The following is a 72,089-nucleotide window of genomic DNA, read 5'->3' as shown; positions in this document are numbered from 1 at the left end:
CCAACAGCAAGCTCAGGCCAGGGCCCACAGAAACATTTCATTTCTCCCAATAAGCAAGATTCATCACTTCTGCATTCTGTTCGTCTTTATACCAACGTAGTCATAAAGTATAATTGTAGTATGTTTTCATGGAGGAAGGGCCCACAGAGGCCAAGGTGCCTGGGACCCAGGGAAGTCCTAATGCAGCCCTTGCGGAAGTGACAGAACCGAACCTGTGAGAGCAGGGGAGGGGCCCCGGTACGGCAGAAGGGGGGATGAGTGCACCCCTACCAGATGCCTCCCTAGGGTGGCAGAAGGCAGAGGGTGAGATGGAATGAGACCCCCCCACCCCGGGGCTGGAGGGCTGGCTCCCGGGGAGGGTGGGGGGCAGTCAGAGTAGCCCTCAACAAGAGCACCCTGGGAGGGCTTGGAGGTGAGAGCATCCTCCCACCATCTCGCCCTGGGTCTCCAGGGACCCCTGACACAGCAAGAGCACGGACCCCACCATCACCACCCACAGCCCCCAACCTCATGCCACCAGACCCCCACGTCGGTTCAGCAGCCCCCCAGGAGCCACAGCAAAGCGCCCCCAGCTCGGCTACTCGAGGCCACAGGCTGGAAGTAAAGGGAGGGAACTGTCTACACGAATACTCTTGTATTACCCCACGTCAACCTAAAGCCCAGCCCAGCCCATGCGGGGGCAGGGTTAGAGCCAGCCCAACCAGGACCAAGCTCTGGAAGGCAGGGCCCGCCCCCCATTGCCGCAGGGCCCCCCAGCTCGCCCGGCTGAGGCCATCGAATGGACTAAAGGACAGAGCCGCTGGAGCAACGCAGCCGTGGTGGACATCCGGGCCCCCGGCGCTGACCACCCCTTTCCCTCAAACGCCTCCACGGGCTTCCCCGGCCTGTGCAGCAAGCCCTCTCGGCGTCCTCACTTTCACACGCTCAGCCCAGCGACGCTCCCAGCCTAAGAAAGCCCATCTCCTTCTCGTCCTTCAACCATGAAACTCCTGACAGCGCCCAGGCTCCGGGGGTGCCCTTGAGTCCATAACTTTGTGTGCATCTTGGGTGATGCAGTGGCAACAGAGTGGCCTCAAAAGAGGTGGTCACGTCCTAACCCCCAGCATCTGTGGATTCAACCTTACATGGAAATAGAATCTTTGCAGATGTAATTGAATCAAGGAACTCGAGAAGAGACCATCCTGGATTATCCTGGTGGGCCCTAAATCCAATGGCAAGTGTCCTTTTAAGAGACCAAAGAAGAAAGACAGAGATGGGAGCAACATGGCCACAACCAGGGAGCACCTGGAACCACCAGACTCGGAAGCGGCAAGAAAAGCTGCCGACCCCCCAGAGCCTCTGGAGGGAGCACGGCCCTGCCGACACCTTGATTTCAGACTTCTGGCCTCCAGACTGTGAGAGAATGAACTCCTGGTGCTTTAAGCCTCCCAGTCTGTGGTCATTTGTTACAGCAGCCCAGGAAACTCACACAGCTGACAAACATCCAGTGTGGCCAGCAGGGAAACAAATAGCAGTTGTTACGTACCTGCTCTGACAGCACACTTGGGAAAAAGACTACAGAAAAGCAGACAGAATAAAAACCTGTTTCTACGGAGCCACCGGGGACAATATTACTGGTCCTGGAGGAACACTCGAGCAGGTGGGGGAAAGGAAGGAGTCCTGGCCAAAGCAGAGGGATCTGAAACTCAGACTGTAACCCAGCAGGACCCTGTGGGGTCTTCACGGGACACACACCCCATCCATGTCCTCCACCCGCCTCTTGTCTTTAGAAAAACTTTAGCCTCCTAGGCCTTCCCTGAGTTCCAAAGAATAAATGTAATCAGAGAAGTGAGAAAATGCAGAAAGAAAGGAAAACAGTCAAGCAAGACAAAATACTAGTGTAGCCATTAAACACTGTCAGCGCCTTTAGTTCCTCCTCAAGGGCTGTAGGTACTGTTCTGAGCCACGTCCTTGAGCTGTTCTGCAGATACTGAAGCCCCCTCCAGGCGGAAGAAGTTAACTGGATGCTGCCCACATGCACGCAGACCCCAGACCAGCTGGAACCAGAAGGTGGATGATGGTGACTCCCGATGACCTCACCACCAGCCAAGCAGAAGAATGTGCCCGAGCTGATCACACACCCCGCAACGCCCCCTTGTCTTGAAAAACCTTTTCCTGAAAGCCTTCGGGGAGTTCAGGCCTTCTGAGCACTAGCTGCCTGGACTCCTTGCTTGGCTCCTGCGATAAACACTGCACTTTCCTTCCCCACCACCCGGGGTCAGTAGATTGGCTTTACTGCGGATGGGCAAGAGGACCTGAGTGTGGTTTGGTAACAAGACCTCTGTGGGTAAAATGGAAGAGTGCCTTCTCAAAGCCGACAATGAACATTCAGAATCGCTTATTCTAGGGAAGGATGTCCATATCCACGGGACAGGCCTATCACAGCCACTGAACTGCAGACCAGCGAGCATTTAAAATAACCTGAAATCACAAGAGGTGCACAGAGCCTGGTTCTCTGGAATCTGGAACCGGCAAGGGGAGGAGGGGCAGGGGTTACTCTGTGTGTTGGCCCTGCCCCCTGCTGTGTCTCCCGTCACCAGCTCAACATCGGCGACAGTCAGGCACGCACCTCCCTCTGCAGCTCTCTCCATGGAGCACACGCAGTCTTCTGTGACTCCACTGGTTTCAGGCTCTGGTACCTTTTCACAGCAACAAATTTCTATTTTTTTTGTAAATTGTGAATGATTTCAAGCAACAGCAATGATGAAATATACATGAACGTTATCGTGCACGGCTTTTTAGCTAGAAAAATTTCCTCGTAGTTAGAATAACTGCTTCAAAGGGTTGTAGAGCTGGGAGCCATTTGATTAGGTTATAACACAAGAGAAACAACATTTGCAGAAAGCACAAATCTGATCACCATGTCTGGACCAGGAAAAGCATTGTATTAATCAACAAAGAAATGAGACATCTGGGCCCCGGACACCTACCTGAAGCCACAAAAGTGTCCACACAATGAAGAGGCAGCGTCCCTGCACCAAAGTCACTGCCAGAACGAGGCCCTGAGCCCCAAGCTTGGCTGAACACAGTTGCCCTGCCCAGGGGTACAGATGTCCCCTGCCTCCCGGGGGACAATTCTGAGAGCCATCAGGCTCCAGAGCTCCCTGTGGGCTTGTCTGTGGCCTCTGTTGTGGCTGCATCAGTGCCCAACTCCTCCCTCTGCCCCGTCTTCCCTCGCGCCCTTACAGGCATCGCTCTGAGAGCCCCCAAGATAAATGTCCTACACAAAAGTCTTCATCTCAGAGTCTGATTCCCGGGAACTGGACCAGACCTGGCTCAATACCCTCCTGTTCCCATTTTAAGGACTGTGTTCCCTCCTCAGTCTCCCCGAGAATTCTGAACCTTCCTACCTTAAAGTTCTTCTCAGACGGTTATTATTTCTATTTCCCCAGGTGTGCGTTCTCCCATGTGTTATCTCCTGATTGTTCCTTGAGTCTCTCCCTGTGATTTATCATTCTGTTTGCAACTTGTACCATGGATATTTTCCCTCTTACCTGATTTTGCAGTTGCCTCAGCCTGGCCTGCAGGTTGTGTGGTTAAAAGCAGATCTTACATAAGCATTCGGGGCCTGAAAAGCCTTGGGCCCACTGCTCCATCTGGTCCCCACCTCCCTTGAACGTGCTGCTCCAGCCTCTGCTCACCCTGGGCCTTCTCTCCACTCCTGGGCCTGGGTGCTTTCCTCTTCCTTTGGAACATGTCTTCTTTTGTTTATTTTTCTTACCAGTTTACTTATCAAGCACTTGAGTCAGGAACAGAGAAGAGAGGATTATGCCTGGATCCACCTGCCCCACCGGGGCTTGGAAGTCCAGCCCAGGTCTTCTGTAGACAAATCTGCACGTTCAAAGGTCCTTCTGCATTTTGAGTCTAAATCAGCCTCCTCTAAGTTGTATTAGTTAGTCTTATCTCCACCCTCTGGAGCCACTTAGAAAACGTTCATTCTTCTTCTGTGTGATGTGCTTCCAATAGGTGGTCCCTGACAATGGTCCCTGATGGTCCCTGATGATGGTCCCTGAAGGTGGCCCCTGACGGTTCCAGATGGTGGCCCCTGATGTGGTCCCTGATGGTCCCTGATAATGGCCTCTGATGGTGGCCCCCTGACAATGGTTCCAGATGGTGGCCCCTGATGTGGTCCCTGAACGTGGCCCCTGACGGTTCCTGAAGGTGGCCCCTGACAATGGTCCCTCATGGTCCCTGATGATGGTCTCTGATGGTGGCCCCTGATGGTTCCAAATGGTGGCCCCTGATGTGGTCTCTGATGGTCTCTGACGGTGGTCCAGATGGTGGCCCCTGATGGTGGTCCCCATGCTTTTCAGGCTGAAAATTCCTGCTGCCTAAAACACAGTTTTAAAATCCCTTGCCAGCCTGGAGACCTTTCCCTGGATGCACTCCCATTGGTCAATTAATATTTAGTTCTCAGTATAATTTTCTTAATATAATTCCCACCATTTCATTTTGCCATTAACAAGTCTACTTAGACTCCTAATTTCACTGCCAAAATTCTTCCAAGAGCAAAGAAGTATGCACCCACAGCCCAGCAATCCCCTCTAGGACGTCACTAACAGATGGCCAGCCTGCCCCATTGGAATATCTCAGAGATAGAGCACCAAATCACCAGGGCAGACTCATGGACCACTGAGCAGACACTGAATGTGTTGGTGTTTCTTTCACTGAATCCAAATCTTCCTCCAAATGAAAGATGAATGTACAGGGACATCTGATGCAACATTCTTCCTAAATGAAATATATGGGGGTGGGGAGGACGCAGGCCAGACACCTAGATGTCCATCAAGTAAGGGAGTGACTTAAAAATTGAGGTAGCTTAAGAGACCCACTTCAGACCTAGAGACACATACAGACTGAAAGTAAGGGGATGGAAAAAGATATTCCATGCAAATGGAAACCAAAAGAAAGCTGGAGTAGCAATTCTCATATCAGACAAAATAGACTTTAAAATAAGGACTATTAAAAGAGACAAAGAAGGACACTACATAATGATCAAGGGATTGATCCAAGAAGAAAATATAACAATTGTAAATATTTATGCACCCAACATAGGAGCACCTCAATACATAAGGCAAATACTAACAGCCATAAAAGGGGAGATCGACAGTAACACATTCATAGTAGGGGACTTTAACACCCCACTTTCACCCATGGACAGATCATCCAAAATGAAAATCAGTAAGGAAACACAAGCTTTAAATGATACATTAAACAAGATGGACTTAATTGATATTTATAGGACACTCCATCCAAAAACAACAGAATACACATTTTTCTCAAGTGCTCATGGAACATTCTCCAGGATAGATCATATCTTGGGTCACAAATCAAGCCTTGGTAAATTTAAGAAAACTGAAATTGTATCAAGTATCTTTTCTGACCACAACGCCATGAGACTAGATATCAATTACAGGAAAAGATCTGTAAAAAATACAAACACATGGAGGCTCAACAATACACTACTTAATAACGAAGTGATCACTGAAGAAATCAAAGAGGAAATCAAAAAATACCTAGAAACAAATGACAATGGAGACACGACGACCCAAAACCTATGGGATGCAGCAAAAGCAGTTCTAAGGGGGAAGTTTATAGCAATACAAGCCCACCTTAAGAAGCAGGAAACATCTCGAATAAACAACCTAACCTTGCACCTCAAGCAATTAGAGAAAGAAGAACAAAAAAACCCCAAAGCTAGCAGAAGGAAAGAAATCATACAAATCAGATCAGAAAGAAATGAAAAAGAAATGAAGGAAACGATAGCAAAGATCAATAAAACTAAAAGCTGGTTCTTTGAGAAGATAAACAAAATAGATAAACCACTAGCCAGACTCATCAAGAAAAAAAGGGAGAAGACTCAAATCAATAGAATTAGAAATGAAAAAGGAGAAGTAACAACTGACACTGCAGAAATAAAAAATATCATGAGAGATTACTACAAGCAACTCTATGCCAATAAAATGGACAATCTGGAAGAAATGGACAAATTCTTAGAAATGCACAACCTGCCAAGACTGAATCAGGAAGAAATAGAAAATATGAACAGACCAATCACAAGCATTGAAGTTGAAACGGTGATAAAAAATCTTCCAACAAACAAAAGCCCAGGACCAGATGGCTTCACAGGCGAATTCTATCAAACATTTAGAGAATAGCTAACACCTATCCTTCTCGAACTCTTCCAAAATATAGCAGAGGGAGGAACACTCCCAAATTCCTTCTACGAGGCCACCATCACCTTGATACCAAAACCAGACAAGGATGTCACAAAGAAAGAAAACTACAGGCCAATATCACTGATGAACATAGATGCAAAAATCCTCAACAAAATACTAGCAAACAGAATCCAACAGCACATTAAAAGGATCATACACCATGATCAAGTGGGGTTTATTCCAGGAATGCAAGGATTCTTCAATATACGCAAATCTATCAATGTGATAAACCATATTAACAAATTGAAGGAGAAAAACCATATGATCATCTCAATAGATGCAGAGAAAGCTTTCGACAAAATTCAACACCCATCTATGCTAAAAACCCTGCAGAAAGTAGGCATAGAGGGAACTTTCCTCAACATAATAAAGGCCATATATGACAAGCCCACAGCAAACATCATCCTCAATGGTGAAAAACTGAAAGCATTTCCACTAAGATCAGGAACAAGACAAGGTTGCCCACTCTCACCACTCTTATTCAACATAGTTTTGGAAGTTTTAGCCACAGCAATCAGAGAAGAAAAGGAAATAAAAGGAATCCAAATCGGAAAAGAAGAAGTAAAGCTGTCACTGTTTGCAGATGACATGATACTATACATAGAGAATCCTAAAGATGCTACCAGAAAACTACTAGAGCTAATCCATGAATTTGGTAAAGTAGCAGGATACAAAATTAATGCACAGAAATCTCTGGCATTCCTATATACTAATGATGAAAAATCTGAAAGTGAAATCAAGAAAACACTCCCATTTACCACTGCAACAAAAAGAATAAAATATCTAGGAATAAACATTCCTAAGGAGATGAAAGACCTGTATGCAGAAAATTATAAGACACTGATGAAAGAAATTAAAGATGATACAAATAGATGGAGAGATATACCATGTTCTTGGATGGGAAGAATCAACATTGTGAAAATGACTCTACTACCCAAAGCAATCTACAGATTCAATGCAATCCCTATCAAACTACCACTGGCATTTTTCACAGAACTAGAACAAAAAATTTCGCAATTTGTATGGAAACACAAAAGACCCCGAATAGCCAAAGCAATCTTGAGAACGAAAAAAGGAGCTGGAGGAATCAGGCTCCCTGACTTCAGACTATACTACAAAGCTACAGTAATCAAGACAGTATGGTACTGGCACAAAAACAGAAAGATAGATCAATGGAACAGGATAGAAAGCCCAGAGATAAACCCACGCACATATGGACACCTTATCTTTGATAAAGGTGGCAGGAATGTACAGTGGAGAAAGGACAGCCTCTTCAATAAATGGTGCTGGGAAAACTGGACAGGTACATGTAAACGTATGAGATTAGATCACTCCCTAACACCATACACAAAAATAAGCTCAAAATGGATTAAAGACCTAAATGTAAGGCCAGACACTATCAAACTCTTAGAGGAAAACATAGGCAGAACACTCTATGACATAAATCACAGCAAGATCCTTTCTGACCCACCTCCTAGAGTAATGGAAATAAAAACAAAAATAAACAAATGGGACCTAATGAAACTTCAAAGCTTTTGCACAGCAAAGGAAACCATAATCAAGACCAAAAGACAACCCTCAGAATGGGAGAAAATATTTGCAAATGAAGCAACTGACAAAGGATTAATCTCCAAAATTTACAAGCAGCTCATGCAGCTCAATAACAAAAAAACAAACAACCCAATCCAAAAATGGGCAGAAGACCTAAATAGACATTTCTCCAAAGAAGATATACAGAATGCCAACAAACACATGAAAGAATGCTCAACATCATTAATCATTAGAGAAATGCAAATCAAAACTACAATGAGATATCATCTCATACCAGTCAGAATGGCCATCATCAAAAAATCTAGAAACAATAAATGCTGGAGAGGGTGTGGAGAAAAGGGAACACTCTTGCACTGCTGGTGGGAATGTGAATTGGTTCAGCCACTATGGAGAACAGTATGGAGGTTCCTTAAAAAACTACAAATAGAATTACCATATGACCCAGCAATCCCACTACTGGGCATATACCCTGAGAAAACCAAAATTCAAAAAGAGTCATGTACCAAAATGTTCATTGCAGCTCTATTTACAATAGCCCAGAGATGGAAACAACCTAAGTGTCCATTATCGGATGAATGGATAAAGAAGATGTGGCACATATATACAATGGAATATTACCCAGCCTTAAAAAGAAATGAAATTGAGCCATTTGTAATGAGATGGATAGACCTAGAGTCTGTCATACAGAGTGAAGTAAGTCAGAAGGAAAAAGACAGATACCGTATGCTAACACATATATACACGGAATTTAAGGGAAAAAAAATGTCATGAAGAACCTAGGGGTAAGACAGGAATAAAGACGCAGACCTACTGGAGAACGGACTTGAGGATATGGGGAGGGGGAAGGGTGAGCTTTGACAGGGCGAGAGAGAGTCATGGACATATACACACTAACAAACGTAGTAAGGTAGATAGCTAGGGGGAAGCAGCCGCAAGGCACAGGGATATTAGCTCGGTGCTTTGTGACAGCCTGGAGGGGTGGGATAGGGAGAGTGGGAGGGAGGGAGACGCAAGAGGGAAGACATATGGGAACATATGTATATGTATAACTGATTCACTTTGTTATAAAGCAGAAACTAACACACCATTGTAAAGCAATTATACCCCAATAAAGATGTTTAAAAAAAAAAAATTGAGGTAGCTTATGCCATGGAAAAGACAAAATTTGTGAATGTTGACATCGTATGTCAAATGATGCAAGCATGTCCAGGATATGCTGCTATATATGCAGTGTAATGAATGTTGAGGGATTTCAATGATATAAACGCATATGATGGATCCATACTTGTAAACACCTAGAAAAAAGATCTAGGAAGCTACCTGCCAACGGCTGACAGTGGTTTCCCCCTCCGGAAGGTGCAGACAGAGCATGAAGCAGATTTGCACTTTGCGTTACAACTAACCACTTCTACATTGTTGGAACTTCTAAGTGAGTATGTATTACTTTTGTAATTTATAAAGGAAAAGAAAAACACATTCTCCAAGAGCACGTGCAGGTGAATAAGGGTTCTAGCAGCCCAAATGACTGTTTGCTGCCTACTAAGAGGCCGTGAGCCCGTACTAACTGAGCCTCAAAGCAGCCACTGTCACCACCTCCTGTAACAGATGGGAAGGCAGAAGCAAAGAGAGGTCAAGTAATTTGTGCAGGCCACACAGCAAGAACAGTGCTGGGCCAAAATGCCCATCCAGGTCCAGCCCAGAGCCTGCTCACCCAAGCCCTGCCCTGCCGAGGGCTGCTGCAGCCTGGACTTGTGCTGACGACTTTTGGGTACAAGGGGCCGTCAAGTGTCCAGAGCAGCTACCCTCCCTCATGGGCCGTCCCCAATGCCCCAGCTGGCACACGTCTACCCTGGTCCTACAGGGGCCTGAGGGCCAGGATGACCGGGCCTCATTCACCTTTGCCCCTGAAACCACCACGGTGCCTAACAGTAGAAAACATTCAACAAACTCACATTCTAGAATGTTCTAAAATGCATTCCATGTATTCACTGATACGCGTTATATGTTAAGCCCAGGATTTAGAATTTCTGTGGTTCCCGAATTTTCGGTTTATTAGGTATATGGCTTGGATCAAGATTCTAAATTCTTTAAGTGTCAGTTTCCTCATCTTTCGAATGAAAACAATACCTCACAGGGTTGTTCTGAGGATTAAATGAGAATTAAATGTACGAGAAGACTGAGCACAGTGCTGGCCACACAGAAGCATCTGAATTTATTTGTGTATTTACTATAGTTACACCTCTATTGCCTGGGTTGGGGTGGGAGGTGTCGGTACCTCAGGAAGAATCACTGCCATTTAGTGACATATCCTCCTCCCCCGCAAAGCAGCCCTGGCCGCACAAGGGCAGGGCCGATCACATCGCCCATCTGTGCTGATACACCAGAACTTCTCAGGCCCAGTGATGTTCCCTCTAGCAGCTTCCTCTTGCTGGCAAACATCTATCACATCTGCGCTGCCCACCCTGATGCAAGATGAGGGGGACCCTGCCTGGAAACCCTGGCTTCCACCCACCGGGCTCAGAACCCCTGCCAGGTGGGGGCAAGTGTGTGGGACCTTCATAAAAGCCTCTCCATGAAAATTCGACATTCCCACTCATAGCAAAGCACCTTCTCAGGTGAACGTGGCTTCTGCACAGAATATTCCAGATGCCTTTTATAAATGTTGCATCTGGCTGGCTGAGTTAATTAACAGAATGAAAATAATGGGAAAGACAAAATGAGCTAAGCCGCTCACCATGGCAGTGGCAGGAGGAAAATAAAACCCCTCAAAATTCTGAGTCAGATAAATCACAGCAAGATCCTTTTTGACGCACCTCCTAGAGAAATGGAAATTAAAAACAAAAATAAACAAATGGAACCTAATGAAACTTAAAAGCTTTTGCACAGCAAAAGAAACCATAAACAAGACGAAAATACAACCCTCAGAATGGGAGAAAATATTTGCAAACGAAGCAGCTGGCAAAGGATTAATCTCCAAAATATATAAGCAGCTCATACAGCTCAATATCAAAAAAACAAACAACCCAATCCAAAAATGGGCAGAAGACCTAAACAGGCATTTCTCCAAAGAAGATATACAGACTGCCAACAAACACATGAAAAGATACTCAACATCACTAATCATTAAAGAAATGCAAGTCAAAACTACAGTGAGGTATCACCTCACGCCGGTCAGAATGGCCATCGTCAAAAAATCTACAAATAAATGCTGAAGGGGGTGTGGAGAAAAGGGAACCCTCTTGCACTGTTGGTGGGAATGTAAATTGATACAGCCACTATGGAGAACAGTATGGAGGTTCCTAAAAAAACTAAAAATAGGGCTTCCCTGGTGGCACAGTGGTTGAGAGTCCGCCTGCCAATGCAGGGGACACAGGTTCATGCCCTGGTCCGGGAAGATCCCACATGCCGTGGAGCGGCTAAGCCCATGAGCCATGGCCGTTGAGCCTGCGCGTCCGGAGCCTGTGCTCCGCAATGGGAGAGGCCACAACAGTGAGAGGCCCACTTACCGCAAAAAAAAAAAAAAAAAAACTATAAATAGAACTACCACTACTGGGCATATACCCTGAGAAAACCATAATTCAAAAAGAGTCACGTACCACAATGTTCATTGCAGCTCTGTTTACAATAGCCAGGACACGGAAGCAACCTAAGCGTCCATCGACAGATGAATGGATAAAGATGTGGCACATATGTACAATGGAATACTACTCAGCCATAAAAAGAAACGAAATTGAGTTATTTGTAGTGAGGTGGATGGACCTAGAGTCTGTCATACAGAGTGAAGTAAGTCAGAAAGAGAAAAACAAATACCGTATGCTAACACATATATATGGATTTTTTTTAAAAATGGTTCTGAAGAACCTAGGGGCAGGACAGGAATAAAGATGCAGACATAGAGAATGGACTTGAGGACACGGGGAAGGGGAAGGGTAGGCTGGGACGAAGTGAGAGAGTGGCATGGACATATACACACTACCAAATGTAAAATAGATAGCTAGTGGGAAGCAGCCACATAGCACAGGGAGATCAGCTCGGTGCTTTGTGACCACCTAGAGGGGTGGGATAGGGAGGGTGGGAGGGAGACACAGGATATGGGGATATATGTATACATATAGCTGATTCACTTTGTTATACAGCAGAAACTAACACACCATTGTAAAGCAATCATACTCCAATAAAGATGTTTAAAAAAAAGAAAAACTTCTGAGCCAGACTTGAGAGGGCCTGTTTATCAGTCTGATTAAACACCCAGCTCCTTGGGAAAATAAATTCCCATCATTCTTCCCTCAACTAGACGAATAAAGTGTTACTTAAGTATTTTCCCCTTAAAAGTTCTCCTAATTCCTCACGCTCAGCTCTTGAAACCAAATGTCTACCTTTAGCAGCTTGACTAGACAGAGACACAGAGGTTTTAAATTCTCTGTCCTTCTCCTTTTCCACTCCCTCTCCATGGGCTCCACCCTCCGACCCTCCCTCCTCTGTCCATGGTGCTGGAGGGGAACTGACGGGAGAGTGTCTGGTGTGCAGCCAAGCTCCTCCCCTGACCGGCTGGGGGACCACAGGCAGCCCTGGACTGTGAGACCCAAACGGGGAAAGTAGACAAACAAATACTCAAGACCCCTCGTCTCCTGATTGTTCCTGGGGATCACGTGCCCCTCGGGCTCAGGGAGGCCTGTGGCCGAAGGGAAAGAGTTGGGGTTTGGGCTCAGATGCCCGCCCTCTGCCCTGTGCCTCTCCTCACCTCTCTGAGCCTGTTCCCTGTCTGCAGAAGAGAGTCATGGTTGGCACTCAGTTTTGCTGGGAGAAGAAGTGCACGTAAAATGCCTGGCTCTGAGCCCCTCCTGAAACCGAGCAGGACCCAGTGGGGCTCCTGGGCACAAAAGCCTTCCTGTGTCCCCTCTCCTAGTTCCAAAGGGCAGGTTCAAACAGTTGCTGATCAGGGAAGGGAGGGGATGTGGAGACCAGGTAGGAGCAGTCAAGAAGCAACAGTGCAGCCGTGGGGCGGGATCCTGGCTCCCCCTCAAGGGATGCACAGAATAGTATCTTTGAGCTCTTCTGCAGAACTGAAACGCCTACCAAATGCAAGACGTAAACTACTTGATGAAGCGCTCTTCATTCCAGAGAAGGTCACAGTTCCCCCATCACCACCTGAAGCCAGAAGATCTCTGGACTGAAGGAACGTGGGCCCTGCAGGTACCCTGATTCTTATCAGCAACCCCATCCCTCGACTATGACTCTTCACACACAGCTCCCGGGATGGGACACACAGTTTTGAGGGCATTAGCCCACCATGGTCCCCTTTGCCTGGCAAAGCAATGAAGTTATTCTTTTCTACTCCACCCAAAACTGTCTCTGAGATTCAATTTGGTGCTGGGATACAGAGGCCAGATTCGGCATCACAATCAAGTCTGTGCACCCCGAGAAGCGGACACTCATCTCAGCCGAGAGTGTGGAAGAGGCCACATCCCACATGCAGAGTTGAGCCATGTCTCAGATGCATCCCTAACCCTTGGCTGTTGACATAGAAAATGTATTAACCCATGATTGATGAGGACGCTTCCTTAATTGCGAACTTCGATGCATCTTTCCAATATACTAAAACCCCTAATGAAGACGTGTACGAGATTAACAGATGCAATTAGAAATAGAGTCTTTTTGTTTCATTCGATACAGAATCAGCTTTTTATTGCACAATTTATAACACCTTCACATTTTCAAAGTCAAGGAACACAGAAAGGGGAACTCAGCACGCCAGAGTGTATCACACATAATTATCTTTGGAGGAAAATAAGAACAAAAGTATGAGATAAATCTCACTGCCTGTTGAAAAGTGAAAACCCACAAGAAACAGAAAAATGTCCATAAGTTTGTGTTCATCACAAGTGACTTTCCAAATTGGCTTCTTAAACCTTTGTGACCTTCAAGACTGGTTAAATCTCCTAGCCAGCATTTTCGACATGAAAAAACAGTATTTAAGGAACCTGCACTATTAGAGTCTCAGCGGTTTTTTGTAGCATTGGCTGCCAAGGTCAGAAAGACAGGCAGCCAGGAGCCCTGCAAGCAAGGATCTTCATCTGAGGGCAGGCTGGGGCAGGACCCCGTGCATGCCCAGTTAGGGGTCTGCAGGCACACAGAACGTGGCCGGGAGCCCAGAGCTGTCAACAGGCTGTGTCCATAACAGTGAGGACACCTCCTGCCCTGGCCATCACCCACTGTGTCCAGAGGCATGGAGGACCCTGCTTCCATGAATGAGGCAACGGTCCAGAAAACCACCTGAACCCAGGGCCAGACCTAGGACGCTAAGGCTGGACAGACACCCTTTACCAGACGCCAACTCTGATATCACCTGGCAGGTCCAAACCAGTCACAGCAGCTGAGAGCTGCACCCAAACACGGGTTTGCCCCTGGGCCTCATGGTGGGCACCCACCAACCAACGCTCAGACCACAGCGGGCACTGAATGAACTCTGCTGTTCAGAGCACCAGGCAGGAGACACAGGGAGGCACGCGAAGAGCCATGTGTATTAGGCTGACATCTGCAAGCCCCCTGAGCCACCAGACAGGGAAGAGCGGTGGGGGGGGGGGGGGGAAGGGGAGGGAGTGGTGGGCGGGCAGGGCTCTCCAGGCTAACACAACCTCGGAGCTTAAAGGAGAAAAACTACATCCAACTGCTGACTGTCCCTTGTGCGATTCCTATAACGAGCATTAAAAACAATCAGTGGGAATTATTTTGACTTTCAGGAAACCCTCTAAAAAGCTGAGGACTTCCTCAGGGGAGGGTCACAGTAAGATTCTTTCATGCATTAAAATCCGATTAAGACCTAGGAACAATGGTCCTTCTCAGTCTCAGTTGCAAAGAGGTTAATAGTGGAGACTTGGAGAAACCGGAAGGAGGCTAGGCGCTTTCTCTGCAACCATCAGGGACGGGCCTAAGCCACCAGCAAAGTGGAACAATTAGTTATGAAAAATGAGGCTTCGGGGCTCTTGAAGAACCTCAGGAACTTGAAGATTTGGGGGCACAGGGGGCATAACAATATTAACATACTTAACATACTGAACTATACACTTAAAATGGTTTAAGAAGATAAAATTTACGCTGTGTGCATGTTACCATGATTTAAATGATAAATCAATTTTTTCCAAAGATTTGGGGCAGGCAGAGGTCAAGTTGACCCTTGTCACTGCCTCACTGTCCCCCTCACCTCCTGAGGTCTGCCGTCTCCCTCACTGGCAGGTGGTAATTCACCCTAGCTGACACAATACTTTCCTGGGCCACGGCCTGCGGGCTCATGTCCAAGCGCCCGGGTGGGACGCGGGTGCCTCGACCATCTTCTGCCCCACCCTGGAATGGGTGTCCCCAGCTAAGAGAGGACAAACTTGGTCCCCAGCCACGGGGCCTGCCTGCTCCCTGGAACTCCAAGTGCCCTTCAGCTGGACAGAGCCAGCTCGCCAGTGGCTATTAGGTCTCCACCAACATCCAGGAGGTGGTTTTGTAAACTCTCCAGCTCATCTAGGAGGGTCTCGAGGTCACATGCGGCGAGCAGCTCTTTGTGAGGGAGACCTGGGTCCCTCTTGCCATGACCTCGGGCTGGCAGAGGGCAGCTCCCAGAGAGGGCTGACCTGACCCCAGCCTCCCAGCAGCCAGGGGCATAAACCTTCGCACCCCAAGAGGAGCTGGGGCACATCCCTGCATCTTCTATTAGGACGGCCCTATAACGTCGCCCACACAAGGAGAGGCTTTGGAGGGTGGCCAGAGGGCCCCACCAATCATTCTGCAGGCGTGAACTGGGCCAGCCAAGCTGGGACACGCGGTCCCTAGTTACAGTCCCACCCTGGTATCTGGGGACCTAGAACAAACGCTCATCTGATGCAAACACACTCACTCACTTTCCCTAGCGCCCGTCCTCACCCTCGGCTTCTCCCCACCACAGAGGAGGTCAGAGGCTAAGGGCAGAGTGACATGCCCCAGCTCACGGCGCACCAGTGGACCCAGACGCTGGCGGTAAAAGCTCTCCGTGCCCACACACCGCAGCTTGACCTGAGATCTAATGCTGGTTTATCATGTATGCTGATGTGCTTCCAGGTTGACTGGGATCTCAAGGGTCAATGCTAAAGAGAATTTATTATTTCCTATTTTTTTAATTGTGGTAAAATACACAGAACATAAAACTTACCATTTTTAAGTGCACAGTTCAGTATGAAGTACACTTAACAGTGCTGTGTAACCACCACTGTAATAGGGAAAGACCTTTGTATCCTATTCCAAGTTCATCACTAAAGGGATATTGCCTATAAGCTTAAATTATACATAATGGCCCGTCTCTGGGGATCCTGCCTCCCAGGTCATCATCATGAAGCTAAAATACCTTTAACTCACAGGAAACATTCTGACTAGGCCCACCTGTGAAGCCTGCAGGAAGGAAGGAGTGAACCCATCCCCTCCACAGTCTGACCAGAACCAGGCCTCCTCTCCCCCCGTTTAGCATAAAAGAAGCCTGAATTCTAACTTGGGGAAGATGGTTCTTTGGGACAAGAGTCCACCATCTTCTTGGTCTTCTGGCTCCCGAATAAAGTCACTATCCCTTGCACCAACCCGCATCCCTCGATTCACCGGCCTGTCGTGCGGCGAGCAGTACAAGCTTGGACTCAGTAACATCACTACCATCCAGCTCCAGCACTTCCCCATCCTGCAAACCTGAAACTCTGCCCCCGTTAAACACTAACTCCCCGTTCCCCTCCCCCAGGCCCCGGCACCCACCATCTACTTCCCCTCTCTATGCATGTGACTATTCTAGACACTTCACAGAAGCGGAATCATCTCGTATTTATCCTTTCGTGACTGGCTCACTTCACTCAGCATAATGTCCTCAAGGATCATCCGCGTGGTAGCAGTGTCAGAACTTCCCTCCTTTTAATACTAAATAATATTCCATTGCATTTACGCATGTAGATTTTAAAATAAACCAGAAAGCTGTCCTCAGCCCCCGAGGCTGCTCGAGGCCAGAAGTGCCTGATGGGAGAGGCCGGTCTGCGGGCCAGGCCGCAGGTCATGGCGGCTGCGACCTTCAGCTGGACTCTCCTCTTCCTGGGCTGTGAGCTGCCCTGTCCTCTGGGGCCACTCCACACGTGGCCCTGAGAGCAGTGTTCAAACTAATAAAAGCAAATGGAGTTTCTGATTGCTCCTAATGAAGTTATGGGGCTTCTGATGCTCACTGGACGAGAAGTTAACGCTGAAAGACGGTGGGCATCTCCCGTTATCCTTTCAAGGGGAATGGAGCGGCTCTGGGGCCCCGGCCGGCACTGCTGATGGGTGGGGGGCTGCGGGCACTTGGCTCTCACTGGCTGGCCCTTCTGCCCACTGCCAGGGCCCGGGACCTCCTCCGGGGGTGAGCTGCCCAGATGCAGAAGGCTGCAAGACACCCACTCAAACAGAAGGGCACTGCTCACAACGCAGGCAGGCACGCGAGGGGCAACGAGGGATGCAGCCTAAAGGCAGCCTGGGGGATGCAGGGAGGACTGTCCATTCCTGGGGTTTTTCACATTTCAAAAAGCCCCATAAACCAGGACCCCATGACCCCTGTGGCACACTGAGTGTGAAACCCTTGAGTGGAGCTATCCATACACATACACTGACCCTGAAGTGCACAGGTAACTCAGAATCCCAACCCCACACAGATGCTGCCACGATCCTATGCACATCGTTAGTGAAAGTGGCTGAGGGTTCAGGATGGGGTGTGGACGACTCCCCTGCACCAAACCCCTGATGTTCAAGCTAGCCGCCTTTCCGGCTCATCATGTGTGTAGACAAGGCTCTCGGCTTCAAGGAGACGGAGTGTTCTGAGGGCGGGCCTGCTCACCCCGTCCTCACTCCACCAATCCACGTGGACATGCTGGAACCAATAATCCCCATCCCCCAACCTCCATGCCATCCTGCAGCGCAGGGCAGGGTGTCCAGTTCCTGCCCAGCTCTGCCACCAGCTCCCCAGAAGGCCCTGGACCAGCCGCTCTCCTCCCCTGGGCTCAGTTTCCCCCTACGGACCCTGTCACATCCAAGACCCTCTCCTCTGAGCAGCCCCGTGCACAGACGCTCCCCTTCTCTCAGGCCAGCTCAGGCCACTGGGCGGTGAGTCAGACCAGGAAGGTGGCCCCCCTCCAGGGCTGAGTCAGGATGGGCCACCGCCTTCGCTGGACCCCTTCCCCTCGGCCAGAGGTGGACTCTGGGGCCACGGTACCAGTCTGGCCAATGTACAGGGAGGCCGCTGTGCACAGGAGAGAGGTTTCCCCTAATGAAAGGACACGGGGGCTTCTCCACCCCCTCTTCCTGCCCAGGGGAGGATGACGACAGCGGCTCCGGGCAGGGTCCCCAGAGATGCAGCAAGCCCCTCAGAGGCAGGAGCATGGCCACCCCCACATCCCAGGCTGAGAATCATCCGCCCAGGGACACCGTCCTCTGCGGCCGAGAGCGTCCTACCCCACGCACCACCTGCTCGGAACCCCTGTGCTTTCGGCTCAACCCCCGAGCAATTTGGAGGGGCCCCTCCACCTGGGCTGCCCAAGTCTCCCTGCAGAGCTGGCCCCCCGAGGCTCGGCACACACGGCAGCCGCCAGGGAGCGAGCGGCCTGTGCTCTGCTGCCCGGCCGGCACCTGCCCGCCCAGTGACCCTCGGACACCTCACCTGCGTGGCACCCATCGGACACCTCACCCACGTGGTGGCACCTGCCCCTCCAGGTGGGACCCCTGCAGGCTGCCCTCTCAGTGAACAGCAGCTCTTACCCCACCCGACAAAAACCTTTGGCAGCTGCTCTCGGGGACCTGGGTCCCTCTACCCTCAACCCCAGAGCCCCCATTATGGCTTCGCTGCTGTTTGCTCTCCCCGGGAGGCCCCCGCCTGCCCCAAGCGCCCCCCTGGGACCCTCCTCCCTTCCAGCCTACACCTCTCCGCCCACATCCCTCGCTCAGTACCCAGCATGCTGCCACCCTGCACGTGACACCAGGGGACTAGATCCTGAGAGGCCCATCTCAATACCCCAAGCCCTCGCGTGGGGCCTCCACCACACCCCTTCCAGCCAGCCCCATTTACAGATGAGCAAAGCGAGGCAGAAGGCCATCAGTGATGACCAGAGTGGCAGAGGTAAGGACTCACCTGTGCAGAGGGTAGCTGGAGATGGTGGGTGGCATGGGGCTGCCATAGACGGAGAGAATGGGGGGCAAGTCTCCCAGATTCTAGAAACAGCACTGCTTGTCTTTGCTTTGAATCGTAGGAACGTTGGTTCAGAGGCAGGACAGCTCTTCTGTCACTCCTGGGGCCTCCCTGTGGCATGAAGCCCAGACGTCGGGGAAGGAGCCCCCAGGGTCACAGCCCCACTGGGGGCCTCCCGCCCGCCCCACCCCAGAAGAGCCTCATGTCCGGGGCCCAGCTGCTCCCACCTCCCTCCATCCCCTCCTTGGGGTCCCACCACCATCCCAGGAGACTTCCCAGGTTCTCTCAGCTCCCCCAGCCAGGGAGGATCCCGTTTAGGGGGAGGTCTCCTCCTCTCCCCTTCCCTGTCCTCCTTCTCATCCACGCACCCCGGACTCCCCGACCCCATCCTTAAAGGAGGGTGAGAGCCCAAGAAGCACAGACATTCCCGGAGGCCACTAAAGACAGACACCTGCTGGACGGCACCAGGAGACACTGAGAACATAAACACCGGAATCAGCAGCTCAGAACAGCCACAGCCACACCGACACGCAAATACCTCTAAACCTGACATCCCTCTGGGCACAACGCAACTAAAACGCAATTAGCGCCAAGTGCCACTGATTTCCACCTTCCAGGGACTGGGAAACCCCTCTGAGGGCACGTGTGACTGTTATAAAACCTCTTAAGTCTCGCTTCTAAGTGACATCCAAACCGCAGAGCAGGGCGTTTTACAAAGCAAGCAGCAACAACGAGGCCACCAGAGCTCTGGAAGCAGCCGTCAGGAGGAGGGGGGGCCTTCGGGGCCACAGTCCAGCGGTCAGAGATGGGAGCGGGGGGCCAGGGTCACCCAGACCACACGACCCAGGGCCCACCTGGAAGCCGGTCCTGGGGCGGTGTCGCCTCATGTGCAAGTGCAAGTTAAAGGTGTTTTAGGAGGAATTAGGCTTTTCTTTTTATTTATTTATTTTTTTAACCAGCTTCACTTACTTTATCTTTCTCATGTAAAACAACGTGGTGGCTCCAACTGTAGCCTGGGTCCGCTGCACGGAAACTCTGGTTTCCGTGGGCCTTTACAAGATGGTCAGTGGATTCCTGATACGGAGACTTGATGAGTACCGACTCCAGAGATCAGGGGTGAGACACCTGTAGGTCTTAGAAACGGCATCACAGGTGGCCTTGGCAACGTCACCCAGGGTGGTGGTGCAGCCCCTGGCGGGATGTGGCAGTCGTCAATTCCAGCCATCAGCAGTAGCTCCCTGGGCACAGGGGCTGAGATGACGCCAGTGCCCCGGGGGCAGAGACGAGGCACACCAGCACAGAGCCACAGCGGCCAGTCACCTGGGAAGGGACGGTATGGGGCCTGCCGATCTCATTCCCCCCAGGAGCCTCGCCACACAGGCACGATGGGGAGCTTGGCCAGAATTATGGCCCCATGGAGAGCAGTGGCTACCTCCTTAGAGCACTTGATACCCAAACCGACATGTCCCTTGTAATCCCCAATGGAAGCGAATGCCTTGAACCCGATCCACTGGCCAGCACAGGTCTGCTTTTGACCAGGCATAATCTTCAAAACCTCGTCCTTCAGGGATGCCCCCAGGAAAAAGTCAATGATCTCAGATTCCTTGATGGGCAGAAGGAAGAGACAGATCTCCTCCAGGGACCTGATCTTCACGTCCTTGACCAGGCGGCCCAGCTTGGTGACAGGGAGCCACTCCTTAAGCTCCAGGGCCTCAGCCCCGGCCCTGAGCCCGGCCCCAGGTGCCGCTGCCAAAGCCTCCGAGGAAGCCACCGCAGCCTCTCACTCCAGGGGCCCCTGCGGCCTCTGGGCTCTCCCACAGCACCGGTGTCATCCGCCCTTCGGTGTTTTGACGGAGAAGCAGCGGAATTAGGCTTTTATGTTGATGTTTATGAAAAGAGCGCGCAGAACGTGTCCCTAACTGGGAAAAAGCACGCACACAGTGTACCTTGTTTCTACCTAAATCTGTGATGCATCGTCTACATCAAAGTGGTGACACCGAAATGCTTTCACAATGGTCTGCAACTCGGACCTCAGTGAGAACCGTGAGGTGTTTATAGGAACTTGACCTTGGCAGGCATCTCTGTGGGAGAGATTTGTCACAGTGCACCCAGGTGTGCCCTGCAACCCCAGATGGAATTTCCTTCCCCACCTCCAGATGGAGGATAAGAGAGAACACAGTTCTCAGAGAACTCCAAGGGCTGCTTCTAGCAAGAAAATAACAAACTTCTATTAGCCAAAATTTTATTACATTTTCTGTTTGGAGCTATATTTGAAATCAATTATTCACATTCCTGCACAGGCAGCCAAACGTGTCCCCAGCAACTTGTCAACAGCCATTTGCCTTGGTCACTGTGTTGACTTTGGTGCTGAGGGACAAGGGTGCCTGCCACGCGGGGCTTAAAAGAGGGAGCGAGCACCTGGTACCTTCGCAGGTGATGCTTCCCCGGCTTCCACTCAGCTCAGTAACACACAACACTCAGAAGGTCTCTCCCCGTTGCTGGGGTTTGTGGAGAAGCTGGTAGCATCGTTATCCCTTTCCCTGTTTTATGTCGAGGGTCTCAGCCGTAAGCACTAAAAGGGATCAGTTCCCAGTTCTTATTTCCTAATAAAAGAAAGATTCTCCCTGCTCATACTACTTCTCTGTGCCGGCAGAAGGAAGCTCCGTCAAACCCGACTGATTCCAGCCGACACAGAGGCTTCGGGGCGGACGGGGCTGTAGGGGCCAGCGGGCCTCCCCCGACATCAGGGCCCATGGGCCCCTCCACTTGGGAAGGGGCGGCCTGGTCAGCGTTGGCTGGAGCCCAGCCCACACCAGGCCACCACTGTCGGGAAGGCAGAGCCCAGATGCCCTGAGCCTCCAGTGGGATGGACGAGCCAGCCGGATGCTGCCCTGGCCCAAGTCAGACAAGTTGGCGCTTGGTGCCCCCCTGTAGCCTGCTGTGTCCACAGGGCCTCATAGGATCCTGTCATGGAAAACGTGCTCCCAGCGACACTCTGCAGCTGAGGGGGTGTGCGAGCATCCTCGGGGCTCCCGTGGGCAGCAGAGAGGGACCACGCGCTGTCCGGGGCTGCAGACCCCAGGCTGGAGCTCCCACCCGGGCCCACATCTGGACGAAGATGCTGGCTCCACAAGACACGTCCCAGGGTTGTAGGCGGGAATGCTAAAGAGACGTGTCGAGAATGGGATGAATCTTCCCACACCCGTGCGCTCAACGCACCTCTGCAGCCCCCACTAAGAGGCAGAGTTTCCCCCTGCCCCTGGAACCCGGGCTGGCTTTGCAGCTGCAGAGGAAAGGACAGGGCACCAGCGCCTGCCTGAGCTCTGCACGTGTCCGCCCACTGTCTTGGACCCTGTGACCGCTGCGAGGACAGGCCCAGGCCAGCCGGGGGGGGCGGGGGGAAGACGAGGGGGTCACTGGCGCACCAGCCAGCCCCGGCTGACCCCGCGCACCCCACCTGTGGGGGAGCCCCCGCCCCCCGCCCCCACAGAGGCACCCAAGGGCCCAGAGGCACTGAGCGCGGGGGCGAGGAGGGGCGGGTTACAGCTACGGTGCGGGAGGTGACAGCAGCACTGTCCTATCTGCAGGATCGACACCGAGCGCTCCCAGCAAGGAGGAGTCTCATCAGATGGCCAGGCCCCCCAGAGTGGTGTCGCCCAGCTCCCCCGCTCTGCAAACCAGAGTCCCGCTGTGACGGTCAGGTCAGGGCTGCCGTCCAGGTGCAGCTTTGCAACGAGAGGGCAGAGGAGGCCACACACGGGCCTGCTGAGAATCACACGGGTAAGGAGACCCTGCAACATTCCTCCCCCTCCGACCCCCGCCACTTCCGGCAGGGAGGTGGTTGGCAGGGGTCCTGACACTGATGCGCGACACGCCCTTGGCCCTGCGTGGCTGTGAGGACTGCCGCCTGGGGCCTCCCCGGTGACCTGGGCTCACACCTAAACATGGCCTTTACCTCTTCCGTCGCCCGTCCACAGCCGCATCCAGCCCGCCTGCACCTGGACTCCCGCCACAGCCTCCTCGAGGCCAGCCTCCCCGGCACAGTTCCCCCTGCCTCCCCTCCCAGGCCAGGCTTCGTCAAGCAGAGTGTTTGTTCCCATCACCACCATCCGGGGGCCTGCTGGGGCTCCCCGTCCCCCTGCGGGCCGAGGTCCAGCCCCACACTTATGACAGGGGGGCCTTCAGCCGCTGCCCTGACTCCCCGAGTGGCCGAGGGACCCACGTGGATGCCAGATGCCGACAAGCAGGACGAGCCTTGTGCCTCCGTGAAGGAAGGGAGGCCCGGGGAGAGAAGGGGGAGGACGCTGGCGGGGGCAGTGGGCGCCACTCCAGCAAAGGCACAGGGGCAGGGGGCCGACTCCAGGACTCCCGTCTCCTCCCTGTCCCATCCTGTGGGCAAGTGCAGGGGCAAAGGAGGGCCAGAGAGACCCGCCGGGCAGCCTGGAGCCAGGAGCCGCATCTGGCACCATCACCAAGAGCCCACTGGCTGAGCCATGGAGGTTGAGGGTCAGGAGACAAGCGGAGAACCGGGGAGTGGCAGGGATCTGGTTAGAAAAGGTCTCACTGGCCAGGTGGGGGGACGGAGGCGGCTGAGGCCACAGAAGAGCAGCAGGGGGGAGGCTTGTGGGGGATGGGCTGTTCTGTGTCCTGACAGTGGAGCTGGGTACGTGAGTTTACACATGTGGTAAAGCTGCAGAGAACTAGACACACACGCTCCCACACGCACACACATGCATGCACACGGGGCACGCGCGAGAACGCACATGAGGGCTGGTGGGATCTGATGGAGGTCGGGGACAGTGTCGCTGCTGTCAGTACCCTGCACGACGCTCCCTGGGGGAAACCGGGTGAGGGTGGCCAGGACTCCTCTGTTATTTCTTACAACTGCATGTGAGCCTACAATTATCTCAAGTTTTGTCAAAGTCCCGCTGGCTGGCACTCGGAGAGGAGGCTAGAAGGAGGTGGAACCCCATGAGGGGTGAGCAAATGGGGGCACATCGGGACCTGCTGGGGGTCGGGGGCCGCAGGAGGGGGTGACCTGGAGAAGCGAGGGTGGGATGGCTGCTGGGGTTTCAAAGGGAGGAGAGGGACCAGTTCCCCCAGGTGCCCCCCAAACAGACAGCAGAGGTCACTTGACAGGTCACTTGAGTTTGGGAACGAGGCTAGTTTGCCAGAATGATTCTTCCCTCTTTAATTAAAATCCTTTATTAACTGCCAAACTAATACCTTCCCCCAAGACAGACAAGATAATGAGCCCACATCCTTCAGCCCAGGCGGGCAGCCGTCCAAGCAGGCAGGGTGGGCTCAGGAGAGAGGCCAGGCCACCACAGACCTGCCTCACTGGGCTGTAGGCATGGCCCAAACCCAGGGTAGGGGTCCCATCTGGGGCAGAAATCACATCTGACCGGACCCTGAGTACGACAGGTTCTGGACGCCAAGGGATGTCCGGCCTGCGCCCAGGAGCCCTGGCTGTGACCACAGACAGGGAGAAGGGGCAGGTACGGCCACCCTGCCATGGGGGCACCACGGGGGCAGTGACTGTCCACCAGCCTGGCTCAGGGCCTGGATATGGGCCCTAAATTCATTTTCTTTTCATTTCATTTGAAACATTCCAAACAGACAAGAACAGGGACCCATATAACAAAAGCCATGTGTACAGACCACCAGCCTTACCCAATGTGAAACCATACTCTCTCCTACCCTTTAAGTATAAAATAAATACCAGTGTCATGACTCCACGGTGATGTAAATATGTTATTGCAAAACATAAATACATGGGAAAAAGAGACAAATCTCCCCAAACTTCCGTGTAGAAGAACCCCAAGTAGTTAGTTAGACACTCTCCCTAACGATGTCCCTTAAGTGTGGGCCGTGCACAGTGACTTCCTCCCAGAGGACACTATGAACAGGGGGAAAACAATAACCTGACAGGGGAGGCACCTGACAGACAGACCCCAGGCAGGTGATCAAGGTCACCATCAGCAGCCGTAAGTCATGTGGCAAGTACGGCCCACACCCTGGGTAGGACGTGATGGGAAGGGCACTTACCTCTGCGGGTTTCTTCTCCGAAAACCACTGTGCCCCTGTCTAATCACGACAAAAGCCTCAGCTGAATCCCAACAGAGACACGTCTTACAAAACGCCTGACCGGTACTCCTCAAACTGCCAAGTGGATGGAAAACAAGGAGAGTCTGAGAAACTGCCCCAGCCAGGAGGAGCCTCAGGAGACACTACCCCTAAGTGTCATGTGGGGTCCTGGGTAGGACCCTGGGACAATAAAAGGACATTAGGCAAAAACTACGGAAATCTCAATGAAGTATGGACTTCGCCTCATGATATTGTACCGATATTGGTTCATTAATTATAGCAAATTAGCCATACTGGTATAAGTTGTTAATAATATTGGAAACTGGGTGTTGAGGGGGATATGGAACCCTCTGGACTTTGTACCCCATTTTTCTGTAAATCTAAAACTAATCTAAAAACTCAAGTCTATTAGTTTTTTAAAAAAACTAACCCCTGATTGTCCCCACTGTCCCCCAAGGTCCCTCAGCTCCTCCTTTGGAGAACACTGAAGGTTTATTGAGGCTAAAAAACAAAAGACTCAGGAGAGGAAGCTGGCCCCAAAGAGGCCAGAGGCCTGTGTGTGCTGAGGCCCGGGCGGACCTGTCTTTGCGTCCTTAGCACCAGGTACGGTCCCCTCTGCGCACGGGGAGGGGCGCGCGGGGACACCCGCTCGGGAAGAGCGGGGCTCGACCCTCACCCCCGGGAGTCGTCAGCATCACCCGGGTGGGCTGCGAGATACACGCAAGCGCGATGGGGGTGCCGGCTGCTGCTCCCCGCTGGTAGCGAGGCCAGGAAGGGTCGCAGGCGTTCCCTCTCGCAGAACCGCAGACACCGGGGCGCGGGCTCCGCACCACACCCGGGCCCCCCGAGGACCGGGCAGGGCGAAGGTCTCGGGGTGCCCGCCCTGCTGGGGTCCCCTGCTCCCCAGACACTGCCGCCCGGACCACAGCGGCCTTCGAGGGCCCAGATCCCCGGACGGGCCCCGAAGGGCCGCCTTGCCACGGGGGCCGCGGGGGTGGGGGGCGCCCCGAGCCAGGCTCTGGGTCCCAGTCCCGACTCCCTCGGCACCGGGGCCTCCGTGTCCCGGGCGGGAAAATGAGGCCCACGGTCGGGCCCAGGGCGGAACCTGAACACGGGTAACGCGGCCAAGCGGCACCTGCATAGGTGCGCCGGGCACCCTCTGGGGAAGTTTCCGGCTTCTGGTTCCTCCCCCCGCGCGCGCACACGGCAGGACGCGCGCTCCTCGGTCCTCGCGCGCCCCCTGGCGCCCGGCGGCCGCCCCTGCAGGCGGTACGGGCCGGCCGCCAGCGCAGTGAGCAGCGCCCTCGCGTGGACACGCGCCGTCTCCGCCCGCCCGGAGGTCCGCGGCCAGCGTGGAGGCCACTCCGGGGCTGGCCGCGCGCCAAGTCCGAGCCGACCTCTACAATCCAGCAGGGGCCGGAAAACGAGCGCACAGGCTTGGGTCGTTCTACATTCGACAGAACTGACGCTTGAGAACCCCTGGAGGACCTCTTTCCGTTTATGACAGCCGTGGGGGGTGGAAAGCTCAGCGTCACGCGGGGCCCTGGGCATCGCCTGCCGTCACCCGGCCCTGTGGCTGGGGGGAAAGGGGCGCCCCTGTAGGTCCCACGACCGCGGCACACGGGGGAACCCAGCCAGTCAGGGCTGGCCACCGGCTCTGACCTCCGGTTCCGGGGCTGGTATCTGAGCGCGTCCTCCACAGCAGTGCGGCCCCTGGCCAGGCTCAGGGGCTGCACGTCTCCCGGGGCGAGGCGACCCCGCGCCAGCGCAGACGCGCCCAGGCCGGCCCTTCCAGAAAGGGGGCGCACCGGGACCCACCCCTCCAGAAGGGGGGCGCACCGGGACTTACCTCCCCAGAAGCGGGGTGCACTGGGGTCGACCCCTCCAGAAAGTGGCGCGCAGGGACCGAGCCTTCCAGGAGGGGAAAGACGCAGAGCCTGCGCAGCCCCTCCCCGCACGTGCCCGGCGCGCCCCTCCCCCAGCCCGGCCCCGAGGGCGCACACCTGCTCCCGCGGTGGCGCCGGCCGGGCCTGCGCACGTCCTGCCCGGCACCCGGGCCCTCGAGGAGGGCGAGGGAAACTGAGGGTGGGGAGAGAGGGACGGGCCGGACGGGCAATCTGCAGCCACCCAGAACAGCCCTCCATGGGCTGACCGTGCTCAATTCAAATGCAGTCCTCCGGGTCATTAGCAGGGTGTATTTGTCATGATAAGAGGACAGCACACATTGTAACGTTTTGTTCGCTTGATTTAGAACTTCATTGTTTGCACAGAGGGTGAGAGGCTTGCTCCGTGAGCGCCGGGCTGTCCCCCAGGATGCCCAGGGGTGACAGCAACCACCCGGGACCCACGGGGCGAGGACCCGAGCAGAGGCGCTGCCCTGCCGACCGCACCGAGTGGCGAGCACAGCGCTTGCTGAGAATGACCATTCGCCGCGTCCAGAAGGTGCAGGGATTGGGAGCTCAACCACCCCCTTAGGCGAGTGACCGGAAAATTTCTGAACCTGTTCCCCCCACGCCAAAAAATGGCACCTGTGACACCCACCGTGCTTGGGTCCTTGGCAGTTTCTACCTAACAAGCACGGGGCTTCCAGCAGAGCCTGGCCTTCAGCAGAGGGCAGCTCCCGTGATCGTCAGTCTTCTCCCCACCCCACCTCCTGCACCAGCCCTCTGCCCCATTAGGGCCAGTTGGGGCCCCATCCACAAGCCAGCCCTCCGCCCTGTGCTCAGTGCCCTCTGGCCACCGGGAACTTGAATGGCCTCCCTCCAAGTCACCAGGGAAGGAGCTCTAGAGCCAGGTGACCCAGGACCAAATCCCAGCTCCACCTGGTACTGTGTGACCTGGAGCAAGTGGCTTAACCTCTCTGTGCTCAGTTTCCCCATCTATAAAATGGGGTTGATAATGCCCACCTTATAGATTGTTGTGAGAAGTAAGCGATTCACTGTGTCAAATATACAGGACAGTACTTGACACGTCATCAGCAGCAGGTAGGTAGGTGTTGCTGTTGTTATACCACGTCACTAACAGGAATGCATGAAGAGCAAGGACTCAGGACACTGATTGTGTTGAGGGTAATGTGCACATTTCCCTAGTGAACAGTTTTGGTCAAGTTCAAAAAGAAGACTCATTAGCGGGACAGCAGTTACACTAAGTGGCTCTTCAACAGGACCTCTAGCAAAGAGCAGGGTCAGGGCTGGACCTCCCCCCACACCCCCGTCCCCCCTCAGACCACACCCCCAAGGCTTCACGGGCCTGCGCAGTCCCACTGGCAGGGCCCTCACTCAGGGAACCCACGCTGTTCAACACTCTGCTGTCACCTTGAAATGCATCATCGTATCTTTGGACTTGTGTTTGCTAGGTGAAGTCTAAGGGGACAACGTGCGTGCCCACCTGTCCCCCGCCACCCCATTCACACACAGCGTGGAGTCCCAGTGCCCCTGTGCATGGGAGGTCCCTGAGCCTCAGAGCAAGTACAGGTGAGCCTGTTACATCTATGAGCCCGCAGCCCTGAGAGGCCATGCTTTCCATTCAAACCACAACTTGCTCCGTACACAGAAAGAAGGCAACAGCGTTCCAAGAGCCACGCGTGACCAGGAACCCTGTCTGTCCCTCTGCCCGGTATCCCTCGTGCTGGCCGACCACTCACAGTGAACTGACAGGAGGCAAAGATGGTACCCAGACCCCCCCTCACCACCACCCCGGGCCCTTCCTCCTGCATCAGCCAGGGCAGTGTTGAGAGAATGCGCACCCATCAAGAAGGGGAATAAAAGGTAGAGTTTTGTGCAGCATTTCCAACGTCTGGTAACAAAATACACATGCACGCCCAAACTATAAAAACTGTCATTTCACATCCTCCATGTACAGGTAAATGCTCTCGTATTTGCATTTAAAGTTGTCACTGCACAATACAAAGAAAAGCAGACTCCTGCTAATAATTTAAATTTTTAATTTTTCTTTACTAGGGCATTAAACAGCAAAACTTTAAAACCATGACATAGAGAATGTGGAAGAAAAAAGCTTTATGTTTTAGCACCTCTAAGGGCACTTCTTCCTGCTCTATGAACAAAGGGCCAGAGTTTTCATTTTGCACTGGGCCCAGCACTCAGGCCCCACCGAGGTGATGCAGGAGGCTGCTTCCCAGGAGAGGCAAGTGCCCTGAGGAGCGCTCTCCTGGAACAGGACACACTTAGGGAACGGAGGGCCCGACACAGAGCCCGGCGCGGTGCTTGTGAGCCACCTGCTCGGCTGCCCCACCTCCAGAGCCTGACAGCCAGACCCACACACCCTGCCCAGCAGGACGCAATGACGCTGGAGTGAGACCCTCAGGACACACAAGTGCCCTGGACTGCATCAATCCTGGCCAGATCTCCACTGTGGGCCCAGAAACAGCTGGGGCCTCTTCCCTGCCTGCACCAGATGGCCTGGAACCTTCCTCTAGAGGGGGGGGCTCTCTGAGGGCATCCAAGCTCCTATCTGTCATCATGGCCCTTTTTTAAAACACAAAACACAGAGCAATAGCATAAAAAACTATGTAAACGCCCGTAAAAGTACCAAGCTTCTCTTCTTCCTGAATAGACTCCATATCCAGGTTCCAGGACTGGGTTTGAAGGCTGGGCTGTACTTGGTTCCTGGAGACAGGAACCCTAACCCGCTAACTCCAGGCCACGTGGCAGGCATCCCCCGGGTGACCCCACAAAGGGTCAGGCCCTCCCTCTAGGGGTTCATACAGGAAACTTATAGCTTAAACAAAACGCGTCGTTTTAGGAGATGGTTAAAAATTATCTACAAGAGAAAACCATTTAGATGAAGGTGGGGGAGCACACGAAAGGCCTTTTTGGTCATAAGGGCTGAGTCCTGGCACCTAATTTTTACACAGCCACGGTACTCCTGACGGATTTCGGAAGCCCAAGACCTCTGGCTGTAGCCGTCGTGCCGCGATGCCCAAAGCACAGTGCTCAGGGCTGGAGTTGGTGTCCCTCCAGGCTCAGACCCCCGCGGCTAGCCCTGGACCCCTGCGAAGTAACTTAGATGCACCGGAGCCTTCCTTGGGGGATGCTGCAGCCTCAGCGAGGCGGCGCGTGGGGAGCCCGGGCACACACCCGACACACGCCCTCCCTGTTGGGCCTGAATGCCCCGAAGCCGGCCGAACTCACATCTTCCGGATCTGTACGTCTGTGAACATCAGACAAAGCCCCTAGCATTCTGAAACCAGAGTGGGGTTACTAACTATAAAACCCTGTCTTTGAAATTACCCATTTTGGTGAATGAGGCACCAACTTCTATCCATTCCTACAACTCAACGTCTGAAATGGGGTATAAAAAAAATGAATTTATCTGCAAAGAACCAAATTACTTTTATTTTGGAAAAAAATATGTGAATTGTGGTAACAAGTACCTATTGTCACATTTAAGAAAACTGACTTTAGGGGCTTCCCTGGTGGCACAGTGGTTGAGAGTCCACCTGCCGATGCAAGGGGACACGGGTTCATGCCCCGGTCCGGGAGGATCCCACACGCCGCGGAGTGGCTGGGCCCGTGAGCCATGGCCGCTGGGCCTGCGCGTCCGGAGCCTGTGCTCCGCAATGGGAGAGGCCACAGCAGTGAGAGGCTCACGTACCGCAAAAAAACAAAAACAAAAATTGACTTTAATTAAAACCTAAATCGAAAATCATGCTTCATATTTCAGTCTTAAGCTTTGAACTTCTGATTTGGCCACGGGATAGGTCTTACTTTTGTAATTCCCTCCAATGAGGCAGGTAATGATTACCTACATCAAGTCATTCAAATGTATTACAGCTGTTTCAGAGGTCAATTAAACTTCTTAGCATGACTAGAAACGCAGCTTTCTTTAAAAATAAGTTAATACAATGAGATTTTCTAATTATAAACATATGCTTCCTATTTTTAAAAATTTGTCTCTATCTCAAACTCATCAGGAGGTTTTCTGTAAAGTCTGCAAATGGAAAATCATTTTTTTCTTCCTTCTTGAGCAAGTTGCTCATCAGTCAAGACGGGCGGCCTGAAGTTCCCGACCGAGGCCAGGAACAGCACAGCCGCCCTGCAAGGCTCAGCTGTCCCACAGGATGACACAAGGTCCCCGTCATCACCAGGGCAAGGCCAACCGCCCCCCCATCCTTTTACGTTCCAAGGGCCATTTACATTATTTTAGCAAGTCTCAACACATTTACCTCCTAGGCCTTCTTCAAATCAATCCTTGGACTACAAAGTAACAGGTGGTAAGAAAGAGGAAGGATGAACTGCCCTCCCCAGTGCTCAGGAGAGGGACAGACTTCAGCCAGAGCCCAGAGTCCCGGCCAGTCACCCAGCATTTCCCATTACAGGTACAAAGGCAACTTAATTCCATACACCGTGATGGGGTGGCCGCGTGGAGGAGGCGAGCCTCAGGTCTAGGGAGTCATATAATCCCGGACGGAAATCTCAGCCCAAGCCTGCAGCTGAGCCTTTGTGCTAACAACTCACTTATCTCCCTAAGTTCCTCACCCAAATTCCCAACTCCTTTCATTGGTTTCATTTTTTCTTTCCACTTCTGGTTACAAAGCAAAATCAGAGTTTTTTGGGTTTTTTGTTTTGTTTTTTTTAGTCCCTTCCTGCAAGCTATTTCCCCAAGTGGATACCAATTCCCGAAAAACCCTTCCCTCACGAGGAAGTTGCCTCCAGGCTCGACACACGAGCCTTGGGGAGCTGCCTGCTTCCTCAGTGAGCCCTCCCGGTTCCCATGGAACAGTCACTTTCTTGAAGGGCAACCTGGGGGTTAAAAGACGAAGTCGTAACGGCAGCCAATGCCAGCATCCCCAGCACCCTGCACAGTGACCTGCCGCTCCCCAGCCCCAGGCCCACCACGAGCCCCATGTCACAAGCGAACTCAAGCACAGGGAACCACGTAGGCGAGGAGCTGGCAGGGCTGGGCCATGCAGAGGCCCCTGGCTCCCCAGCAGACAACAGCGCTTCCCAGCCCTTCTATCCACAGGCACGCCCCTACTCCCCCAAACCAGACAAACTCGCTAAAACCCTCACACAGCCCCTGCCCCAAGTCTGCTCCCAACAAAGTTCAAACTTGCAACATCCAAACGACACCCTGTCACCTTCCCTGCCAACGGTCTCTCGGGTGCTGAGAACGACTTTGTCTCCAGGATTTATGGATCCCAGAGAAGATGACAATTTTGACAGAAAGTTATGACTAGGACAGGCTTGCTGGTTAGGAAATCTGATCGGGGATAACCTATGGAATGTGACATTCCACCAGGCACAAGAATCACCTGCCTTACTCCTACAATATACCCAGAAAAGTCAATGAGGAATGGCTATCAGTTTGCATGGAGGCATCTTGGCCTTCCCAACGTCTAGCTGGAAACACCTGCAAAACAGAAACCTGCGCCACTGTCACTCCAATATACCTAGAGCCAACTGACCCAAAAACTAACAGAATTCAAGAGGACAACCTCACGTTCAACACAGGGACAACTCCCCAAAAACTCTGAACACTCATCCCAACCCAAACCGTGATGCTCAAACAAGGACGATACCGTCAAAGTTTTTCATCATGCAAGAGTCACCTGAAGGAAGGGAAGGCTGTCCTAAAATGCACGTAGCATCTTACATTATCAGAGCAACACCTCTGGCCAGAAGGGTGGTTCCCAAATTGGAGGTCAGCGTGTTTGTTATATATTTGTTATATATTTTGTTATATATATATTATATATTATATATTTTGTTTATCTGAATGGGCAAGAGGGAAAAAGAAAAAAAACTAGTAAAGGTACTGTTGTGATTGCAAAGACACTGTTGCCTGGGATAAGGTGAGGTTAAAATTTGACTTAGTAGAAAATATACCACGGCAGGTAGCACTCGTGGAGAGAGCAGAAATCATGAAAGCGGCGTGCAGACGATTTAGGTTTAGGATAAAAGCACACAAGGAAATTAGGGACCCCTCTGTGAGCCACACACATCCCTGAAGCCAATGGCGTAATAAAATTTCAGTCAAAGTTCCATTTCCATCTGCATTTTAAAGGTTTGCTTATACAGTTATTTTAAGTGGAAAAATGTAGTTCACAGACTAATGCCCAGAAGAGACCCACCTGATTACACACAGCGGCAGGATACCCACCATGATGGGTGTCCTCCTCCCGGCAGGAAGCAAGGCCACGTCCACCTTTATGATCTCGTGCAGATGTCTCTGTAACACACACCAGGGCATCAGCTCCCTCCTCTCCACACAACCAAGAAGCAGAGAAATGGCCTGCCGCTCAAAAGACAGGAAAAGCCAGCGCCCTGGTGAAGGGCTAACCTGCATTTCCTCCTGTTTCTCTTACCTAAATTGCTGGCCTCTGCACCCCTTTCCTTACAACCACCAGACAGTTTTCAGATGGACAGGCTGGGAAAACTCAATGAGGCTAACATGTGCCACGGGTACCAGAAAAGTCTAAGAACCATGACAGTGGATTCAACCGTCTGTTTAAGGCATGCACAGCACAGGCCTACTGGAGCAACTGTTTTTTCAATACGTTGGATTCAGGATCAAAAATACTATTGAGGGCTTCCCTGGTGGCGCAGTGGTTGAGAGTCCGCCTGCCGATGCAGGGGACACGGGTTCGTGCCCCGGTCCGGGAGGATCACACAAGCCACAGAGCGGCTGGGCCCGTGAGCCATGGCCGCTGAGCCTGCACGTCCGGAGCCTGTGCTCTGCGGCGGGAGAGACCACAACAGTGAGAGGCCCATGTACCACAAAAAAAAAAAAAAAAAAAAAAAAAACTATTGAAATTTTCATGGAATTCTGGACGTTCTCCACATACTTAAGGGCTAAATCAATACTTTCAATACAATGATTAAAATAAGTTGTGATGTGTAACGCACAACTCGACAACACCATTCTGCTGCCAGGCTACCATCCTTGTACAAGTTACGAAAGAAGACTTGCTGACACACCCACTGAGAAGTCACCTTCCTCTCAAACGTTTCTTGGTACTACGCTGCTGGGGCTTTCTGAGACGGGTCCTCAATCTGCAGACGCCTGACACTGCCACTGCGACTTCACCAGGCCCAGCTCAGTGATGCTGTCAGGACACGGTCTGCAGCGGAATTTTCTGAGCTGTAAAGAGATCTTCGGCCAGTGAGGGGAGCCACTGGTTTGGTCTATGAGTGGCTCTAAATACTGCTGTGGTTCAGACTCTCATAGTTCTTCACTCTCTGAAGACTGTCTATTTCTTAACTGCTTCAAGATGCCCACATGTGATGAAAAAGAGATGAAAAGTGGGTTAATTACAGTAACTATATGTCTAACACCACTGTAAAGACACACTTTTTTACACAATTATTTTTAACTGGACTTGAAAGTGTTTATTGCATTCTATTTTTGGTGGAAAAAACGTCACATACGTGTGTTTAGCCCAACCTTGTGAAATACACAAAGCGCAGCTGGGGACGAGCATTTTCTACAGCTAGTCCTCTCCTGAGGACTCAGTCGTGAACTGCTCCACTGGAGTGAAGTCTTTCTTGCAGCAGCTGGGCACCAAGTCTAACGTTTATTAATTTTCTCCTTTCAGTATAGGCAGCAACTCACCATTTTCTTTCAGTTCCTAAAAATAAAAAAGGAAACAATAATATCATGCATACGTACATATAAAAGATGAAAACATCTAAACAATGAAAGATCGCATCTATATCAGAGAACCCAAAGAAACACCTTATTGGATGAAAACTCCAGTCCACCAACACACTTGAACAAAGGATCATGCCATAAAAACTGGGTACACTATCACAGTACAAAATTAAAGTTAAAAGGCATTCTAAAACGAACACCAACAGATTTTTTAGCATTAGCAAATACAGCAATGAGAGCAACATGATGAAGCTTCCTATTTAAACAATAGCAGTAAACAGGGAAAACGAACTTTGAGTGACTGAAAAAAGAAACGCTGTGATATTAAGGTCCACTCAGATACAATGCACATGACACCTGCGGCCCTACAGGTGGTAAACAGACTTCACTATTTCAACCAGACTTGGAAAAGCCATGGTACTAGTACGTAAATGTAAAAGCCAGAAACTGTTAAAGAGATGAAGTAATTCAGAAAGTTTTTTGTGCCTATCTTTCAGATCTAAAATATGGAATACAGCCATCAAGTTTAAAACATGACCATGGAGGATAAATAAGATTTTCTAGTTTAAGGTAAACACTTAATTTGATAGAACATTTCAGGTTCTTCCTAAGCTGCATGAACATCAATGAATAAAACCACTAAAATCCACTCGCACTGCTCTCTGGATTGAACCCAAACAGGCATGATCCTGTCACACAAACTCAGACAGCAAGGTCTTGGGATCTTCTACCCATTTAATAAGCAGACCGTCCAGCTACACCAGAAGGCCAAACAGGGCCTCTCAGAGCACACGACTCAGAAGCAGTAGCAGGCCACGCGGCAAGGTGGGTGGGCCGGGTGGCCCTCAGGTGGAATCTGGCCACGGCTCCCTGGCTGCGACAGGGCAGACAGCTCCCCTAACTTCTGTCCATTTCCTCACCCGCTGGAGGAGGAGACGCGGTGGCCTACACGAAGAGCCAGAGGGGCCTGCCCGGCGTGGCGCAGGCCCTTCGGATGCCGCTGTGACTGTGAGCCAGTGGGTTGAACAGCAACGGATCTAAATATTCTGCCTCTCAACTGTTTCTGCATCCGAACAGTCTGCAGTGATGAACCGTGTGCCCTTTGGAGGTAACGGTAACACGCTGTGTGCGTGTTAACCAGCAGGTGTTTTCCTCAGGACACTGGCCTATGGAGTCACTGAGTCCCCGAGCCGTTCATGCTTTCAGTAGCCACTCAACCACCAAAACGGCGTTCACGGCTCCTGCTGAGCGCAGTCAGGATTAACCCGCTGGCAACACAGCTGAGGCTTGAAGTTGGGGGTCTCCAACCCCTGGGCCACGGACCGGTACCGGTACAAGGCCTGTTAGGAACCGGGCCGCACAGCAGGAGGCGAGCGGCGGACGAGTGAGCAAAGCCTCACCTGCTGCTCCCCATCGCTCGCGTCACCGCCTGAGCCACCCAGCCCCGCCCCCGGTCCGTGGAAAAACTGTCTTCCACGAGACCAGCCCCTGGTGCCAAAAAGGTTGGGGACCGCTGCTTTAAGTGACCTAAAGGTGAAGAACTGCCCTCTGCCAGAAACAGACCAAAATGGCAACCTAACAACTATTCCCAGTTATCTTCTCAAAGAAAAATGTTAACACTATCGCACATTTCCAAATGTGTAAGTTCTTAGCAGGTGAACACAGAAAGTCATATAACGAACACCCTGTTATATACCTAAGAAGAAGTTGCCCACGCAGCTCAGCTTTAGAATTAAATGAGATTTATTGATTGTATCTCCCCAAGAGCTACCAGTGGCTGAGGTACAGGCCATCAAACATTCAGACAAGAACAGGCTCAAGGGTATTCTGGTCGGAAGACAGTTTGTGTCTTACAAAAATAAAAAATAGATATAAAATAACAAATGCAGATCTATTTTTGTTGCCTCAGGGCTATTCAAAAGCCACTGTGTTAAACCTTTTTTTTTCCCTCCGGGAATGAGACAGTTTATTGGGGAAATGCCTCACTGGCTTGCTCAAGAAGTGTGATGTCAAACCTGGAACTGGACAGGAGACAAAATTTGGGCAGATGAAACCGTGGCCCTGTGTTCAGAAAACCTACCGGCACTCAGGGCTGGCCAGAGGTCTTTCACGGTACGAAAGCATGAGTTAAAAACTTTCATTTTAACTAGAGACAGCAGTACTTACCACTTGCTTTCCACTTAAAATACCAGGGATCTGACCTCAGGGAAAATCCTCAAACCGGCGAGGCCGAGGAGGGCCTGAGCCCTGGCAGCTCCACCACCCGCCTTTTGTGAAGGCTGGCACTTCTGGAGCAGAGCCCTGCATTCCTGCCCAGGCCCTCCTGTGCCCACCCACTGCCACCCTCCTCCCACACCATGACGCCCAGGGTGGGCCTGGGTCAGGGGTAGGGTTTGAGGACGTGAAAGCTGCAGCTGCCCTCTGGGGTCCTGGGCTAATCAGGAGAGCACCAGAGCACATAGGTGCTACCAGGTAAGGGTGCCCTAAGTTCTGGACTTGAAATTCTATAAGAAAAGTCATGTTCGTTTAAAATTCAGTTAGAATTTACTTAAAGCAAACCAAAGAAGGAAATTCATCATTAAAGACATGTAAGAAACAGCGTCCCTGAAACATGCTTACGATCTGACAGAGCTCTCCAGTGTTCTAGCATCTGAGAATCAAAGGGGGACTTGGAGATGACCTCAGGCCTCGGGGACACAGCCAGCAGGGCCAGGCCGACACTAGGTCTCAGGCCCTCAGGCCCTCAGCCCGGTGCTCTTCACGCCATCACCAAAGTGCATGTGAGTAAAGCAAAATAAAATGACACCAGAAAACAACATAATTACGATAATATAAATAGAAAAGGACAGGAGAACTTCAGGAGCAGGGGCAGAGCGAACACTTCTGGCCGGAAAGACTCTGTAAGTGACTCACAGAGAAAGACCCTGAAGGCTACAGAAAGCATACTTCAGTATGAGATATGCCAGGAAATCCAAAGCAGAGACAGGGTGAAGGAAAGCTGAAAACATGGAAGAACTTAGTACAGTGTGAATAAATCAAGTTCTGAGCTCAGCCACACCCGGAGCTGCTCTGAATGCCCAGTCACACTTCAGACCCTGGTCAGCAGTCCCTCAAGAGCTGGAGGAGGTTGTGGAAGGAACCAGCGTGGCAGGAAAGGCCACACAGTAAGGGGGCTGATTTGCCCGGATGAGGTGAGAGCTGAGAGAACGACAGATATTATGGTCGTAAAGATGGTAATGCTGGTCTAGAAGTGATTAGATATGAGGCCAGGAAAGAACATCGAGGACAACCCCAATGAAGTAATTTTCAAACGAGCCCGGGTTTTCAGTTCTCTGGGCTCCCAGACGAACGAATCCCAACCTCACCTTAACGATGTCCAATCCTCCAACAAGCTCCCCTTTCACATACAGCTGAGGGTATGTCGGCCAATTGGAGTAAGTTTTTAATCCCTGCCGAACCTACGGAAACAACAGGGACCCTGAAACCTTCCTGTCAGATTAGCATTAAATGATAAAGGACAAAACATAAAACATAGAACTTACTTCTTCATCCTCCAAGATATCAAATGTCTCATATTCAACACTACAAAAAAGGAGAAAACATTTTAACAATAAATACAGTTTTAGACAAAAATTATAATAACTATTTGGTGTTCCAAAAAGTCAAGAAAAGTGAAACTATTTTGTTGCTAACAAAATTTACTGTGGAAACATAGAAATGATTTTACTTCTTAATCTGTCAGGTACTACACAAAATAAGTCATCCCAAGACACGAATTTATCTGGAGTTTTCTCTACACAGTGTCAGGTCAGACAGGGGTCGGCGACCTTTCTGTAAAGGGTGACGCAGTAAACATCTCGGCCCCGCGAGCCATACAGCCTCTGCTCCAACCACTCACCTCTGCTGTGAAACACAGAAGCAGCCAGACAAGGCAGAGATGACAGGACAGTGTTTCAATAAAACTCGATGTACGTAAATAGGCGGCCAGTTGCAGTTTGCCAAGCTCAGGCTAGACTCGGCGTTCATGCGGGCCTGTCGTAACACCCTCGCTCCATTTCCAGCCCCCTCGGCACTGTGCTTCCTAACCTACTGGCAGCTGCTGAGGCTGCAGCAGAGAGCAGCCCTGCTGGTGCCCATGGATGGAGGCTGGGGGCTCACCAGCTGGGAAAAAACATTGCCAACCAACTCTACCCTCTGCAGACGTGCTTTCCACACAGCAATAAACTTTATCACAGAACACACACGCTATACTTTCTTTTTCTTTTTAATTATTTATTTTTGGCTGCGTTGGGTCTTCGTTGCTGCGCGCAGGCTTTCTCTAGTTGCGGCAAGCAGGGGCTACTCTTAGTTGCGGTGCACAGGCTTCTCATTGCAGTGGCTTCTCTTGCCACAGAGCACAGGCTCTAGGTGTGCAGGCTTCAGTAGTTGTGACTCATGGGCTCAGCAGTTGTGGTTCACGGGCTCTAGAGCGCAGGCTCAGTAGTTGTGGCACACGGGCTTAGTTGCTCCGTGGCACGTGGGATCTTCCCAGACCACGGATCAAACCCATGTCCCCTGCACTGGCAGGCGGATTCCTAACCACTGCGCCACCAGGGCAGTCCCACATGCTATTTTCAATATGCACAAAACCAGTGAAAGTGTTGTGGCTTTATGCCATGTAATGAACACTACTTGTATAAATTAATGAAAATTCAACCATATCTACTCGGGGAGGATTTCATTACAAGGTGGTCAAAGAATTAGTAAGAATGCAAGATTGAATTCCTGCAGGGAGACTGTGGGTACACGTGCAATTCCAAAAATTGGCCAAAGAAAATGCCACATATAAAGAAACAAATTTTGTCTTCCATAAAACCAAAACCATCTTCATAGGGAAATCTTGTTTACTGAGTAAACACATTCCAAAGAAGACTCTCCATGATGCAGGAAACAGTCAAAAACATAACCTGACAGGATAATCAGCAGCAAGTACCAAAAAAGGAATGTTTGAAAGAAGAGCAAAAAAGATTAAAAGAAAAAAAAGAATCACCCAATGTAAGTCTCCCTTCAAGTTTAACTAAGGACACAGATCTCCTAATTGACACAGTACGATACAAATATGAGTTCTGGAACTATCTATAAAGGATCTAAGAAGTGCTGGGCCTAAATGTACATAGGTATATAGAGTCACAGCAGCCAATATGTCTCCTAGAAGTTCACTGTAAAGGGTGCTTTTCACACCCAATACACACTAGGTACTCAGCCCCTCAAGGCACACATATTTTGGCTAGGGAAGGAACAGACAAGTCCAAGAATGGAGGAAAGGGGCTTCCCTGGTGGCGCAGTGGTTGAGAGTCCGCCTGCCGATGCAGGGGACCATGGTTCGTGCCCCAGTCCGGGAAGATCCCACATGCCGCAGAGCGGCTGGGCCCGTGAGCCAAGGCTGCTGAGCCTGTGCGTCTGGAGCCTGTGCTCCGCAACGGGAGAGGCCACAGCAGTGAGAGGCCTGCGTACCGCAAAAAAAAAAAAAAAAGAATGGAGGAAAGGAATAAAGCGCCAGGAGCTTCCTCCACATTCTAATGGCTCTCAGCAAGACCACGGGCCACTCAAGTTAACAGACCCTGGGAGGCGTTTAGCCAGTCTCGAGCCGGGAGGGCACTCTCTCCCAAAGAAGGCGCTCCACTGGGGGTTAACTGGTGCTTCCAATCCAATGAGGATTAGACAGACATGGGACAGAAAGTAAAGTTATGGAGACTTTCCACCAAATACTTGAGCGGTGATGGGCCTAGGATTGTCCTACCCTGGCCTCAGGACCTGAGGGGACACACTGGCACTGGGGAGAGGTGGCCTGAAGGCGACTGACTGGGATCTGTGGCAGAGGGAAGACAGAGAAAGGGGGCGTAAAAAAACAACCAAAGCCAAGCCGGCCTCTCCTACATCCTGGGGCGGGGTGAAAACGAGGCAGCTGGAGGCCACAGGACAAAAGCAACTAGACTCTCCTCTGTGAAATGTCACAATCATTTGAAGAGAACAACTGTGTTTCTTCTTTGGTCCCTAAAGTTGTATTTGAACCTGTGCTACTCCACCCTGCCCAAGAATGCCCAAATGCTTCAGAGATGACTTTCCGTGTCACTTCACAGGGTCGGCTAGTCTATTTAAAGCTACGGTTAGGGGCTTCCCTGGTGGCGCAGTGGTTGGGGGTCTGCCTGCTGATGCAGGGGATGCGGGTTCGTGCCCCGGTCCGGGAGGATGCCACGTGCCTCGGAGCGGCTGGGCCCGTAAGCCATGGCTGCTGAGCCTGCGCTCCACAACGGGAGAGGCCACAGCAGTGAGAGGCCCGCGTACCGCAAAAAAAAAAAAAAAAAAAAAAAAAAAAAAAAAAGCTACGGTTAGAATCCTTACAATATTGAAAAGAAGCAGTTGAGAAATAATAAGGAAGAAAGATAAGCAGAAACATTTGACAACCCCATAGAACATGTGCTAAGTATCTCCAAACAAGTGGTTTGGTGTTTTCTTTGTTTTCGTTTTTCTTTTAATAAATTTATTTATTTTATTTATTTATTTCTGGCTGCGTTGGGTCTTCGTTGCTGCGCACGGGCTTTCTCTAGCTGCAGCGAGCAGGGGCTACTCTTCGTTGCGGTGTGCGGGCTTCTCATTGCTGTGGCTTCTCTTGTTGCGGAGCACAGGCTCTAGGCGTGTGGTCTTCAGTAGTTGTGGCACGTGGGCTCAGTAGTTGTGGCACACGGCGGGCTCTAGAGCGCAGGCTCAGTAGTTGTGGCTCACGGGCTTAGCTGTTCCGCGGCCTGTGAGATCTTCCCAGACCAGGGCTCGAACCCGTGTCCCCTGCACTGGCAGGCGGATTCTTAACCACTGCGCCACCAGGGAAGTACCAAGTGGTCTGGTTTTTAACCACAAAACTCAATTACAATTTTCTTACCCGGCAGCTCCATCACTAAGGAGAGCAAAAACATGAGCTCTGCAATTTAATTTACCCTATTTCTCAGATCCAGACAATGGATCTTAATATGTATCCTATCAGTTTCATGAACTATTTGGAAACTAGAATAGTTTTTTAAAGAAAATTAAAAACCTATAATACACTTTCCCTAAAATATCTTTATGCATGGTAAGAACTCAGTTATCAAGTTTCCTCTGGGAAAGTAGACAAAGAGTTATTCTGACGACTGCCAGAATACCTCCTTTATGTTACCGACAGGTTGGACACTGGTCAGAAAATTCTACTGTGGTCTAAGCTAAAGCATTCGCAAAATGTTAGAGCAAAAATAAATAGATAAAAATATATGAACAGATATAACAACTGAAAAGCATCAGTGGCAGAACTGAAAAGTTAGCATTTCTTAAAACATACCATTTGAAAACAAGATTTACTTACCCAGTACTATTTAGTATTTCCAGAATCTGTCTGCTGAAGCCACACTTAGCTTCCTAAATTTAGAAAAAAACCAATTTTAGGATGCACTGCATTTCCCACACAGCCCACTAGCACGGTTGTATCTAATGCTCTGTCAAGGGGGACAGCACCTGCAGAAGGCAGCCACCTCCCAGGGCCTCTTCACATCAAGAGCCGTCAGAGGAATAAGACCTGCACCTTCAGGACTGACCCATCCAGACGTCGTCCGAGACGCACAGCCCCTAGACTTACCTCGGTTTGTAACCACTGGAGATGACCCGTGCTCTAACATTATAACCTTTGTGGTCAGAAAGGTCCTGAGTTAAACCCTGAGGCTTCTGCTGCCCCTTCTCTATTTCACTCAGACGGCCTCAACTCCACCTTTCTGCAATGATTAGGGTCATTGTTTTCCTACTCCCAACTGGACTTCTACTCCCACTTTTTAAATCTACCTTTACACTATAGAGCACCAAACTTTTCTGAGGTTATGGAAAAATCTTACAGTTTTTATCACGCCCCAGGATTCCAACTCCCAATCCTTTGGGAAAGACCTGGCACCACATAAACACCTTAACTGCACTAATGATTCTGTTCCCAGAATTTATGCATACTTCCTGGGCTTCCAGGAAAAAAAGGATAAAAATCTGCTTTAAATAACCACCAAGAAGAAAAGAAAAAGGTATAACGCGGGAAGTAGAGAACCAAACTGCACACTCCAGGAGTCGACAGCAGCTAACAGAACCAGTCCAGTGTTAACAGTGCTGACCACGTTAGCTGACAAAGTTTGGCAGCAGGAAGAAATGCACCCCACTGAGATTTGATGATAAAGTCAAGCAAAATGTAGATCACTTTGTTTTATCTCCATAAGCACCAACTGAGGCCTGGATAACTTCCTGCTACCACTACAGCTTCATTAGCTAAAGCCAGGAAAAAAAGATTTAAGTGTCCCCTTGCTGCAGATAATATCAAAAGAAATTTAAAATAAAACCATTTTTGAGTTCTTTACCTGTTTGTTTCCTTTCATAAAGAGCATCACAGAAGCTTTATTTGTCAGTACTTTGAGCCTGAAGAGAGAAAATGGATATAAAACGGCTCAGCTAAATTACTAAACAGCACTGTCACTCCGCTTCATGAGCAGCGAACATCTTTGAGGGAGAGCAGGATGAGGGTCCACAGCTTTGAGTGGCATTAAACAAGCAAACGCACTGACATTTTCCTTTATTTCACTGTCTCCCTGAGCCACTGTAAAACACAATATGGCTTTTTAAGGCAATGAGTGTGCCTTCAAGTTGCAAGTTAAGCCCATCAACTCACAGAACTAAAAAAATAATAATAACCAACTCAGTAAGGAATTGTTCAGTAAGGGACCTACAGACTGAGCCCACCCAGAATTTCCAGAACTAGACCTGTGTGTCCCTTTCCCATCATAAGGCTCGCATGGCTCTACACTCTTCACGCCCACAAGGTCCCACCTGGAGGGAGAAGCGCTAAATCTTGGAGCACCAACCAACACCAGTGGCTAAAATCAAATGCTCTCGTCTTGACTTTATGTTTGGTACTTTATACCATCTTTCAAACCTCATGATCTAACTGCTGTCAGGAATGCTAACCATCTACATGCAGCCTAGAGCCCAGTAACGACTCTCAGCAACAGCCCGCAGCAGGACAACGGGCTGCTGAAGGGCCTCTAGGCCCCAGTGGACAGTGGTGGTCACAGCACCGTGTTCTCCTCCTTCCACGTGCTCTGGATCATTCATGGCTCCAAATCTCCTCAGAGAAAAAAGGTATCACAAACGAGACACACCAATCATGCACAAAGCTACGTCACATACACGTTCATGTGGTACAATCAGCTAATTCTCAGAAAGACCCCAATCACGCACCTGGAGACCCAACTACCGGGATCCAGGGAACCAAACAGGTCCCTCTGTCCCACCCACAGAGACATGGCCAAGCCCAGGAACTCAGGCTCCTGCACTCTGCTTTCCAGGAGCCCTTTAAATTTTTACTCAAAATATACTGGATATTACTTTCTATGTAATTCTAGCCAGTTATCTTCTGGTGTCTGAAACCACAGGAGATACAAATGCAGCACATCAGGAAAAGAGAGAGAAGGTCTGATGAAGACAGGGACAAAAACAACAGCAAAAGTGTATTCAACACAGAGGAAAATAAACGGAAAGCAAATACAAGTGTATCTGTAAAAAGAAATTAGAAAAAGCACAGCAGTCTTCTGAAGCCACACAGCCTCCATGGCCGCCAGGCCGCACAGCAGAAACCCAACTGGAGACACCAGAGCATCAAAGCAACCAGGGGCAGCACTTTCTACCCACAAGGCAGTAAAGGCGCCAATCATGTGAGAAAATGTGGCACTTAAAGGTCAGCTCGACATATATCCAAACTATGAGGACTACTTCATGAATCAGAAACAGATAAATGAGGTGTTTATTATTAAACACTTTTAGAAAATCTCAAAATGTTAAATGATAAGAAAATTACAACAGGAAGTTTTACCTTACAAAGTCAAGCCCTGACTAGGAATGGCTGATAATGCTGCTGTATTTCAAAATAAATTGCTTTTTAATCCTCTACATTAATTAATATTTATTACATTTAAAATCCTAACTTTAAGTCTTCCTACTGGCCAAAGCCCAAACTTTCTATAAGATAAAGTCTCTGAAAGCAGATTGAGATCCTTCATAAAACTAAGAGATTTTACAGCTCTAAAATCTCCTCGAATTTTTAAATTACCACAGTTCTTCAAAAGGCAGTGAGAAATCCCCCAAGTGTTTACACACGAACTCCATGCACAGCATCTGCTTTCCACACTCAACCACTTTTCACAGCGTTCTACCAGGATAGTGACAGCAACAGAAGAAAACACAAGTAAGCCAGCTTTAGGCTGTGAGCAGGAACCGCAACTAAAACCTGAACGCCAAGACAACTGGATCCCAGCTCCGAAATGGAGAGAACTAAAATTTGGTCGTTCCATGGTGACAATGACATTTCTATCAAACAAAGACTATCCTCCACATAATCATTAAATCGGTACAAAATTTTCTCCATCCAAATCAGACCTTCCCAAGTCTGCATGACTAGTTTGCAAATGACACAATTATGACTTTGGCATACAAAAGCAAATCTCTGATTTCTACATAGAAAGAGTAATGCAAAAACTGAAAATTTAAAAATGTTTTTAAAATAATAGCAGACTGAAACTTTTAAAACACTTACCTTTCCTCTAACTTGGGGGCTTTGGGGCAAATTGTATCTAGTTCTTTAGATGCTTCTAGCTCCTAAAATAAACATACATGTAAGTTTAAGAAACATTTATTATAACATAAATCTCCTTGGTCATGCCATAATATAAAATATTAATGAATCACCTCATCAGAAATACTTTGTATTTATTTCAGATTCGTATTCATAAAGGTAGAACCTTAAGAAATTTATACTTTAGATTTAATACAGCACTTCTAAAAGTATGCTTAAATATGAAAATTCTTTATAAGGTCTAGTCTTCTCAAGTCTAACCTTAATTATATCAAGTCCTCCTATGAGCTCTCCAGAAACATAGAGCTGGGGATAGGTGGGCCAATTGGAATAGGTTTTGAGGCCCTGACGAACTTCTTCATCTGAGAAGACATCGAAGCTGCTAAACTGAATATTATGTTTGTTAAGAATTTCCACCATCTGCTTGCTGAAACCTGCATACAGAAAAAGAAAATCAAGAACTTAACTTCTCTCTCAAATACACACAATTTTAAATTAATTCAGATTACATGTTATCTACTGAACATAGATGCCTGCCTCTATTTTACCAATGATTTAATTGGCATGGCTGAATAGTATGTAATGAGGAAGTAAACTCCAAGAACCCCTTCTCTGACGTTGAACCACATCACATGTTCAGGTATGGCTTAACTTTTTAAAGTATCATGAGTTTAAACAAACAAACAAAAACAAAGTATGCTTATTTATCGAAGTTCCTCTTCAATATTAGGTATTTTTGTTGTAGGAAAAACAGTACTGGCCAAAAAGCAGAGACCTCAAGCCCCAGCACCAGCTCCATTCACCAAGGGGAGGCACAGTTCAGGCCTGGACAGCCACCTCTGCCCCCTGCACTTTCCCATCAATCAGGGGACTGACGTGGATGCCCAGACAGTCCCTCCCAGCTCTGCTGTTCTGTGAATCTATGAGAATCAACACTGGGTGGAGGAAAAAACTCTACAATTGTTATTTTTAACTAGTACTTGACCATACTCGGAAACCCAATTCTGTTTGTTTTCTACTGCCCTTTTACTACTTCCTGTGTACCCATTTCAATAGTTCTCAATTTTCATCATCCCTAAACAGAATAAATTAACAATCAAGAAGCAGTGTGTTCTCTTTTAGTCTAGAATGGATATAGCACATTGAATTTCAGAGCTATCTTCTCTGTTGTTATACATGAACTGCCAGTAGACTGCTGGTATCCTTTCTCATCTGGTGTCATAACTTGACAGTTTCTTTTCTAAAACTATTTATATTCCCCAAAGTATGTAATGTGATTTTTTTTTACCTCACTGTAGTGACAATCTTATGTTCCATGATTTGATTATACTTTTTTTTTGTTCTGTACTTTTTTGACATCATTTTCTTATTATGACATTAGTACTGAAGAATAAGTGTGAATATCAGTCTTTTATAAACCTATTAGTCTTGTCTGAAAAGAGAGTATTTTCCTTTCTATAAGCTAGTTCTTCCCGATTGTTTTTCAATACTCTGTACTCTACTCTTTCACATTCCATCATTCTTCTTTTCAAACAGTCGTAATCCGCTGGAAAATAACCTTCAGATTCAAAATTCCTGGAAGATTTAACAGCATCTGCAATTATTTTCAAATAAAATCAAACCATGAAATTCAGTATAAAATTAATTGTATGAATAGGCTTTACCTGATGTCATGCAAAAAGCACTTTTACTATTAAACCATGGATCTATTACTGGCTCCAGACATTTTTAGATCTGCCGTTCATTGAGATGAAGTAGCAGTATTTATTTGTATAGCACATAAGTCGCTTTTTCTACAACTGCAGTGTTAAGTTCATGTAAAACACTGATTCTGAATTTTCATTCACCTGGGAGCTCATTAGTAAACAGCTAACGGCTGACTGCTGACAGTTATTCTGTTGCCAACACATTAACTCACTTCTACTGTAACTGGCTGAGAAAAAGCTTTATTTTTGCTTTAGGCAATTACATGCAGACTAGAAGGACTGATTGGTAGAGTTGCATTTTTCAGGATTAAAGAGGCAGACTGGAATGTTACGCTTCAGGATAAAACAGTGAGAAGGCCTTATTCTAATAACAAAATGTTTACACCCACGTTTTTTAGGAAAAATGCACGCATGCAATAAAAATATTTAAAAGTAGAAAAACCACGTTTAACTGTCCCAGAACCACCATTTCTACCCACAATCATTTCTGCTCATGACAGAAGACATGAATAAGGAGCCTAACTGTCCCACTACGTAACAACAACGAGACCCTAAAGAACACTGTGGAACCTGCAATGTTTTTGTGTCTGATTTAAAAAGTAAAACAGTTAGATGACTCTCACTGCAGGAGAAATTTTTGCACTGTGGTTCAAATACCTTTTGCTTTGCTAAAAGCTTTATTAGTAGAAATAGATACAAGAATTCCCAAATAACTCGATTAACCTGCATGTTGAAGGATTTATCATTCTGTTTAAAAAGATGTACATCTCAGCTCTTCTTGAAAATCATCCTAAAACATGAGAGCCCTCTCTTTCCTGTCCTCCTGAGCAGCACAGAATAAGGATAATCTAATTCTTTGACGACTGAGACCCTATCAGCATGTCAGGCTCCCAATACACCATACCATTCTCTAGGTAGAGCCCAAAAGTGAAGGTCGAGAAGACAGAGATGTGCAATGTGCAGGGGCTGGGCTGAGTCCAAGTAGATTCCAGGGCAGACCCCGAAACGGCTTTCAAGGTTTCCTTGATGCAAAATTTAAATGTTATTCATTCATGTTTTTCTGATTAACTGAAAGCCAGGTGGGGGCCCACTAATGAAAAATGAAGTGTAGCTCTACTCCACAAAGGGCGTCCAAAAGGAGTAATGCATGTTACTGACGGTAGTGCTTTCAAAGTGAATTCTGTGCAAAATATGGAAATACCAGCCACTTGAGCTCATAAGCACTGATGGCCATTCTTTTATAGAGGAGGCTTTGCCTACGCCTCATCTCTAACATACCACCAGAAAAGCAAAAACAATTGTCCACTAAACAGGCTCAGAAAGGAAGAGGGTGAAAGTCGTATATATTCCTGTAAAAGAACAGTTTGAAGATAAAGACAGTTTGTGTAGCAGTGCACACAGAAAAGGACAAACAGAATCAGAGCAGCCTCAGTGAAGGAAGCAGCAGGGCACAGTCACAATAAAAGACTCCCAATTAATCCTTAAGTAGATGTTTTTTCAAAGAATACCAAAACTCTAAAATAATCTATTTACTATATGTGATAGAAAGACATGATGTAACAGAAACCAACATACTGGGAAACAGAAAAGCCTATTAAAGTGTAGTTATAAAAATTATGAACAATAAAATAAGTACTTGTACGGAATGAAACTGTTTATAATATGTATCTAAAAATATTTTTTAATTCCCCAAGTATTTATCTAAATGTCTATAATACAGCGTTTTTTCCTATTGCTCTGAAATGTTTCAGTTTTTTATTCTACCTCGTTATTTGTACAGTCTTCCAAATGTCACTCAGTTAATATAAAAACGGCTAGAAATACATCATAAATCCAGTCTAATGAAAAGGTAAGCAGAAAAATGATTATTTCTAAGTATAATTCTAATTTATTTGAATAATCATATAACATCTGAATTGAAAAGGCTCTCCAAGACTGGCTCCAACCCCCAACACCCAAAGAAGAAGTGAAGTCACACGGAAGGTAACTGATTTGTACCTCAAGTTATCAAGGCAGGTGGCAGGCATAGGGGCAGTTAGGACTGCAGCTCACCTGTAGTGACATCTAGTCTGCGAGGCTTTCCAGTATATCTATCACCTTCCCCTCTGCTGCCTCAGAATACCTTCCCTAAGCTTCAGTTTTTACCACCTGCCAATTTCATTAGGTTATTATTCAGAAACGATTAAGAGAACACTACTGTTCATTCCCAAAGGAAATAATACTCTACTGGTTTTACTGTAGGTTTCCTGTGTATAACCTGTCCCACCAGTTCCTCCACATCTTACAACCAGTTCTACAGCACTTCAGGCTTCAATGAAGGTATTAAATAAAATCCACTGGACTGATTTAAGTCCCTGTTATTAGGTCACCACATAAAGTACCAGAAGTGATTTTCATGCCTGATGGGAGAAATTGAACCAGCTGCAACATCCATTAAAAACAAACAACCAAAACACAGAGACTATCTGTTGCTATCTTTGGTTAACTCTAGTATAGACTAAGTTAGCCTTTCAATACACAAACAGCAGGCATCTGACATGGAAATACTGGCAAGGAAAATTTTCAAGCATAACTGAGAGAAAAAGGAACCATTTCTTTATCTTCCTAAGATAGAATTCATCATGAAACTTTACGTTTAAAACTAGACTGTTTCATACTTTAATATGTAATTTGCTAACTATACAGGGAAAAATTTACAATTAACTTTATATTGGAAGCTTGGCTATATTATAAAGTCACACTGGACATGCAGTAATCACATCAATAACACACTCAACTTTCCTGCCACCTGTCTTAATAAATCCCTCCTGTGCAGTTGAAACAAACATGCATCACCAAAAGGCATTAAATGCTCCATTATGCAGCATAATAATGTTGTACAAGGCACAGTAAAAAGAAAACAACGTAACCCCAATACCAGAGGGGCCAAATAACTCTGAGACTTACTCAAGGACAAAATTCCAAGCATACCTGTGGTAAAACAATAAGAGTGACTATAAGCCACAGAAGTGGGAATGTTTAAATTATGAGCAGCTACAAACTGGAATTGACATCAATGGTGAATAATACAGTCATGAGACGTTGAGAGAAAACAGGGAAAACAGAAGTACACCGGGTAGACACAGGAACACTACTGCAATTCTGTACATTTTCAAACTGCTGAATCTGGACTATGTGAATAAAAGGAGGCTGCCAAGAAAGGGAGGTAAGTGTTAAGAGCAAAATTAACTGAACAGCCCAAAAGCCCATTAATGGAGACAGCAGTCTGGCAGCCGGAACCTAATCCCAACCCTGCTACCCAGCGACCCGAGCAAGTCACCTTCACTGGGACTTAGGTAGTAGACAGCAAAGATTTTGAATCAGATTTCCAAGATGCCTTTTGGTTCCAACATTCTCTGAGTCTACGCTGCAAACGAGTTCTCACACCTAATTATAGAATCTCCTGGGAGTTATAACGTTTCCCGCTCTTCTAAGGGTGTCTGAACACAAGTATCAGATATATGGCGCAGCCTGTACAGAGCGCATCGCCTCAACTGCGCCCCTCCCGGTGAGTATCCTCCGAGCAGCCCCTTACCGCAGCGCGGCTCCTGAGGAGTTCCCTTCATGAACAACATGCAGCGGGCAGCGTGAGTTAACTTCTTCAGGCGAAGGCTGAGGTCTTCCTTCGGGTGCTCATTACCACTGGGTGGGAAGGAGCCGCTAGACGCATGTCGTTGAACCTTTTTAGTCAACTCTGGGGCATGGGCACCATCTAATCGGTCCATTTTCTGAGAATTCTAAAGTTAAAAGAGTCATTTAGAGCATGTGTGCATTTCTTCATCATCTCTATATTTTAGGCTCTAAAATTACAACAAGCACAAATCCATAGCTCTAGCCAGTTTTTAAAGAGGTCAACATTATCACTGGAAAAGTTTTTTAAACTCTGATTACAGATTACCTGCTATGCATCTCAATTTTAGAAATAAATAATTGTTTTCTTTTTTCCTTTTTAGGAACATACTAGGAAAACGGCACTACTTCTCAAACCAGGTCAGAAAGGATTTCCCCACCCTCGCTGGGATCAAATCTACTCTTAAGTATAAATGAGGTACCTGGGGGACCATGCTAACACCCAGAGGTACCCTGAAGCACTGATTTGCACCCACTTCCTAAAGGAGTCATTAATCAAACCAGAACCAGCCAGATGTTTCATTACGTCCAGGCACATGCCCCAAACAACCAACTTCTGAGCCAACTCAGGGAACATTCTGGGTTTACAACCACGTATCTAGAATTTTTCTCCAATCCTGGTGGCTGGACCTCCACAGTCCATGCCCCTTTTCCAGGACCCCTAAGGGCAAGCAAACGATGAGACTACAAGAAGGGCAAAGCCAGGAGCAAGCAAATGCCTAATGTTTAGGGAGCAGGGGAGAGGGCAAAGGAACCAGCACAGACAGCCCGTGGCCCACTGCAGACAGACGACCTCTTCTGCCATCTTATCCTTACCTTGAAAAACAGAAAGGTGGGAACAGAACTAATTTCATATTTTTCAGATACTTCAGGAACAGCTTCAGCTTCCAACTTTAAAATAAAAGAATTTAAGCGTGATTATAAAAAGATCCTTTTTTACTACTTCAATATGTAAATCAGTTTCACATGCATTATCCAAGTAGTTGATGTTTTGTAAAGAGTATGGTACAAAAGTTTATGACACATTTACATTTAAATGAGACTCACTGGGCTGGCATGTCATCCACTGAGTCTGCAGTATCAAAACAGGTTCAGAGGTTTTTATTTTGTTGCACATTTCAAAAGATGCCTGGAGGCTGTGAATAAAATTTTTGGTGCACTAGTGACCTAGTAAATTTTCAATCATATGCAGCTACGACTATATTGAAATCCATAAATCACTGACCCCAGTTATGTCATGATTACAGTGCTTATTTTCTGCCCACAGCAATTCTTGCTGTTTGCTCTATTGACTAATTTCAAGAGGCAGTACATCATGACTGACAGTTGCAGCCTTCTGCAAATTATGAAGCAAAAAGGAGTATTTCTTCAATAAACTATTGATGTCTGATAAATTTTACTTTTAACTCCTGCAAGGCTGTTGAACCCAAAGCAGATACCTTGCTAGGTTACTTGCTTCTGGGTCTATTCATACATTTAAATGCATTTTAAATAAGATGACCACATTGTATTCGACAACTTCCTTGAAGCCCTTCAACAAGATCTGATGTGGTATCTGATACATAAACTTAAACAATATTTAGTAACGCCCTTTCTAAACAATTAAAACACAATTACCTCAAGCTTTTTACTTGGACTTTCTAAACTGTATACTTTGAGAAAGACTGAGATACATTCTATCTTTCCCTCAGGGGACTGTCAATGTAATATAAACTCTGAAAACCAATAAAAATCTAAATTCACACTACACCTGTAAGAAATAAAATTTACTGATAAATTCTACTGCTAAAGAGTTTAAACTATATACACTGCATTCTTTCAGGAGTGAAAGACCCCCACCGGGCTGGAGAAACTATTTTTGTCTGGAGCCCTAGCCCATCAAACGGGCAGCAGTGACAAAGCGGGAAGCAGCCGTCTGTCTTTAGTGTGTGTCTCCAGCCCATGCGCCCTTGGGTGCTCTCTTATCACCTTAATTCTCGTTTCTTTGCAACGCCCTTCTGAAACAATATTTTAAATTATTTTCATTCTCCATTGTGAAAAATTATATACATTTTAAAGTCGATGTCAAATGTACAATAAAACAAAAAACAAAGAGAAGGTAAAGCATTCAGAGACAGCTATTTAGAAGAGACTCTTTCTAAAATATAAGAAACTTCTGTGCCATATTCCTTCATACAGTTCCACACTCAGACCAAAGAAGAGCACAAAGGTGATGACAAAGGCAGTGCATCACTGTCTGTCTTTCGGCTAACATCTGGTGAGTGCCCACCACACACTGGGCACTGATTGGGCCGGGCTCAGTGAAGATCCCCATCGCTGGCACTCCTGGATTCTAACAGAAAAGTAATACAAATCAAAAACCAGGCAACACTAAGTAGAAACAAGATAATAGAGTTTTAAACCAGAACAAAACAAGCAGCATCCTGACTCATACAACCAAATTCCTATATGCTTTTGAAACTTGATCTCTTCTCATATTCCCGCTGGTTTCCAGTAGGGTCCCTTACTGACAACTCTTCTGGGAAGCAAATGATGCTCTTGAAATTCCTGCTGAAGCCAGGAGGATCGCTACACGTGCCTCCCTTAAATGAGCTCCCAGAAGACGAGATCTTAATAAGACACAGGCAACGGTGACAGGCAAATCCTCCTGAGCCTGGGCCAGGAGCACCATTAAAGGCAAAGCCGTTCCCCAGAATATCGAGGGCACCTGAAGTCCGAAACCTTCACAACACTAAAACTCTTTAGAAATACTTCCATTGGATATAAGACAACATAACCGTTAGTAACAATGGAAGCAGAAGATAAATGTATAAATACCAAAAATTTTAATTTTCTTCTGCATGCCGAAGAGACCAAAGATGGCCAATAAGAGCTAATACCTTCCTTGGAGGCCTGCTCTGTGCCATAAACCACGACATGCCTTTACATGAGAGCACCTAGACCTGTCACAGCCTGGGAAGTATGGGGCATGTAATCATCTCAGCTTCACAGGGAGCCAGGTAAAGAGGTCACTCCAGACACAGTTAATAAGCAGCAGGGCTGAGAAACAAACCCATGTTTGTTTGACTACAAAGCCTGTGCTTTTTTCACTATACTAGGTTAACTTTTCTACTACAATAATCAAACAAGAAATAGTCAAATTTCAAAGATAGGACTTATACATGACTTCAGGACAAAACAGACACGAATACTTCCAGAATGGATTCCCAGCCGGAAGGCCTTTGGGAGAACCACGTGCTTCCTATACCGTGAATCTCAAATGTGGACCCTCCCCACGCAGCGTGCTTTGTGTCTGTGGAGAAGGGGGAGGAGGGCAGGGAGGTGTTACTAAAGCAAGATGAGTCCAGAGGAAGGGAATTCTGCATCATCTCCTTCAATTTACCAGGGTCACCACTGACCATTGTGATGATAATGGCTAACACCATTCTAAGTACGTTCAGGCACTGAGTTCACTTAACCGTCACAGTAGGTACTGTCTTAAGGAAGAAACTGGAACTTCAAGAGGCTAGGTAACATGGTCGAGAGCACACCACCGTTGGGCGGTGGAGCAAGGCAGTCTGGCTCCAGCCTCACTCCACTCTCCGCGGCCCTGCTGCCACTTCACCAGATCCAATGGTTATGCCTTTTTTCTTCACTTTACTGACCTTTCAGTATCATTCAGTAAGGATGACCACACCCACTTTCTCTGATACCCTTCCCTTGGCTTTCTGTGGTTTCTTTTCCTCCAACTCTCAGACTGAATTCCTGGCTTCTTCCTTCACCTCTGGCCAACCACTACATGGCTGCACATCCCAGGACTTGATTCTGAGTCGGCTTCTCTCACCTACACTCATTTTCCTAGAGCAGTCTCATACAACCCCCCGCTCTAAGGAGCACCAATATGGTACTGCCCACCCAAGTTCTCTCCAGGCCAGACCACTCTTCTCGCCTCCAAGCCACACACTCGACATCTGCACTCAGATCCCTACTGGATATCTCCCACTAAACCTGTTCCTCCCCAGGGCATCCCTATCTCATTTAAGCCATCTACTTGCTCGAATCAAAAAGGAGACAACCTTGACGAATCTTATTTCCTTCACCCCTGACATCCAATCCATCAACAGGTCTCCTGGGTGCCCCCCTCCAAAATACAAGCCGACTCAGACCACGACATTACTTCAACATTCTCCCCACTAGTGTCCAAGGCATCTCTCACCTGGCCCAGTGAAACAGCCTCCTAACTAGTATACCTGCTTCTATGCTGCACCCTTACCCCCTTCAAACCATTCTCCACATGGCAGCCACAGTAATTGACTTAGGAATCAGACTATGTCACTTCCACTGTAGTTGGAATAAAACCAAAACTTGACCACTGCCCACAAGGCCACTCGGCCCTTGCCTACCTCTCAACTTCATGTCAGAGCCTCTCCTCCTTCACCATCCTCCAGCCCCACTGGCCAACTGCTGATCCTCTGAAGTCTGCACTTGCTAAGCCTCTACCTAAAAGCTCTCTCCCAGCTCTTCCAATGACTGCCACCTTCTCATTTTTTTAACTCTCACTTATTAGATACACCTTTTCAGCCCAACCTAAATAAAGCACCCCACCCACCCAAGTCCCCACCTTTCATAACCTGCCTATTCATTTCTTTTGCTGAACTTACTACCACCTGAAATTACCTTGGTACTATGTGTTACCCATTTACTGTCTGTACCTTTACTGTTCCACATTCCCAGCAACTAGCATACTGTGTGGCATGTAATTAAGTGTTCAAGAAATAAATTTTGAACAGAATATTGAACAGTGGTCACTATTCCTAAGCCAAAATGGGAATGACTACTTGCCAGTGGTGGCAATGAGCCTCCAAGGTTAAGGCCAGAATGATGAAACTCGACATTCCAGTATAAATCAGCTGTATTTCAATAAAACAAGCAAACAAACAAAACCACCTGACATTCCGGGACATTCTGTCATACCTCCTACAGGGCTTCCTTCTGCCCTGTGACAAGATACAAAAGGAAAAATTTTCAAAATCAAATTCTTTATTTGTCAGATAGTCAAATATAAATTTCAAAATAGTATTTAAATTAACATTTTGGTAACTTTTTTTAACACTTTACCAAACTTAGCCCAGTAACAGCTAATAAACTATGTTAATTGTGGTATTATTTTATTACCAAGACAGCATCGATTAAAACTAGGATATTTTTAAGATGTAACAATTCTACTAGAATTATCTGAGAGACATCTTAGAGTTCCTAAAAAATGGAATCCTACACATGCTCTCTTAAGATGCCGAATAAACTAATCAGTATTCTCTGCTCCCACCTGCAAAGGAAAGCAATTTAAAACAAAAACAAAAACAAACAAACAACAACAAAAAAAAAACATGGTAAGGTAAAGGTCCCTACCTCAAGTATCCCACCATCTAGTCAAGAAACCAACAAAACGGGAATAAAATGACAGAGCAGGTGAAGATACAAGATATTCCCCGACTAACAGTCCAAACAATGGCACAGACTAAGTTCAGAGAGAGAGGAAACAGGGAGGAAAAAAAAAAGCCACGGAGGTACACAAGAAAGACTTCACACAAAATGGATTTGATTTAAATCATCATGCTGTACACCTTAAATACACAAAATCTTTACTTAAAAAATAAAATAATAAAATCAACTACAAAGTTTTTAAAATAAATTGCCACTCCTATTAAAAGATGGATTTGAGGGCTTCCCTGGTGGCGCAGTGGTTGAGAGTCCGCCTGCCGATGCAGGGGACGTGGGTTCGTGCCCCGGTCTGGGAAGATCCCACAGGCCGCGGAGCGGCTTGGCCCGTGAGCCATGGCCGCTAAGCCTGCGCGTCCGGAGCCTGTGCTCCGCAATGGGAGAGGCCACAACAGTGAGAGGCCCGCGTACCGCAAAAAAAAAAAAAAAAAGATGGATTTGACTTGGACCATGAATATGACTAGTGGTACCCAATTTCATGACCCAATACTATTCTTCCTCCTTCTCACCCCCTACCAGAAACTATCCTGAAATAGTCTATCTACCAAACAATTTGATTTAATGATAAACATGTATTCCCATTTTAATTATGTAAACTGAGTTTACATAATTTGAAAAGCAAAGGCACTTGATATTTTAATTAGCTGGTTAATTTTATTCTGAACAAACGAAGGTTTCTGTGAGACTTCCAGCAACAGAAATAACTCATGGATCTCCTCCATGCCCCTGAAGGTGTGAGAACATCAGGGTGGGACACAGCCCCAGGACCTGCCTGGACATGACAGCCGATGCAGGTGAGTGCAACCAGCACACGGCCTAAACATGGCACCAGGAAGGAGCACAGGTACTTTATTACCATATCATCAGTCCAGGAAGTGAAGGGATTCAGATGCAATACATGTGAAAATCTTGCCTTTCAGCAACCTATTCCAATGAGCACAAACTACTGGGACCAAAAATGTATGCTAGCTTTTCTCCGGTATTATTTTACCGTCTTCTACAAAATAAGGAATTGTTGATGATCACAAACTGTGATTAAAACCATCTATATAATGATTCTGTAAATCTAAGTCATAGAATGAACTAACCTCTTATACGTCAAAGTCAAAAATGCTGAATGATGGCTGTCATTTAAAAAAAAAAAAAAAAGACCAAGAAATCAAAAGAAACAGAGGGTAGTAGAACATCAATTCTATACCCTAGAAGTTTCACAAAGCTCTCACTGAGAAAGCTGTTTTGAAATGAACCACATGCCTCTGTTACTGGGAAATGCCAAGAGATCTCTCAAATATTTTACCTCTCCTGGGCTGACTATTGTTCAGCACTGTGGCCTTTAAAAGTACCTACCTTCCAAATTCCACGCACATGATCTTTACCTTTGAGGATGTCTAAGCAAGAAAAACTATGCCACAGAACGAATTTGCAGAAAGTAACAACCTGGGCAAACTACACACCTAGCCCTGTCACCCTCTCTGTGAATGGCAGGTGCAGTTGGGTTCAGGTATCCCCAACAGATAAGGGCTTCCCAACCCTTGGCGTGCTGAGACACTTAAGCACTTGAACAACTTAAAGTCTCACTGCCAAGTCTGGTACCAGTGTGAGAAGTAATTCTATAGTCACTTTAAATAAATCATTCAAATGGCAGCTAAGAACAATGTGCTACTTCAACCAGTAACATTACACACGTAAAAGCAGACTTACAACAATTACCATCATCTTGATTAATCTTATGATTGAATGTTTAATCATTCATTTCACTTGTAATCATTATCTTTTATCACTGACCAAACATGCAGTTTTAATGTTCCCCTCCATTATTTATATTGAACATTTTAGGGTTACATTCTAAGGTTTCATTACACATTTCATTGGAATTTTAAATAAGTTCTTAAATTTTAAAAAGCTAACCATTATATTCATACTTGCTCTATCTGCATAAAGAAACACTGGAAGGATTCATGCAAAATTAATGCAAGCAGCTACTTACGGGATGGGACAACAGGGCTGACAGGGGAAGGAGTGGGGCGGACCTTCTCAAAGTACATCTCTGTATGCTGTTTTGATTTCTGAACCATCTAAGTGCAATACTTATTCAAAGCACACTTATTTATATAGAAACTGTCTGAAAATTATATCACTCACTATACAAATGGATTAGTATGTCGGAATTCTGGGTCTTCAGTTTACATAAAAAGCGGCATACAAGCAATACAGTTGACGTCACTTTTAACCCCATATACAGGTATACTTGCCAACATATCCTCTGAACTCACAAACCCTGGTTTTAAAAAATAAGGCTTTGGGCTTCCCTGGTGGCACAGTGATTAAGAATCCGCCTGCCAATCCAGGGGACACTGGTTCGAGCCCTGGTCCGGGAAGATCCCACATGCCGCGGAGCAACTAAGCCCACGTGCCACAACTACTGAGCCTGCGCTCTAGAGCCCGCGAGCCACAACTACTGAGCCCCGCGTGCCACAACTACCGAAGCCCACAGCCTAGAGCCCGTGCTCTGCAACAAGAGAAGCCACCGCAATGAGAAGCCCACGCACCGCAACGAAGAGTAGCCCCTGCTCGCCACAACGAGAGGAAAGCCTGCATGTAGCAGCAAAGACCCAACGCAGCCAAAAATAAATAAATAAATTTATTTTTAAAAAATAAAAATAAAGCTTTGGTTTCCTGTCTGCTTTTTTAAATACTAAGGATTCAGCTTTCTCCCTTCCCAAAATTTCATTTCTAAGATATTCAGCTCTTATTTTGGCCCTGCTGCTTAAATGAGAACTAAGTCCTGATTGATAACGTTAAATGTGCTTAAACCTAGTGAGCTAATCCAGTCACAACTCTCACTTTCCTAGTACTGCCTCTACCCAAGAAAGATACCAGGAATGCAGAGCATGCACAACAGGGTAAAAAAACAAAGGCAGCAAGGGAGAGACTGGCTTCCTTTTCCTCTGCTTCCTGGCAGGTCAGAAGAACTCAGTTTCTCCTGCAGGTCTGCACCTCCCCGGCCCCGACAGCAACCTCTTCCTACTGCCCCAGTCCCTACAGCAGCCTTCACACACTCTTTCTTGAATCACTTTCCATGTCACACCTAGCTTTTCAATGAAGTAAGTCTTGTTACTATCTTTACTATATTAAAACCACAATTCCCCAAAATGAACGATCTCATCTGCTTTTTGCCCACGTAGACACTCCCCCGACTGCCATCCTGTCCTCCCAACTAAGCATGTGTCAGGGGAAGTGTGGTGAGTTTTACACCACTCGGTACTTGAAAAATGCAAAAACATTTTAAGATGTTTAAGAATAATCTACTGTGATCCCAACACCAGCTATAAACATGAGGAATCCCACACCAGTCCTCCCTTATATGTTAATAAAATGTAGTCTAACCCATAAATCAGAATTAAATTCTTAAAAGACATGACACTGAAAATACAGTACCTTCACAAATGAAACCTGGGGGTGTTCTCTGGCTAGCTCTGCCATCACGTCGTTCATCTGACCACACTGTGGAGCCCATGGTGCCCAGAAATGGACTACAAGGAGGGACCTGTAAATCCATAAAATGCAGTTTTTAAAAATACAGTAGCTTTAGAAATAAGCAAATACTGATGCAGATCAAATTCTATTAGCAAAGAAACCTGTACAGGGACCGCCTGAATTGTTTTTGTACTGCTAGAATCTTGTTATATTAAACACAGACGGAAATATAACAACTTGCAAGGTCTTGAGAACCTTTTGGATGAATTTCCAAGTTAATGATATTTCTTGAGTCAATACTTAGCTCACATGAAGTGGTTCTGAATATTCATCCACCTCAACTACTAGCCACGTAAATTAACTCTATTTTGAGACCCTTAGGAAAGAAAGATGGAAACTAGATTTCTGTAGTCAAGGCACAACGTTTGTGAAAAATGACTGCATATGCATTACTACTACTCATGTTAGTATTTACTTTTTAGACATGGTACTGTGATGAAGTGACCATAGGAATAGAAATAAAATGTTGCAGGGCTTCCCTGGTGGCGCAGTGGTTGAGAGTCCGCCTGCCGATACAGGGTACGCGGGTTCGTGCCCCGGTCCGGGAAGATCCCACATGCCGCGGAGCGGCTGGGCCCGTGAGCCATGGCCGCTGAGCCTGCACATCCGGAGCCTGTGCTCCGCAACGGGAGAGGCCACAACAGTGAGAGGCTCGCGTAGCGGAAAAAAAAAAAAAAAAAAATGTTGCAAATGAAGGTATATAAGCAGAAAACAAAGGGAAAAAAAGGGAGCTGCTTTTCACATACTTTTATTATGCTACAGAAGATTTTCTAAAAATTGATAGTATGAACAGACAGAATAGCGATTAATAACTTGTCAATGAAATTCTCAAGAATCTCAGTATGTATCTATCAACTATTTCCATATAAAATTATCTTGGCAAAGATATATTTAATTCTATCCTCATACCCAACTGAAAAACCCTTCAGTTTTACAGAATTCCAAATTCAAATATAATCCCCCTTGACTACAAAAAAATCTGAAAACCCAGGAAGAAAATACATTGAAAAATATGTTACATGGAGAAAGGAAACAAAGGACAACTAAACTTGGGCAAGGAAAGGAATAGAATACTTGGCTCATGTGAGCTAAGTATTGAGAGAAGGAGGAGCCTACCATGCAGTGTTGGGGGCTGGAAGCCGAGGGAGGCACTGGGGACTTCAGGGAGCTGGGGGCAGGATTTGGTGGCACTGGAGCACAGTCTAAATTTCAGTACCTCCAAGTTCCTGGCTTAGTGACTGATGGCTAGTGATAGCACTAGCCACGAATCACAGTACAGAAGCTGCCAACCTGAGAGGAAAGGAAGTCTAGTGGGCTGTGATAGTCTGCAGCTCAGGAAAGAAGTCCATGCCTGATCTGCAGATCTGGGAATCAAGAAACAGCGCCAGCAGCATGCTCATCCATGCAGGAGGATAAAGAGGAGGCCGAGGGCAGAGCCTCTGGGGCTCATCAACACTAAGTTAGGACAGATGGCGGTAAAGGACCCCTGGTGGTAGACCAGAGAAGGGACCTAAAAGGCACACAGCAAGGTTCTAGGGTCTCCCAGAAGTCAAGGAGGAAGGAGAGACAATCATCAAATGCAGCAGGAAGGGCAACCAGCAACAGTGAGCGTTAAGTCCAGTGGACGACAGAAGCAGCGTGTAGACCACTGGACTGAGGATGAGGAGCAGAGATGGCTAGAAACCTACTCTGTAGGAGACTGGGCTGTAAACAGAGAGAGAGCAAGGATGAAGGCAAGATCAAGGAATGGGCTTTTTTCAATACAAGAGAATTTTCATCGTTTATTTTGCGAGGGGACAGAGTGCAAATGGGGAGGGAGAGGCTGAAGACACGAGAGACAGCTAAGGATTCAAGGTCTCAAAGGTGGCAGGAGAGGGAAACTGAGAGCAGAGAAGAATTCGCCTTGAGAAGAGGGACAATCTCCTCCGGGTCAAGAGCAAAGGAATCAAGAATGGGTGAAGCTACAAGTAAATGTGTAGGTGTCGGGGGAGGGGCAAGTCGAAGAAGAGCTCTGGAAGATGCTTCTGGAAGTCCTGTTTTCCAGGTAGGAAGCAAGGTCATGTGCTGAAACAAAGGAAAATGGAGGACAGGGGTCACAGACAGGACCGAGGAAGACGGGAGGGCTGCCCAGGGGCACACAAGAGTAAAGCAGGAGGCTCTAAAGGCAGAGCCGCCTAAGGCGGGAAAGGACACATGGCAGGGCCCCTACTCCATGGGTTCCAAGTGCAGCAGCAGAAGGCAGGAGCTTCAACATGTGGGTAGGTGGGCAGAGACTATGGAGGAAGTATTTCACCAATTCCTGCTGCCTCTTCCTCTCGGGCATGCAGCTAGACTACACCTCTCTGTCTCGCTTGTGTCCCGGGCTGGGGCCCTGGAACTGAGCTGTGGCCAGTGGGATGCAGGGCAGAAGGGAGCTACCTGGCCCTGCAAAGCCTCCCGCGTGAGCCTCGGCCTACTCCAGCCTCCTCTCGCAGAGCTTCTGCACAGCGTGGCGGGGGGCCTCTGGGGCCTAAGGGATGGTGGGAAGGAAGACAGGCCCACGAAACGACTGCACAGGAATGTTCACAGCAGCCTGGCGCATAACAGCCGACACCTGCAAGTAACCCAATGTCCACAAACTGGAGAAACTGCTGTATATTAACACAACGGAATACCACTCAGCAATAAAAAAGGAACCAACTACAGATACACGGCAGCATGGATGAATCCCAAAAGCACACTGAGCACAACCCAGACATGAAAGACCAGGAGTTCTGCGACTCCATTTACATAAAGTAAAAGAAGAGGCACAACTCATCTACAGTGACAGAAAGCAGATCACTGGTGGGGGATTACTGGAAAGAGCCTGAAGAGCATTCTGGGGCTCTATATTCTTGTCCTGAATGATGGTTACTTGTGTTAATACAAATGTCAAAATTCATCACACCCAGCAATTAAGATCTGTGCATTTTACTACAGTATATAATACCTCAATCTTTTAGAAGTTAGATACCACTTTTTACCAAACTGAAAAAAGATTTTTAAAATCATAATATTCAATGAAAAAAAGGATAAAGTGAGATGGCACTTTCATATCCTACCAGTAAAAATTAAATTGGAACCTTCCTGAAATTTCAAGATACTTACACACTTCCAAGTATCTATCCTACAGAAGTCATTAAAGAGACAAAAATGTACGTATATGAATATTTTCCCAGTATTTTACACAGCAAATAACTGTAAAAATCTATTGTTCAACAAGATAGTTTTCTTAATGGTCATACAATAAAATATCATAAAGCCATTAAAAATCGTGTGTCAAAGAATGTTTAATGACATGGGAAAATGCTCACGAGTACATTTTTAAAAAATTAAAATAAGTTACCAAACTTTGTAACAGTATGTGCCAACGTAAGTAAAAAAGAAAAGAAAAAAGTACACGTACACAACTTAACTTCCATTACTCCTAATGTGGCTTGGAAGAGTAATTTAACTTAACTTCCACATCTGTAAAACAGCAGTAACACCCTGGGAGGTTGGGAAGATCAAACAAAACTATGCACGCACTTTGAAAACATTAAAGAATGGTATTAACGCTGTTATTTTACATTATCCACAATATTCTCATATTTAGATGCTTAACTTCCACTTTCCAATTAGGTACACGATGCCTAACATCATAAGGACATAAACCTGAAACAAACAAACGCTGTCACCCTCTCTTGGATTATATATATGTAAGTATTCTCTCCACCTTCATGGACAGCCCAATATGCAGGGTGCATTGTTGAAGGAAAACCTTTAGAGAAAGACGAGATTCAAATCCTAACTACTGTGATGTTAAACAATGTAATGAACCTTGGTTCTTTTTCAGTAAGATAATTAGTGATTGATAAATGGTTGTTTCTCTGTTATTACAGGTGTTCTCTTATAGTTATTCCTCTGCAGGTAACACCAGCCACCATCTATTAAGATCATATAATATTAGACTCTGTTAAATATTTTACAAATGAGTAAAAACCTTAATTACTCTGTAAATGGGTATTAATATCCATTAATATGAGGTATATAATATAATATACCTTATAATATAATTATACATTATATTATATAATATAATAATAAATTATAATATATATATAATATATAATAATATCCATTATATGAGGTCTCAGTAACATATAAACATCTGATTATTTGACTTACGCAAAAAAATTTTCAATTCACATGAAATTTTAATACTGGGAAATGAAGATTTGTTAAGTAACTACATTAACAAGTACTATTTAATATTCTGAAATGCTGCCAATTTCACCAAAAGTAGCAGAGATTTGTTCCTTCCGCAGATGCCAGGCATCACTTCCTTCCCATGTGCCCATTTAAACTCATCACCACGAAAAAGGTATATTGGTTTCCGGATCATTTCAAGTACGGGCCCATGGCAAGAATTAACATTTAAACTTTTTCAACTGTGATGTCTTAATGACTTTTTTCTTTAAAAAACGATACATAAAATCAAAAATGTGAAACACACAAAAAGCAAAATAGTCCTCCAGGTGATCGTGAACTGAACACTTACGAAGGGCAGGTCCAACCGAGCCCTGCTCCTTTCACGACGCCGCCTCTGGGGCACTCCATAAGTGGGCCGCCGTAAGATGGGGGGAGCGCTGGATGAATCACCTTTCATCAATGAGTCCACGTCATTCCCTTCGCGCCCCCCCCGCCCCGCCCCACTCGCCCGTTTCTGGCAGTTTCCCAGCAAGACCGGAAATGCCGCAAGAGCGGCTCTGGTGAACACCTTTAACTTCAGCACGGCGGCGAAGCCAGACGGGAACTCTCCCATCGCACCCGCACTCCGCAGCTCAGCCGCTCGCCAGCGTACTCACTACCCGCTTCCAACCGCGATCCGCTCCTGCACTCGCGCCGATACGCTTCCACTGCCAGCGAGCCCGCGCAGCCGCGCCGCCGCACGCAGAAGAGCCCGGGCGCGAAGGCGCCGCGAGGACAGGCAGCACGCGTGTCCGCTCCCACACCCCCGGGTGGGCACTATCCTACCCCTCTCACCGCAGAGAACACTCCTGAGACCTGGTTATGAAACGTGCGCAGCGGCTCTGGGGCTCGCTCCCTGGCAATCGGCTGGCGCTCCGCCGCCCCCACCGGCCATGCCCCGAGACACCGCCCAGCCCCCGAGAGCTCGGCCAGCGGAAGCCGCGAGACCGCTGCGGAGGCCCCGTGCCCGCCCGCCGGCGCCGACTCGCAAGCTCCGGGTTGCCATGTGTTCCCCCATGCCCGGCCTCTGCATCCCGGTGGGTCTCCTTCAGACACCGTCCCAAGGGCGAGGGGCACGTGGGCCAAGCCAGAACGGACCGCGGCTGAGCCCGTCCAGGACACAGGAGACCCGCGTCCTCAGCCCGGACAGCGCCACACAGTGCGCTCTGCCCCATCACCAACACCCTTAAACGCCCCTCGGAAAGGAGGCAGGACCGCCGACCCAGCTAGGCCTTCCTCCGCCTCCCGCCCGCGACGAAGCGGGCGGGGGCCGGGGTCTCCGTGCCCACCCCCGCCCACCCCCGACCCGCGGCTGAGTCCCCGCGTCGCCGCGCCCCGGGAGGCCGGGCCGGGCGGCAGGGCGGGACCCGGGCCTCGGGGCGCCCGGAGGGCCGGGGCCGGGGGTCTGCGGTAGACCCCGCTCCCCTTCCGGGGCGGGGACCTGGCCTCGGGGTCCGGGCCGCGCCGGCCGCTCCGCCCAGGCCGGGCCGGGTGCGAGGGAGCCGGGCAGCCGTCGCAGCCGGCCCCCGCCGCGTCCCCTCATCCCTGCCGCCCGCCGCCCCGCTCACTTGGCTCTGAGGCGCAGCAGCTCCTCAAACTGCCCGGCTGAGCCGACCTCCACAACAGCAGCCGCCACCTCAACCGCCCCCGCCGCCATGCTGCCGCCGCCAGACAAGAGCAATCGAGCGCGGGCGGTCGATGGGGGAGGGGCTCGGGCGGCTGCACTCGGAAGCCCCGCCCCGCCTCCGGCCCGCGCGGAAGCCCCGCCCCCCGCGCCCGCCCCGCCCTGTGCGTCCGCGCGGAAGCCGGGAGCTGGTGAAACGCGGAAGGTGGGGGCTTACCGGCGGGCCGAGTGAGAGCCCCAGGCTCCTGACCCCCGGGGCTCCGGACTGTCAGGAATCCTGGCCTCTGGGGTTCCTGGATGTCGGGGCGCCGTACGTTCCTTGCAACTCCTACGGCAGCTGGGTGAATGGTGTGTGTGATGTGAGTGTATGTTTAACAAAGTGAAATTTTAAGCTAAAAGGAAATTACGTAAAGGTGGGGATGGAATGGGAAGTTAGGGAAAGGGAGGTTGCGCCCTCTCCGAACCTCAACACTGACAAGGGGCTTCGAACTCGGTCCTGAAGAGCCCGAACCCGCGCCACCGCGTGGCCCGCCACCTACCCGCCGGCGGGGCCATCCCTGGGCGCAGCCAGGGCACAGCCCATCACCCACTGTGACCTCCGAGCAGCACGGCCTGGGCAGCTGGGCCGCCTCCGGCACCACGGGCCCAGCCCCAGGACCCTCTCACTCAGGCCCGCAGGCCCCACGCTCCTCTAACCTCGGGTCTTCCCTGTCTCTCCTTGGCATCGCCTAATGTTGACGCCCCAGGTAGTGTCCGCTCACCACCTTTCCACCTCCCCTGCCTATAACTCCCACACACTCTCCGTACTGGGTAAAATTGTCCATGGTCCTAGTATCCTCAATAACCAGGGAAACCTCAGCCGCCAGCCAAGCGCCCTCCCCTGCCTCCGGAGCCCAGCATCCATCTGCCCTGGGGCCGGGGGAGTCTTTTTGGTTCTCCCCAAACTGCACCCCGCCTGCTCTCCAAAGAGCCACTCCTGGAGCTCCCATCTTACTGAAGCCATCGCTTCCACCCAGACACGTGAGGCCCCTCCTGGGGGTCCTGGGGCTCTGCACTGAGTTTGAGGGCAGGCCCCATGGATCCTCCGGTGGGTGTTAGGGCACCTATGTGCCTTCTACCACGTGCACATCTCACCGGGTTAGAACTGCACCTGTAGTCTCCACCAGCCCCGGTTCTCATCAAGGGCGGGAACTGTGTCTCTGTCCCAGTGCCTAAGTTAGAGCCAAGAACGTGGCAGGTGCTCAGTACATGCTCTCTACCTGCAGCTGGTGGAGAAGTGGGCTTGTGGAGTTTCAAAGACTTATTACAAAAAAAAAAAAAAAATTATGTAATATATTTCATTAATAATGTTTACATTGATTGCATGTTGAAATACTACTTCTGATATACTGGGTTTTGTGAAACATATTATTAAAATTAAATTTACCTCTTTCTACCTTTTAAATGTGGTTACTAGAAATGTTTAAATTACATAGGTGACTTTCATTTGTGGCTCACCTTGTATTTTCTCTTGGGCAGCTCTGCTCCAGTGATTGAAAGTGGTCTTTAGTTACATATGTGCCTCATCCTGAGAAGTGGGTGTTCCTGAAGATGGTAAATTCCATTATCTAAAATGCAATAAGAGTGGTGAGGAACTGTTTTGTATCCTGACTTTGGTGGTAGGTACACAAACCTAAACGCACGAAATACACACAAAGAGTACAAGTAAAACTGGAGAAATGGAAGAAGATGGACTGATCGTATGAATATCATCATGCTAGTTGTGGTATTGTACTACAGTGTTTCAAGATGCTATCTTTGGGGAAAAGCATAGGCAGAATCTCTCTCTGTTATTTCTTATGACTGCATGTGACCCTACAATCATTTTAAAATAAAAAGGTTAGTTTTTTTAAAAGCCGTAAATAAAATCTAGAGACTACTATGAAAAAATGCACCGGGAAGGGAGAAAACAGCATGTTGCAAAACAAGATGTATGCTCTGATGACCATTTTTAAACAGAATTATATGTAAATAAAACACATAACTCCGTATAGCTAAATGTAGCATAGCAAAAGGTCTTCAGGAGGATGTTCTCCAAAGTGTTAGAAGAACTTGTGCCCAGAGAGTGAAAATAGGGAAGTTTTAAAGGGAGGACCTACACCTTTTACATTATATGCTTCCTAGTGTCACCTGCATTTTTTCTTTTTCTTTTTTTGTTTTTTAAACTTCTTTGGAGTCATTCATTGAAATGTTAGTATGTTTGGAAACACATCTGCACCAAATGTTGTACAAGAATTATATCTCTAATTTGAAGGAAGCTTACACATCAATACTAAAAACATTTCACTTGCATTTTTTTCAAAGAACATGGATGGGCTTTGTAATTTAAAAATAATGAAATTGTAATGCACTAGGGAAATGTGCAATAGTGAATCTTTTTCAAAAAATGCAAGAATCACCCATCTAATGTAACTGTTAAAAATCCTGATTTTTCCTTCTTTAAATGGAATTTGCTGAAAGCAGGATATACCAGCTAGAGAGCATGCTCCCTACCTTAAAAATAAAGTTGGGAAAACTCCCTAAAAATCTTTCCAGTTCTGCCTCCTGCCCTTTTTGCTGTTATCACTATTGATATCAACAGGCCTAATGTTCAGCAAGTGAATCTCTGAGATTTAAAATGCTCTGATTTCACAACAAAGACCATTCCACTCAGCCCTGAGCCCAAGCCACATTTTGGGGGGCTGTCACATCTGAGTTACAGGTAGATAAGGGCGTACACAGCTATATAGTGCTTTTCAGCTTTCCAAAGTCCTTGCTGCTTCCAGATCATGATGCAAAAACATCACTGCCTGTGTTACCAAACCAAACTTAGGTCCTCTCACCCACCCACAGTAAAGCCAATCTACTGACCCCAGGTTGTGGTGAAGAAAAGTGCAGCATTTATTGCAGGAGCCAAGCAAGGAGTCCAGGCAGCTAATACTTAAAAGGCCCAAACTCCCCGAAGGCTTTCAGGAAAAGGTTTTTAAAGACAGGGTAAGGGAGGAGGGTTGTGGGGCGCGTGATCAGCTCGTGGACATACTTCTGATTGCTTGGTGGTGAGGTCATCGAGAGTCAACATCATCAACCTTCTGGTTCCAGCTGGTCTGGGGCCTGCGTGCTTGTGGGCAGCATGCAGTTAACTTCATCCACCTGGTAGGGGCTTCAGTATCTGCAAAACAGCTCCAAGGACGTGGCTCAGAATATTATCTACAGCCCTTGAGGAGGAACTAAAGGCCCTGGACTTGGTTTAAACTATTATTTTGTCTTGCTTGACCATTTTCCTTTCTCTCTGCATTTTCTCACTTCTCTGATTAAATTTATTCTTTGGAACTCGGGCAAGGCCTAGGAGGCTAAAGTTTTTCTGCAGACAAGAGTCAGGCAGAGGACATGGGAGGCGGGGTGCAGTTCTGTCCTGGGAAGGCCCCATAGGGTCCTGCTCAGTTACACCTGCCCCATTTTATAGCTGAGAAAATTGCCCAAAGCCACAGCAGGGAAGGGGCAGTGCCGGGACTCATTCCACGGCCTTCCCTGTCCTGCCCCCACTGCACCCCATCCTGCACGCTGCTCATACTTTGGAGAGCCCAGTCCTCTGTTTCTCTGAGTGTGTTCAGGCACAGAGGGGAAAACTCGTCATTATCATACAGAACTTAGTGCATGAAGACTCAAAACCACAGGAAAGCAAGATGCTGGGGCTGATTTTGGCCTTTGTCCCCAGTGTGGGTTAATCCCAGACACTGACATTCTGCTGACCCATATGTAAGCATCATTTAGCTACATCCTATACCCTCTTGGGGCAGAGGGCTCCCCCTAGGGAACCCAGTGACACTTGGTGGCCCTGGGCAGGGGCCTCTCCGGGCTCTCCGGCCCACTTGATCAGGAACCAGGGACAGCTCTCCAAGCAGCACAGCCCTGCAAAGGATGGGGCGATTAGGTTTTGCTGAGAAGGCTGTGTGGCACTTCAGGGGCTGGGACCGTGGGGACCGGGAAGCTGAGGCTCTGGGTCCTGGCGGCTGAAGTCCTGGCCTGGCAGAGCACAAGCTTCAGAGAGGGCTGCAGGGGGCCTTCCTGGCAGCAAAGGTGCTGCGCCCTGTGTCTGTGAATGGACCCCAGTTCAAAAGGGATGTGTTTGTGTGGCTGAGGTGTAATTATTTTTAATGACAGCTAACATTTCACCACTCCTGAATGGGTGAGGAAATATTTTAGCCATCCCACGTTTGGTGACACATCATTCCCTCCTGGGCCCCAGTGTTACTCCCCAACAGGGCACAGTGCTGAGTACTAGGTGGGCACAGATAACCCAGGTGGAGAGAAACACCTGGTCGTTATAGGGGAGGACTTGGAATCGAATTCCCACCTGGCTAGGTTTTTGTAAACACTCCCTCGAGGAGCCAAGAGACACACAGGGTTTTTAATGGGCAAAGCATGGCATTCAGAAGTGTTGTTACTCAAGGAAAATGGCCAATGCTTCCTCTCTTTTAAGAGAGACTCCTAAATCCCAATCACTCTGCCTCCAAAGGCCGGTTGAGAATAACCCCAACTGGAGGGAATTAATTTCCTTAGGAATTTCACTGTTACAAGATTAATGGAGCCCCCTGCTGAGAAACAGTAAAACTGTAAGTACAGTAGATTTGCACCTGAAGGATACATATTTTAATTTCCGTTCTCAAGCTGCGATAACATCTTCTCTAGCTACTATAAATGGCATAAATGAGCACCCGCACGTCTGCTGAGAACCTGCGGACACGGAGCTCCTGGGGAGGAGTCCGCGCGGAGCTGGGGTGGCCCCGGGTCCCAATGCTGCGGGCTCCATCCACGTGGGTGGCCCGGAGCAGGCGTCGTGGTCACGTGACCACGGCTGGGCGCAGGTCTGGAAAGGCCGAAACAAACGCCCCTCCCGGGAGCCCCAACGGGTTGACCAGAACCCCAGAGAAGAATCCCTGGACCAGATACTCGGAAGTCGACCCCCATCGGCCCGCCCTAGCACAGTCCTGCTGAGGGACCACCGGCCTGGACCGACAGTGGGGTAACTAAGAAGTGAACAGTCTGTGTTCTGCCCCTCGGGAGCCCTCCAGGGAATTTCACCCCGCTGTCCATCAGCTTTGGCGGCCCCAAGAATGGGCCTTGGGAAGGTTGTCTCACAAACCACGTTGAGGTAAACTGGACACTGGGTCCAACCAAGTGACCAGCCCTGTTCTCCATGGCCCAAGGGCCTCCCTGGCAACTGGGGTGCTACAAATGTCACCCTGATAACCAAGAACTAGTCTGGGATAGGGAAGTGGGAATGGGCTGTGATGTTTCCTCTGTCAACCCTTAGAAGCCCCGCACTTGATCTTGGCAAAGTCTGGCCAATTTTTTGTTCCCTTCCTTACCAGAAACTGCTGTTATTGGAAGAACTCTATGTATATGCTGGCTATAAAGGTTGTTTATGCTGCCATAGCGAGATTTTTATTGGTTGTATTTTTGCTGCACTTGCTTGAAAAATAATTATTTTCAAAGAAAAGAAGAATTACATATCCAGTAAACTAAATAAGACTTGTGTTTGTTAGGGACCTCTGACAGCTCCTCAAATGTGAAAAAAGGTTTCGAAGCAGTGACTGGACAATTTATGAGCAAGCTTATTTGTAAAACACATTTCAAGACGTACTTCATCTTGGCTCCACCGATAAAAATACATTTCATTTCTTTTCAGAAGTGTGTGTTATCTGATGGTTTCACAGTAATCTCTTTTCCCCTAAAATAAGACAATGTGGATAAGCGTGTACCCACTAACCCAATCTAGCACTGAGTTGAACGTTTTTGGGTTGCTATAGGGCAAAAAAAAAATGTGACCACATCCCATAAGGTGCTCTCTAGAAGAAATATATTTATAGGAAATGTAGTTCACAAATCTTGATCTAATTGCTACAATCTTCAAAAGCTCTTTGGTCAAAATAATTTTTAAACATGTTTCTAGTTGTTGACAATTTATCAGGGAAAATTCATCTTGAGAGCTGACTACCCTTTTTCCATCCCCTGCATCAACTCTAATCTGTCTTCCACGGAAGACCAGCCAGGGCGGCAGGGAGGATTGTAGAGCCAGTTTCCAAGCTGTAGGTGGCACCAGCCGCTTCTTCAGGCTGGGGAAGGAGCATCCTTTGTTGAGTGGTTTCTTTATTCAACCTGGAGACGTCACAATTCAGAATTAACACAAACTGATGCTCTATCTATAGAGGTTCTTCTGATCCACCAAAAACGTGCTTTACCCTGACTTGCCAATTTTTAACACCTCCTGCCTTCTCAGCTCGATTGGCAGTGTATTTGAGGTCCTATAAGATGTACCAAGTCTGTGCTGTACATATGAAAGCCGCTAGTATGGGGTTGGAGGGAAGGGTCATGTGCAGAGAGAGAGAAGGAAAAACTTACACATACACTGCCACATACATCTTTGCCTACCTGAAGG

General features: G+C 48.3%; 1 protein-coding gene and 1 pseudogene across 6 annotated transcripts; both read right to left on the bottom strand.

The window, feature by feature from the left end:
* Positions 1-19,185: 19,185 nt before the first annotated feature.
* On the bottom strand, positions 19,186-22,421 carry LOC149747349 (small ribosomal subunit protein uS5 pseudogene; annotated as a pseudogene).
* Positions 22,422-34,444: 12,023 nt separating this feature from the next.
* Positions 34,445-65,694, bottom strand: GLRX3 (glutaredoxin 3). 6 transcript variants are annotated; one of them, XM_089898365.1, is made up of 12 exons: positions 65,577-65,638; positions 64,319-64,419; positions 59,662-59,770; positions 51,562-51,636; positions 50,651-50,852; positions 45,632-45,804; positions 45,332-45,393; positions 43,104-43,161; positions 42,080-42,132; positions 38,250-38,289; positions 38,073-38,165; positions 34,445-34,684 (listed from the first exon to the last, which is right to left on the bottom strand). In XM_089898365.1, the coding sequence occupies exons 2-12, from the start codon at positions 64,375-64,377 to the stop codon at positions 34,634-34,636; spliced, it is 975 nt and encodes a 324-aa protein (XP_089754491.1). In that variant the 5' UTR covers positions 64,378-64,419; positions 65,577-65,638; the 3' UTR covers positions 34,445-34,633. The 6 variants fall into 6 exon arrangements, with proteins under 6 accessions (XP_089754491.1, XP_089754494.1, XP_022424143.1 ...); XM_089898368.1 differs by lacking the exons at positions 64,319-64,419; positions 65,577-65,638 and adding exons at positions 51,793-51,881; positions 55,699-55,721 and having other exon boundaries at positions 59,662-59,724; XM_022568435.3 differs by lacking the exon at positions 64,319-64,419 and having other exon boundaries at positions 65,577-65,694.
* Between the last annotated feature and the right edge of the window lie 6,395 nt (positions 65,695-72,089).

The sequence above is a fragment of the Delphinapterus leucas genome, chromosome 16 (assembly GCF_059928025.1).
Source record: "Delphinapterus leucas isolate spDelLeu-1000000601 "Yukka" chromosome 16, BTC_Dleu_Yukka2, whole genome shotgun sequence".
In the NCBI taxonomy this organism is placed as follows: Eukaryota; Metazoa; Chordata; class Mammalia; order Artiodactyla; family Monodontidae; genus Delphinapterus; species Delphinapterus leucas.
This window is presented reverse-complemented; position numbering and strand designations above follow the sequence as displayed.

Coding starts and splice junctions, on each gene's coding strand:
- GLRX3 (XM_022568435.3), bottom strand. CDS start 65,665: ATGGCGGCGGGGGCGGTTGAGGTGGCGGCTGCTGTTGTGGAGGTCGGC. Junction 59,771..65,576: donor CTGCTGCGCCTCAGAGCCAA/GTGAGCGGGGCG, acceptor ATGGATTTACAG/GTCCCTCCTTGTAGTCCATT. Junction 34,685..38,072: donor GAGGATTGGACATCGTTAAG/GTGAGGTTGGGA, acceptor TTTTATTTTTAG/GAACTGAAAGAAAATGGTGA.